This window comes from Lontra canadensis, unplaced genomic scaffold (genome assembly GCF_010015895.1).
Source record: "Lontra canadensis isolate GAN:19392208 unplaced genomic scaffold, GSC_riverotter_1.0 scaffold17, whole genome shotgun sequence".
Classification (NCBI taxonomy): domain Eukaryota; kingdom Metazoa; phylum Chordata; class Mammalia; order Carnivora; family Mustelidae; genus Lontra; species Lontra canadensis.
The window spans coordinates 14,765,996-14,838,084 of NW_022631011.1; the positions used below are offsets into that span (position 1 = coordinate 14,765,996).

At 35.9% G+C, this 72,089-nt stretch overlaps 1 protein-coding gene across 1 annotated transcript; it reads right to left on the reverse strand.

Annotated features, from left to right (window-relative positions):
* Nucleotides 1–14,626: 14,626 nt before the first annotated feature.
* On the reverse strand, nucleotides 14,627–48,201 carry DSG1 (desmoglein 1). The gene is made up of 15 exons (XM_032859700.1): nucleotides 47,833–48,201; nucleotides 38,947–38,982; nucleotides 38,551–38,682; nucleotides 37,113–37,268; nucleotides 35,165–35,309; nucleotides 32,647–32,813; nucleotides 30,791–30,925; nucleotides 30,300–30,485; nucleotides 28,018–28,277; nucleotides 26,880–27,019; nucleotides 24,916–25,275; nucleotides 22,918–23,048; nucleotides 22,517–22,583; nucleotides 19,990–20,198; nucleotides 14,627–16,637 (listed from the first exon to the last, which is right to left on the reverse strand). Exons 1-15 carry the CDS (start codon nucleotides 47,875–47,877, stop codon nucleotides 15,591–15,593), a joined length of 3,216 nt encoding a protein of 1,071 aa, XP_032715591.1. The 5' UTR covers nucleotides 47,878–48,201; the 3' UTR covers nucleotides 14,627–15,590.
* Between the last annotated feature and the right edge of the window lie 23,888 nt (nucleotides 48,202–72,089).

A 72,089-nucleotide genomic window follows, 5' to 3' on the forward strand; every position in this document is an offset into this window, starting at 1 on the left:
AATAGAGGGCTGACATAGTATCCTAAAATGAAGATAAATGAATTATATGTTGAAAATATTTATAAGAAAGCAGGAAATTATATTTAAGCAATGGAAAAAGTGAATTATTACAAAAATGTGGTATTTGGATACATCCATCCAAGCCAAATCTAATATTTGAAGATATCTACCTAATTCAAAAATATATAAATTGACCTGATTAAGCATGCATATGGTATCAAGTTTTGAAGTACATCCAGAGATCCTCCAGATATTAATTTACTCTTCTGTTGTGTGTTAGATAAATACTTAAACCAAGAGTAATGGAAAGCTATGCTTGAGTAAATAAGCTTTTAAAAAAATTCTTTTACAACGGTTTTACATATAACTGAGCTTTCATCCTTTGTTTTCATAAATTGTTCAGAGGTTTGAAATGTGACAATTGTCTCTACCTTGGAAAAACTTTATTTTATAGCAAGGTTAGAACAGCATTAAATACTTTTATTTTTCAAATATAACCTCTATCAATAGTGCTAGTGAGTTTTGGGCTTTGGGGACACAGTAGCATTTTTCCTGTGTTTCTTAATATGTGAGAAATATAAAGGGCACTGTTGCTTGAAATGATTTCCAAGAGACAGGATGGTGTGAAGTGGTTCTCTCCAATCCAGCCCACCAAAGACCTTTTCGTTGACTGTAACTGTGTTTTGGCTTTGTTTTGTTTGTTTGTTTGTTTGTTTTTTCTTAATTTTCACACAAAGCATTCGAATTATTTTAGAGTAGAGAAGGAAGGATGATGAGAATTTGGGCTATATCAATGAGTAGGGATAGTCCTTGGAGAACTGTGCATTGTTATCCCTGGGAACGTACCAGAAACAGCTATGGAGATGGTTTGTGTCTTGAGGAAATTCAGTGTGCTATGCTGCTTCAGATTTGAATTATAGAGATATAAGAGGAGAATACAAAGTATGTCAAATAAATGGAATTTTAGGCTTTAAAAAAGATAAGGTTGACATCTTCTTTCTATGTGCCCCCCAGCTGACCATGGCCCATGTACATAAAATTTCTTTTGGTGTCTGTGATGAAAGGAAAATATGAAGGCATAGAAGAGAATGCACAGCTTCTGGGCCATCAAGCAGAAATGAATCTGGGAGGCCGTTTTATTGTAATGGGACTAACTGCAGAACAGTGGAGAATGGGAAAAGCCAGTAAGGATTCTTAAACAGACGTATGGTTATGAACAATGGGTCAGTCAGAGCTTAAGAAGGAATTAAAAGTTCAGGGAGAAGTCAGTGGCTGTTATGATGGTTTTATTTCCACCACTACTTCCAAACAGGCTCTGAGTCAACATATAATAGCGCATTACATTAATATGCATCGTAGGGCAAGTTGATTATTGTGTAGTCAGCTAAAGAAATTCATTTTTATTTCGATTAATATTGAATTAGAATAATTTAATTTAGTTAAGAGAATTAATGAGACAGATCTAGATCTCTATGTGTTATTGTTTTTGACGAGGAGAAAATTATACTCTTCTCTGGCTATGTTTGATGGAGGTATTTGCAAGGGTTTCCACCCTTTGTATCATGATTGGTTGATTTCTTCTGAAATAGAAAATTATCTACTTATCTGACTTGCTATTTATTCATAGGGTGAGTTTCAAAAAAAGAAAAGAAAAGAAACAGCAAGCAATAGAGATAGGTACTAGATCTTTCAGCTGATTCCTCTGTATCTCCCCATTTGTAACTCCTGTTCTCAGTGATTCAGAATTTGAATCTGGAGATTATGATTAGACACAGAATAAAAAGATTTTGCAGTAACTGAGAAGTGGACACTTGATGCCCTATCACCTCATTTGTATTTACTCCTTGGGACAGCTGTTGAAGTGATCTCAAAATAGAATCCTGAAAGAAGTTCAGTTAGTGGCTAGTTACTAACCGAAATCCTTTTCCAGGCAAAACGTAGGTCATGATTTTGAGCTTAGGTAGATAAAGAGCAGTTACTTTTGTTTCTGTTGTGGGGGTACAGCCATCTTAAAAACAGTATGAAAATATTAATGCTTAAAAATACCCTAGAGATGATCTAATGCAATCTCTCCTCTCTTCCTTCTCTCCGATCCATGTTATAGGTATAACCCTGGGAGGCTGTACAGTGTAGTAATGCCAAAGTAGGGGAAGAATTCTACCTCCTGATTACAGTCCATTTCTATAAATACCAAACCATTATTCAGTATTGACTGGATATATGAAAGCGGAATAAAAAAGAGTTGATGGCCAAATGCTCTTATCTGTTACAAAAACTCTTTACATAGTTTAGAGTTTACCAAACTATTAAGTTTAATAGCTGGCACTGCAAGCAATTTCTAAAAGTAAGTTTGTCCTTTTATTAATCTTTGATATCAAACCAGTAGCGTCTCATTTGTTCGTATGAAAGTATACATAGAATTTTAGGGATGCTCTTGATATTTAAGTATTGTTCTGTGCTTCTGTTATGTTGTCTCGTACTAGGACATTTTTAAAATAGTGGGACATTCTCATTCCATACATCATGTCCATCTAAGAGAGTATTTTAACACATTTTTTAAAAGTAATGCCATCAAAAACAGGTAATTGAATGCAGGCCAGTACAAATTATTTTTGAAAAAAAAATGTAATCCATTTAGGCCAAATAACATGATGTTAAGGCAGCATTTGCCATCAAATTATCAGGGTCAGGTTACTGGGGGATATTATTTAAGTATCAAAGAGCAGCTCTATTTCTTCCTAGCAAATCCTAGAAGAAAGGAAATTTAAAACGTATATAAAGTCTTAAACTATGTTTGTCAAATGCCGTAGGCAAGTAGGTTCTAGAGTTGACTCAAGTAAAAAGGTTTTCATTAGCATGGGCCTGGGGGGATGAACAAAATGTAAACAAAGCTTGTCTTGGTTTTGACTTAGAGCAGTGCTGTGAATACACCTCTGTCTGCCCACCTTGAGTTAATGGCACTGAAGATAAACAAACTGTCCCCTTGTTAAAACCAAATTTATGTATGGCAACCGTGGTGCCTGCAAACCAGGTTATTTGGGAGGTGTTGGAAATCACAGAGATTAAATGTCAGTTTCCTAAAGAGTTATGTTAATACCATAAGGATGATGTCAGTTTACACCCTAAAATCATACTTATACCCTGACAGAGGGGCCTTGTTGACTCTCTCTGTGATGTCATGTCCTCAGTGTGGGATGCCTTCTCAGTCAGTGCAGAAAGAATAGTGTAGCTTCTCACTCTGTGTTAATTAAAGTGTGCCCTTACATACTTATTACATACTTGCTGCAGCCTTATCCCACAAAAATGTCATCGTTGTCTGCCCCCTGACTCCTGGTCATGATGACAGTGGCCGCTCTTCTGCGCTATGATAATTACCTAAGTGTCATGCTGGTTTCTTCAGTGGCTCTGGCCATGACCCTGTTTGGCAAAGCTGTACTGTATATGTAGTTTACCCTTTATGCTGTTAGTTTTGCATCTAGCAGTCTCTGAAGTGGGATGTGGGCTTAGGCTGTCTAGGAAGAAATTCAGGAGTAGGCAGGTCAAAAGCTAAGCAGTGGTTTTTGAAACAGATTTCTTGGACTGCTTGGATCCCAAAATCATAGGTCCAGTATATAATACCTCTTTGTGCCTCTCCCTCCTGCCTCATACCCAAAGATCTCTATGGGGGAGGAGGCTTAGTAACAGAAAATAAAGGTGACATCTTTAAGGAGTCTGCCTTTCAGCTTCAACTTCTCTATGGACCAGTGATGTGGAATGGATTCCTAGAAGAATGTTTTCTGATAATTCTATGGCTTGCTTACATCATTAGATCTTGAAAGAATGTGTTATTATCACACGTGTTAGCTTTTGTGTAGAATTTAATTTTATTTATATAGTTTATCCCTAATTATAGCTTTCCTCATAGAATTATCTATTTATAGTTAAGGTAAATGTGTAATGCTACTCCATCAGATTGAAATGGATAAAGATGCAGATCTGGTTCAAATTTCAGATATTTTATTAACTTGGTCTGTTTCTGTGGGTGAGTTAATTTATCTCAATAAATTGTAATTACCTCATCTATTTTCTTCCTGGTCAGATTTTGGGAGTTATTAGATATATTTATATAGAGAAACTAGCACTTAGTACGCTCTCTTTGACTAGTATTCTTTCTTCATCATTTCTAAAGTGAATATGTCTGTAATAGACTTACCATTTATTAAAGCCTATGGCATGAGGTATAAATAGGCTATTTTTTCTATTTACTAATATTTCATTTTTGGTGACAGTCAATAAATATGTCAATAAATATGGTTTACCTTATTGCTTGCTCCTTTAGTTTATAGCACATTAATTTCTGACCGTTTCGTACTTGTGTTTGAAATTTTTTCTATTTAATTGATTTTTAATCTTCATTTTGGCTTTAACGATTTTAAAAATACATTGTATATCTTTTTAAAGAAAGTTTATTTTTAAATATTTCATTTATTTGTTTATTTTAGAGAGAGGGAATGAGAGAGAGAGAGAGAGAACATGAGACAGGGGAGGGCCTGAGGGAGAAGCAGACTCCCTGCTGAGCAGGCAGCCTGATGCGGAATTGGATCCCAGGACTCCAGGATCATGACCTGAGCCAAAGGCAGTTGCTTTACCAACTGAGCCACCCAGGCTCATTTATTTTTATTTATTTTTATTTTTTAGATTTTATTTATTTATTTGAGAGAGAGAGAGAACGTAAAAGAGCACAAGCAGGGGGAGCTGCAACAGCTAAGGGAGAACCAAACTCCCCACTGAGCAGGGAGCCTGATGTGGGGCTCAATCCCAGAATCCTGGGATCATGACCTGAGCAGAAGGCAGATGCTTAACTGACTGAGCCACCCAGGCACTCTAAAATACATTATATAACCTTTTAAAAATTTGGTTCATTTGGGGTGCCTGGGTGGCTGGTAAGTTTACATTCAAGCTTTCTAGGCTCAGATTATTTTCAGCTTTATATTTAAAGTAGATTATTTTCCTGGTAATTGGTGTTCAATAATCATGTTTATAGAAGATGATTTGTGAAGTAAAATATTAATTTATTAATCTGCCATGGGGAGATTTTTCCACTGCAGGATAACTATAAAGTTTATATTCTTTCTCTGAATGCCCTCCACTTACCCTAGCAATCAAGGTACTAGCTCAAAAATTGTTTATTGGTCATGAATGAAAAGCAAAGATGAATAGTTATTTTGACATGCCTTTCATCTAAGCTGCAGGGGTATCTAGTAAGATATTCTTTCACTAGGAAAGAAAATACCTTTATTTATTCTCCCATACAAGAGCATATGGAAAGGCCTGAATTTCTACAAAGGTTTGATTTAATCTATCAGGTGATATATTTTAGAAGAATTGAGTAGTGAATGGATCACATTTATTTATCTATCCAATGAATAATTATTGAGTTCCTACATGTTGATTTGTCAACCTCACAGAGTTCTGGGAACACTTGCAACTGCCCCCATGACCTTTGTCATATGAAGAAAGCCACATTTTCATCCCAAGTTTTTTTGGACTCTATTTTCCAAATATTGTCCACTAAAAAGTGTTTAGTTATATTTAAAAATAAACTATTTTTTAGTTTACTCTCTAATTCCAACTACATCCTAGTAAGATCTAAATTTTTATATATCTAATCTTTCCCCAAAGCATACTTAAGGCAATTGGTCAAAATATATTTTACAATCTAAAAAAATTAAGTTATATTGTCCCTTGTTTTAAAGAGGAATCATCAGGTCAAAGACTAATTTAGAAGAAGTCCTGTTGTGAATGGTGGAATTTGACAAGCAATATAGAGTAGTCTGGGGACTCAGTTCTCATATAGACGGTCAATGCAAGGATGGATTTTAGAAAAGTTGTGTAGTGAATGGATTGCATTTATGTATGTATTCAACAAATAATTATTGAGTTTCTGTTTGTTGCTCTGCTAACTTCTGTGTAACACATATCAATTCCAAATTTGTTATTTAATTACTTCCATATCCAAGGAATGACAAAACAATGTTTGATGTACCTTTTTAAATAAGCCAGGTGCAAGAACATGCCTTAGAAAGTGAGTGAATTAACATGGTGTTATTGGAAATAAACTTTTAAAATGTTGGGTTGTGTATACAAAAAAAAAATGGTAACTTTAATGGACCCATGACCCTTCTTTCTAGCAGTAAATAGACATCCAGACCAATTGTCTATCAAGGTCACTCCTAAGTTTGTAACAGTAAAGCTAAGTCATCTCTTATAGGAGGATGATTATATATGTCTAAACACTTTAGGGACAGGCATCTAATTAACATGAATCATACAATATCATAAAGGTACAAATTAATGACAGGGGGGACTTGAAGACTTTCCTATTTTACACCACCATGTTTTTAAATTCAGTTTATCAATATATTAACTTATGATCCATTCTTGTTTACCGTGGAACATTTAGGAAAGGCCTATGAAATCCGAATGTTTTGTTTGTTGCATATTCCACCAGAGTGCTGCTGAGTATAGCTGTGGTTGTTACACACCCCGTTGGTGCCCTCTCCCTATATTTTGCCCTTATGTTTCAGTACCCACACCCCCAGTTTCTGACTGCTGCTATTGTGTTTCTTCACTGATGCTATAGCCACTTGGCCCACCTGTGCAGCAGGCATAGGTTGTCGTCAACCATAAACTGATGGGAGGTGTTGTCTAAATACATGGTCTCCCTCTTTCCTGGGATGGTTTAACTCTGCAGTGCATGCACTAGACTGACTTCCAACATTTTCCCCAGGAGAGCTGAGCTTTGGTTGCGCATGGGCGTAACTGGCCTCTATTGGCTATTTTCCCTTTACTGTTTGGTTTTGCATTTACTTACTGGTGTTCCTTTACATCCATCCTTTTCCCCCTCAGATTGCCCACAAATCCTGTCTCTCAGGCCCTAATTATGGGTAAACCCAACCTCAGACGTGATCAAAACAGGTCAGTAATTTACCAAGTAGAAACTGGCATTCATTTTGAAAAAGATCTCTATTAATTTGAACACTGCAAACTATTTTCCACTGAAAAATAGGATAAATTACATTCTGGGCCCGATCAGGCATGGCTTTTTTTTTTTTTTTTTAAGATTTATTTGTTTATTTGAGAGAGATAGAGAGCCTGCACAAGTGTGTTTGCGTGAGTGTGGGGAGGGGCAGAGGGAGAGGGAGGGAAACAGACTCACCACTCACTGAGTACAGAGCCCCACTCGGGGCTCAATCTCATGACCCTGAGATCATGACCTCAATTGAAATCAAGAGTTGGATACTTAACTAAGTTACCCAAGCACCCGCATATATGACCTTTGACAAGAATTGGAGCCTGACATTTTGAGCAGTTGTGGGAAATTTCTTGAAGCAAGGGCTCTTTCCCCTAGGTCTTATTTTATTATTTTTATTTTATTTTAATTCTGGTATAGTTAACATACAGTGTTACATTAGTTTCAGGCATGCAATATAGAGATTCAACAATTTTATACAGTATGTGGTGCTCATCATGATAAATGTACTCTTAATCTCTCATCTGTTTCACTCATCCACCACACTCTCTGGCAACTACCAGTTTGTTCTTTATATTTAAGAATCTGTTTTCTTGTTTGTCTCTTTTTTCTTTGTTTTGTCTCTTAAATTCCACATATGAGTGAAATCACATGGTATTTGTCTTTCCCTCATTGCCTTATTTCACTTAGCTTTATACCCTCTAGGTCTACCCATGTTGCTGCAAACGGCGAGCTTTCATTCTTCTTTATGGCTGAGTAATATTCCATTGTATGTATCTATATGCTACATCTTCTTTATCCATTCACTTATCAGTGGATACTTAGGCTGCTTTCATAGTTTGGTTATTGTAAATAATGCTGCAGTAAACATAGAGGTGCATATATCTTTTCAAATTAGTATTTTTTTTTGTATTTTTTAGGTAAATACCCAGTAGTGGAATCACTGGATTATACGGTAATTCTATTTTTAATTTTTTGAAGAACCTCCAAACTGTTTTCCAGAGTGACTGAACCAATTTTCATTCCTGCCATCAATGTACAAGGGTTCCTTTTTCTCCACACTTCACCAATGCTTGTTATTTCTTTTTATTTTTTTTTAATTTTTTAAATTTTAACTGTTCTGACAAATGTGAGGTGCTATCTCATTGTAGTTTTGATTTGCATTCCCTGATGATATGTGATGTTAAGCATCTTTTCATGTGTCTGTTGGCCATCTGTATGTCTTCTTTGGAGAAATGTCTGTTCATGTCTTCTGCCCATTGTTAAATTGTGTTGTTTATGTTTTTTTTTGGTATTGAGTTGTATAAATTCTTCATATATTTTGGATATAACTCTTTATCAGATGTCACTTGCAAATATCTTCTTCCATTTAGTAGGTTGTCTTTTAGTTTCATTGACTATTTCCTTTGCTGTGCAGAAGCTTTCTATTTTGATGTAGTCCCAATAGCTTATTTGTACTTTTGTTTCCCTTGCCTCAGGAGACATAGCCAGAAAAATGTTGCTATGGCCAAGGTCAGAGAAATTACTTCCTGTCCTCTCTTCTAGGATTTTTACATTTTAGGTCTCATATTTAGGTCTTCAATCCATTTTGAATTTATTTTTTTGTGTGGTGTAAGAAAGTGGTCTGGTCTCATTCTTATGCATGTAGCTGTCCAGTTTTTTCTAACACTTGTGTTGAAAAGACTGTCTTTTTCCTACTTTGTCGCCTCCTTTGTCAAAGTTTAATTGACCATAGAATTATGGGTTTATTTCTAGGCTCTCCATTCCATTGATCTATGTTTTTGTTTTGTGCTATACTATTTGTGCTATACTATTTGATTACTCCAGTTTTGTAGTATATCTTGAAATCTGGGGTTGTGATACATATGGTTTTGTTTTTCTTTCTCAAGATTGCCTTGGTTATTTGGGCTCTTTTGTGATTCTATACAAATTTTAGGATTATTTGTTCTAGTTCTGTGAAAAATACTGTTGATATTTTAATAGGGATTACATTAAATCTGTAGATTTCTTTGGATAGTATGCTCTTCCCCTTAGGTTTTATATAAGCAAGGATGGCTACCACATAGGCACAGAGCAGATGGGGATATACCAACTTTCTCATAATTAAGTTTTGTTTGTAAAATTAGGAAAAGTAAGGGTCAGCTAGAGTTTACATTATTTGAACTCAGTCACTAAGTACATGCCCCCAAATTGGCTCATTTTCAAAATTTTGAACCAATTTAATATGCTCCATCTGTGCTTACTATGCTTGATTTTTTTCAAGACACTTCTCTAATGAACTTTGAATTTAATCTAATAGAAATCCATTAAAATTCCTAAAACAGAGGATTATAATCTAATTTACATTTATAATTAATTATAATTATATAATTCTATATAATATAGAATTATATAATTAATTCTAATTTACATTTTAGAAGGCCACATAGGCTCATCTGTAGAAAATTGTTTGAAGAAAGCCAGTATGGAAGTAGAGAGACTACTTGAGAGACAGTTCTAGTATGGTGGTGGCAGATGGTGATAGAAGCTGTTGGATGGCCTGAGCTATATTTTGGTCATAGAATCAGTCAAAGTCATTAGCACATACTAATGGGTCAAATGAGGGAGGGGGAGGTGAAGGAAGGGATGAAATCAAGGAGTACTTAGCTTCTGTCTTGAGCAATGGATCACTGGGATCATGTTTATTGGGGGGTATTGGGGAGTACAAGTGTGTTTAATAATTTTGAACATTTTAAAAGGGGCTTCGATGATGTCTCATAGAGACAGTGTAGAGTGTTAAGAGCAGAGGACATGGAACCAAACTTTAGGGGAAACATCACCATTTAATAGTTGGGTAGTTCTGTGACTGACACAGAAGCAAAATAAGAGAGAAGATGGCCAGTGAAATGTAAGCTATATCTTGGAAGGACAGTATAAAAGCCAAGAAAAAAAAGTGTTGCAGTGAAGAGAGAATAGTTACTTTTTTTCAGATTCTTCCCAGACGTTAAGAAAGATGAGGACAGGAAAGTGGACCTTGTGTTTGGCCATCTGTAGGTCTTAGACAAATTTGACAAGGGCCATTCTGGCGGATGGATAGGATGGGGTTGAAGTTTGATAGGACATGAGATAGTAAAGAAGGCACATGTATATGAGTCTTAAGAAGGTTGGTGAGACGGGGTGCCTGGGTGGCTCAGTGGGTTGAGCCCCTGCCTTCGACTCAGGTCATGATCTCAGGGTCCTGGGATTGAGCCCCGCATTGGACTCTCTCCTCAGCGGGGAGACTGCTTCCCCACCTCTTTCTCTGCCTGCTTCTCTGCCTACTTGGGATCTCTGTCTGTCAAATGAATGGGTAAAATCTTAAAAAAAAAAAAAAAAAAAAGAAGGTTGGTGAGACAAAAAAATGAGGTAGTTAAGCTCCAGGAAGGGATGCTGTTGAACAGGCTCTGAAAGAGAGTGAGAGATGGTTTCAAAAAAGGACTATTAGGGAAGGAGCAAAGTCATTGAGCAGAAATGGGGGATTGTCTTTTTTATATAGATAGGACACTAGCTCCACTGTAATAAGATCGAGGGAGAGAGTGCAAGTACAGGTGGATGTCTTGTGAACAGTAAGATTAGGTCATCAACTAAGAATGAGGAGGAAAGAAGAGGTGTGGGAGTTTTGACGACAGAGAAGGTATAGAATAGTGAGCTAGTATAATGAGATGAGAGGTCTATCAGAGTAGGTTGGATTGTGGGGAACCATGTTATATTCATCTGAGATTTGAGACTGAGTATTCAAAATGAAAAAAAAGAGGTCAATTCTGTTGAATCACTTCTTTAACTGTTTGTGTGAGGACAGAGGTGGAACGTGAAATATTTGGGATGTGAAAGGGAGGAGCGGGGCAAGGAGTTCGAAGGCATTCACCAAAAGGCAGCATATTTGAACTCATGAAGCTTGATTAGACACGGTGGAAAGTGGGGTGGCAGATAGTGGAAAGTGGGAGGAGTCAAAACAAGGAAGCTCCGATGAAGTGGAGGAACTGTGCCATCAAAATGCAGGAGCTAGTGAGCTGGAAGGAGAAGGAGGAGGAGGAAGTGGTCAGAGGCTGGGAAGACTGACACAGGGATCCAGAAACTGCCGTGCTGGGTTGGGATGGGGAGAATGGAGGTCTGAGAATTCAGAATTCCAGGTGTCAGCTGCCTCCTCTGTGAGGTCACTTGAGTTCCTGTGAATGCTCTCTGGAGTTGGAGAGGTCACAGTGGACTCTGGGCCAGACTATGAGTCTTCAGTAAAAGTGAGAACCTTGTTTAGAGGTCAGGGAAAGACACAAGCAGAAGAGAGGGGACAGGCGGTTCAGATGAGTCTGGAAAGGGTAAGGTTTTGTGTAAGAGGAAGGTGGTCATGTTCTGAAAGTGTCACTGGAGAGCAAAAAGGAGATGTACGCCTAGGAAAGATGAAAGGGCATGATTTGAAAAGAAAATCTATTTTAAAAGAATTATAATGCTAGTGTAAAGTTGCTTAAGTATCCAACAACAGATGTTTAAAATCCCAGCTACTTGTCATTTATGTATTTGTGCGAGGCTGCTCAAGCCTGTGCTCAGACACTGCTGGGAAGCCCTCTGGAGAGAAGGCACCCCAGGAAGTTGAAAAAAGAAAAGAAAACCTAGAAAATGGAAAATGAAAATAAGTTTTAACAATGTGAAAATAAAATAATGTGAAAATAACAACGTGAAAATAAAAATATGAAAATAAAATAAATCATCTGGACTGAAAATAATCATTAGATTTGCTGACCTTTAATTATTCCTTACAGTCTAAACCTCCCCACCTTTACCATTCAGAAAAGATGATGGAAGCATACCAATCATTTTATTGCTGTCAACATAAGCCTTTGGAAATTACAAACCAACTTAAAATAGCCAATGGAGGACCAAGCAAGGAATTAGCACCCAAATAAGCCAAGAACTTTTATATTGAAACCTGAAAGAAAGCACCTTGTTTTAAACATCACCAAAGATGAATATTAGAGTTTAAAAATACTTTTAAAATAGCAAAAGAAAAATAAGTTAGACCAGGTACCGCTTGAAGGTAAAGTGTTCAGTAATTCAGATATAAATAAATGGAAGGAATACAGACAGTTAAACAATAGGTTATTCCTGTTCTAAAATTCTTTGATGGTTAATAAGTTGATCCATTCATGCTTTTGTCCTAGCATAAATTGAACAATCTAGAACTGGGAGGCAGATTCTATTTCATGGACACTAGTAATCTGTGTGGACTGGTGTATTGCAGTGCAAAGGGAAGTATGTCTTAAAAATACCAGAAACCCTACAAAAGTTTGGGGTTTATTAAATAGGCATGGGAAAATGTGGTAAATACTTTTAGAAGTTTTGGGTTTTGAATGTCTTTCCTAAATTGGCTATTTTAGCCAATGATTATAAAACCTTTTAGTTCCTACTCTAGCTAAAGGGTATCATATGTTGACCTTCAGATGTTGGTATAAATTCAGAAATGATTTGTGTATATAACTAAAAACATCCAGTTAGAGTGAATATGTAATTTTTGAAGGTATATAATTAAAATTCTCTCAGGAAATTATATTGAATGGAGATTACAAGGCTAAAAACTATATGCCAATAGAGAAGAGATGTCCAGATGAAGGCCTACATATATCCCTAGATAGATAATTTTTCTGTAAATTTTTTGTGCACATACAGTTACATCAGGTGATATACATAAAGGCTAATAAAATGTAGCAGATATATCTGGAATTCAATGTCAAAATTAAGCTCAAGATGGTATTTTGGTTAATATTAAATTATAAAGAATTTATGATACACTAATTTTTGACCCTAAGGGCCATCTCTTTAGAAAGTCAGATGTTTTATAAATACCACTTTCTTTTCAAACTATATACACATAACATTTAAATTACTATTTCTTCCTTCTCCCTTTTGTTAAGAGCATGTTGATCTGAGATACAGCTTGCAATATAGATTTGAATTATAACTATTTGCTTATAAAATAATTTCCGTATCTTAGATCTATAGAATGACCTAAGGTCTATGGGTTGCAGTAAAGGATCTACAGAGAAGAATTGATTTCTGCCCAAAGGTTGTTTATTGAAAAAAATGACATGTCTTTAAATGATTGGTAGAATTGTATCTTAAAAAGATAATTTTAAAATTTAAGAATAAAGAGTTAGAACATCAGTGTGTAATCCTGACAAAAATTTTATTTGAAAGTATCTTCCTAGAAGGATTGACAACTAGTACTGTCACTTTTTATATCTTCCATGGTTTTTTACTAATGGATCTTAATAATAATAGTTATTAAAGATGGTAAATCTGGCATTTTTTGGACAACCTAAAAAACTTTTTTGCAAGATATCAGTAGTCTTTAAAGAACACTACTTTAGTGACACATAAGCTAGTGACACATAAGCTACTTATCGTCAGATACCATTCCATTAATTAATTAACCAATAATTATTTTTATTCCTTCAAACTCCTGAACCCAGCATACTCAAGTATATTTCAATAAATACCTTTTGACTTTATTTCTGGAAAGATTATCCATCATTAATGGAACCCCCCTCCCCAAATGGGAGAGAAAGAAATAAAAAAGAGTTCCTCTGTTATGACTTTATTTATACCTCTACATTTTGGCATGCTACAGACTATCAAAATTTCACATGGTCTACAGACATAAAATAAGATGTATATTGTGGCTTTGAAAATATTGACATCATCTGCTATAATATAGAGCAAAATAGCTCTAATAAATTAGTTCACTCCCTAGCCCCCTTTGATAAGTGTTGGAAGTTGAAAGACTATTCTTTGATCTTGTAACACCCTGGAAAACTTGGGTAATTGGTGGGGAATAATCCTTGAGTAATTGGTGGGGAATAATAAAAAGATTTTGTCATAGCCAGTTTCATTTTCGTGAGCTCATATTAACGCTGAATTTAGAAAAGAGAAAAAAATTCCTCTACTTTGCTATAGTAAATTTACCCGTGTCTAAGAATGTTTTGATTCTATTTAGAGATTTTTAAAACCAGGTAATACTATATAGCAAACACATAGAAATGAGATACCATAAATAATACATTATTAAATTTTGAAGGTAGAAAAATATATCATACTATATAATTTGGGAACTGTCTATCAATTGGAGCATTTTATAAGCCAAGAGCTTATAAGCAAATCAAATCAGGAATGTAACATTTATTCTAGTGAGAAAATTTAGTTAGGGAGTGAGAGCAAGGATATGTGGTGGTCTAGTACAATTTCAATTGGGTCAACACAATACCATCAACACTGTTAAAGGTTTTTAGTTGACCCGTTTAAAATAGTAGCAGAACATTGTCTAGAAAAGTACTAAACTCAATTAAAACTAATAATGTGGTATTACGTTACAGAATAATTCTAACGTTTTGCATTAAACATTTTACATGTTCTAGAAACTTTTTTTAGATCCCCTTAAGAAAAAATTCCCCCAAAGCTTAGCCATACTGCAGGCTTTTTTTTCACAGCTCAGCTTAAGTAAATTATTTTAACTTAAAAGATGTATAATAAAGAGCTGGATATAAATGAATAACATTTAGTGAATACACATCTGAAATACAATGTGATTTCCATCTGCTTCTTTGGAAGGTAATTTACCATTAGGGATGACAACTATGTCAGGTGTTACTTGCTTCAGTCAGAGAAGTACACCTGGCAAATTCATACTATTAGGTCAGAGCCACAGTGATAAGGGGAAAAATAAGTGTGATATCCTGCAACCTCATCGGTATGCAATATTCATAAATACTGCATCTATTACTAAACACAAGCTAGAATCAGAAAACTCCTTGACTCTATGGAAATTTAGCTGAAAACCCTTCTCAAGATCTGGGATCAGACATTGTCAATGTCCCCCAAATGAATCTCACCCTACTGCCATTCTCTTTTGGAAGTTTCCTCCTAGGAAACATTTCCTAATTTAAGGATTATTTTCTCTGGTACAATTATTAAGGTAGGAGTGCTTGGTGGCTTGTGAGCTTGTGAGCTGTGTAGTCAGATTTGTTTTCTTTAATGGTTAATCGTGGTCTGAGTATATGGTTGGATTTTTATTTCTGTTTTCTGTGAAATTGACCAGGTGCTTGGCACATATTTCAAGTTCTTCCTGAATACGTGAGCTCATATTACATGTTTAGTCCTTTTTGAATATTGCTTGAGCTTCATGGCAATCTAAATAGAGCAAGGAGAATTGTGCCAATAGCCATCTCAAGGCCATTTGTTTTGCATGACTGGGTTTAATTTATTCCATGTGCTGGAGATACAGGACCAGCCACACAGAAGATCCTATCACTGTACCGGCACAGGAAAGACCCTGTCTCAAGTTTTAGTTCATTGTCGTGATTCCATTAGTATTAATGTAAGAAAAAGGTTTACAAATGCTAGGGAGAGCTCTTGCCCAACAGCACTGTTTACATATTTTTCTCATTGTGGTTTCCCACTTCACTCCACAGTTACTTAGCACCTAGTTGTGCATCATAAATCACGATGTTAGTTTTTGGTGGTGGGAGTTGAAGCTGAATCACCACAGCTGAGAACAAGTGTGCTGGGATCCTGGCTACTTCGTATATTGTACCGTACTGTACTTCGTGATTCGACTTCGGGCAGTACTAGGGGAGGCAGATCCAAGGGTCTGGCTAAAGTGATGGTCAGAGGAGCTCCTCATGTGGCCGATGGTGGCTGTGCCCCCCATGCTGCTACTCAGGCCCCCACCTCCTCCCAGGCTGCTCAACCCAATGCCACCACCACTTCCTCCAGCTGCACTGCCAACCAGGCCACTGCCTCCAGTCATCCCAGCTGGGCCACTAATTCCACTTATGCCAGAGCCGGAAACAACCCTCTCTGTCACAATCACATTTTGGGCATTTGATAACTCAGGGTGTATACTTAGATTGCCCATCATGCCAGAAGCTGGTCGGATTACTCTTTCTGTCACTACCACATTTGATGACTCTCTAGGATCAGGCATGATCAAAGAAGTGGGTAGACTTGAACTTGGTGCTATTACCCTTTCTGTCACGATAATGTTTGACCCATCTCTCAAGTCAGGCATCTCCAACATTCCATGCAAATCAGTGCCAGAGATTGGGCCGACCACCCTCTCAGTCACCACTACATTTGATGCATGTCGATTATCATGAATATGGACAGAGGGCTTCAGAGTGCCAGAGGTGGTGTAAGACTCGGTCACAGTAACATTACCATAGCCCAGAGGATCAGGAATGGGCATAGGATGCTGTACACCAGGTCCAGAGGGGTAGGTACTCTCAGAAATGACTGTGGTGGTGCCAAAATGTGGGGAGATGGGTGGATGTCCACCAGTGATGGGGTCTGTTCCCTGCTGAGGGCAGATCGGTTCGGTGCTTTCAGGTGGCCAAGAAGGATCAGGGTCTGGATATGGTTCAACTTCTTTTCCTAGGCTGATATCTGCCAACTTCTTAAATTTAGGCCCCAGTGTATCCAAAAAGCTGTCATCCAAGTCTTCTCCAATGAAGCTACAACAACCCACAGAGCCAGCAGGGGAACCTACACCTTCAATGTCATATATGAGCAAACAGTCATTGGATGGGCGTCCTTCATCTTCATCTGCGTAAGCATATGCTTTCTGGATTAATAGAGGAAAGAGAACAATGAGATTATGGATGCATATTTAACAATAATAGAAGTCTCGATCATTCTTTTTTCTTCTGGGACATTACCAAAGAGGAACCTAGATGGCAAAATTTTGACCTCTCCTAGAGATGCATTAAAAATCATTGTATAATTTCCTGAAAGAATTTGGTTAGAAATTATTTTAACTGTAAGCCTGTTAATACATTTTGATTTTTAAAATTTATTTAAATGGACTTTCCTCATCACAGTGCACTTTGGATACAAAAGCACATGCAAAAAATCACATGAATTATTTTGTAACCATGTTAGGAGATACTTAAAAATACTGTACAGGAAGTACACCAAATTGTGGGGGGTTTTCTTTTCTTTTTCTTCTTCTTCTTCTTTTTTGTTTGTTTGTATAAAAAAGGTAACTCGTAGTTGATTTGGGTTCATTTGGGATTGCACTTTCCTTCCTCCAATGAAGTGAATGTGGTGGCTCTATAAAGATTTATTTCAGTGTAACTTTTTCAGTAAAAAAGAACATTTGAATTTGGGTCTATGCCATTTTGGGATTCAGAACTGAAAGTTTTTAAAAATAGGATCTCCTTCACACACACACACACACACACACACACACACACAAGAAGGGTACCTGGGTGGCTCAGATGGTTAAGCATCTGCTTTCAGCTCAGGTCATGATACTGGGGTCCTGGGATCAATCCCACATGGGGCTCCCTGCTCAATGGGGAGCCTGCTTCTCCCTCTGCCTCTCTCTCTCTCTCTCATGAATAAGCAAATAAAATCTTTTTTTAAAAAAATATGAACAGACACTTCTCCAATGAAGACATACAAATGGCTATCAGACACATGAAAAAATGTTCATCATCACTAGCCATCAGGGAGATTCAAATTAAAACCACATTGAGATATCACCTTACACCAGTTAGAATGGCCAAAATTAGCAAGACAGGAAACAACATGTGTTGGAGGGGATGTGGAGAAAGGGGAACCCTCTTACACTGTTGGTGGGAATGCAAGTTGGTGCATCCTCTTTGGAGAACAGTGTGGAGATTCCTCAAGAAATTAAAAATAGAACTTCCCTATGACCCTGCAATTGCACTACTGGGTATTTACCCCAAAGATACTGATGTAGTGAAAAGAAGGGCCATCTGTACCCCAATGTTTATAGCAGCAATGGCCATGGTTGCCAAACTGTGGAAAGAACCAAGATGCCCTTCAACAGACGAATGGATAAGGAAGATGTGGTCCATATACACTATGGAGTATTATGCCTCCATCAGAAAGGATGAATACCCAACTTTTGTAGCAACATGGACAGAACTGGAAGAGATTATGCTGAGTGAAATAAGTCAAGCAGAGAGAGTCAATTATCATATGGTTTCACTTATTTGTGGAGCATAACAAATAGCATGGAGGACATGGGGAGTTAGGAGAAGGGAGTTGGGGGAAATTGGAAGGGGAGGTGAACAATGAGAGACTATGGACTCTGAAAAACAATCTAAAGGGTTTGAAGAGGTCAGAGGGTGGGAGGTTGGGGGAACCAGGTGGTGGGTATTAGAGAGGGCATGGATTGCATGGAGCACTGGGTGTAGTACAAAAACAATGAATATTGTTATGCTGAAAATAAATAAAAAATGATTAAAAAATAAAATAAAAATAGGATCTCCTTCAATTCAAAGTTAAAGCCCATAGACATGTGCACTTTTTTCCTTTTTTTAGGATTTTTTTTTTAAATTTATTTCAGAGAGAGAGAACCACCACCAGGAAGGGTAGAGGGAGAGAGAATCTCAAGCAGATTGCCCGCTGAGCATGGAGCCCGATGTGGGGATCCATCTCACAACCCTGAGATCATGACCTGAGATGAAACCAAGAGTTGGACACTCAACCAACTGTGCCACCCAGGTGCCCCAAACACATGCTCTTTTATTTCATTTTTGTCGTTCATAATATTGGATTATAAATTTTCAGGTTAAGTATCAGAAATATCTTTATTAGCAGACCAATTGTTGCCATTTCCTTCAAAAATATTTTTGAGTCCTTACTATTTGCCGGACACTCAATTAGGAACTTGGCAATGCAGTAGTGAACAAAAGCAGACGGAGTCTCTCTCTCTCATATGGCTTACCTTTTAGTAGGAGGAGACAGGCAATACATAAACATATGTGTCAGGAGGTGATAAGCTCAAAGTGAAGGGATAGAGTGGCCATGGGCAGCCTCTCATAAAGTGATGTTTGATCAGAGGTTAGAATAAAGCATCAGGGTGAGGAAAGTACATAGAGTGTACCGGACAGAAGGAATCATAGATGCAAAAGTTTTGAGGCAGAATTGTACTCTTTCATGAAAATAACATTCATTTGTAGGAACATGAATGGGAAGCATTCCTGTGGATTCAGCAACAGATTTCTTATTATTATCTACTACTATTTGAAAGGCTTTTATCACTGTTTAATTTCAAGATATCAGCCATCCTCTAAAGCAATAGAAGAGTTAAAGAAGGTATTTTAGGCCAGGATGTAGAAGGATGCAGATCTATTAGAGACAGTTTCAGAGACAGGAAATCTCTGAAGGCTTAAGTACCATCTAGTGTATAGCCACAGGCAATTTTGTCTCTACCTGAGGATGGCAAAATTAATTTTGCTGGTTCTTAGAATATTCTGGAAGTGTGCTATGGTTCTTGAACCCACACTTACGGAGTGTTTACTATGTGCCTGGAACTGAGCTAGGTACTGGCAACATGATACAGAGAACATATGGACAAGGCAATAAAAACCATGGTAGACATATAAACATATTTTAGCAATGATAGGTTCTATAAAGTTTATACACAGAGCACTACAGAAATACAGACAAAGACACATCAATTCTATTTTGGATGTGAGGGTTATCAGTAAAAGGTTCAGAGAAGCAGTGATATTTGAATTGAGTCTTTAAAGATGAATAGGAGTTTATGATAGAGATGATGGATAAAAGCATCCTGGGAGGGCACAGCATAGGCAAAGGCATGATGTGAATGAGGCAAAAACACTTGGTATGTGGGGTTGGTGGTAAGGAGTAATTGGAAATGAGGGAAGGGATAATTTTATGAATAATCTTAATTGTCATATTACGGAGTTAGGACTTCATTGCCTTAGACAAATAAAGCTGGGAGTCATTGGCTATTTTTAAGTAGAGGAGTAAAGTGATCAGTTCAGAATTACAGAAATGTTATCCAGCAGCAGTATGACTGTCAGGCATAGACTAGAGGCTGGGAACCTGCCAAAGCCCTGTCGAAAAATAGTGGCAGCCTGGAGTACAGCTAGAGGCACAGGATGGAGAGGAAGCCATGGCACTCGAGACCTTACCTGACAGAAGTAGCTTTCCATGAAGTTCATATTCAGGCCTCCTTCTCTACATTCTCTCATAGAATTTCTTCTTAATGTTCCAGAATATTCTTGACATATCTCAGGTACTCCTGAAGTTTTAACTCCTTCTGTTAGTTCAAATCCTGTTGTTCTTTCTCCTCCTCCCAGATCTTGCATTTCTCTGCCACCATACTCATTCGTGTAAACCCCTAGAAGTGTTGATAAAATTAAGTACACTTTCTATATAGCGTATTGTAGACCCAAAATAAATAACTTTCTATAATGTACTGTTTCATCATTGAGGTAAAACAAAGGTGATACATAAAGGGCTATACATACAATATGGAGTTCAAAATAATATTAGTAATCAGTTTGTTCATTTGTTAGTTGTTTGATGTTAATTATTTATTGCTAATTATGTGTCGTGCTGGAAGGGGGGGCTGCATAGAGGTTATAAAAACCTATGTTTTAGTGAGTTTGATTTCAAATTGAGGGAGTTTTGGGGGGGAAATATCCAAATTCTAAAAGTTAAATAGTATAAGAATATCCCCAACATATTGGAAGCACAGTGCTTCCAGAGGAAGACCTGAGAACCACTGGCTTTCAGAGAAGCCATGGCTGTGGTGATGGGAAAGGTTGGCACCGAGACTCTTGGGTTTTCACTTGGGTGTGATGGGTGACTAGAAGCCCGTTACCATATTCAAGGCAAGTTAGACAAAATGATGGTTCAGTCCGTGGAAGAGCCATGGATAGGGAAAGTATTGGCAGTGGGATAGGTGCCCTATCGCTTTAATATTTCAAAGATCTTGATTTTTGGGGACAATATGTTTTTCATCCTTTTATGACTCTGGTGTGTCTCATTGTGCTTTGTTCCAGATTTGTGTAAAGTCTAGTAGATGTATTGAGGGGATAAATGCAGAAGTAAATTCTGATGGATCTGATGATTTGACAAGTCTTGAGAACAGATTGGATGTCAAGAATAGGGAGATAGAAGAGTCAACCAGGGCTGCTGCTCTTGAGGTGAGAGGATGTTGATGTCATTAACACAAATGGAAACATCAAAAAGAGAAATAGATTTAGAGACCAGTGTGTCTAGTAGTTTGAGTAAGGTGCAGTCCTATAAACATTCCTGTGCTTCTCCTATTCTAAAGAGTTCAAAATTGGAATGGTAACAAATTTAAAAAAGACTGGGAGAAAAAGAAGAGAATGACTAACTTTGATCACTCTAAGAAAAAGCAAAACAGTACAACTGTTTTCAAAGATACAAAAAGTTTAAAAGAAAAAAAAATTTTATTAGTATGGTAGTTATCCCCTTGCTGTGAAATTCAAATTGTTCCCTTGTTTCTGCCTGCAAACTGGTCTAGACCCCTGTTTCTTGTTTGTTTGTTTGTTTTAAGCTTTTATGTATTTATTATTATTATTATTATTATTATTTTTATTTGACACAGAGCAAAAGAGAGAGACAGCAAGAGCAGGAATACAAGCAGGGGAGGGAGAGGGAGAAGCAGACTTCCCATTGAGCAGGGAGCCCGATGTGGGGCTCGTTCCCAGGACCCTGTGATCATGACCTGAGCCAAAGGCAGACACTTAATGACTGAGCCACCCAGGCGTCCCTAGCCCCTGTTTTAAGGCATATTGTCATTAGAGTCTTGTTTAACCATGTGCAAGGAGAAACTCTACCCCCTGCACATGGCCTCAGCCGACAACTTGCAAAGATTCTGATAGTGTTTCATTCACCTACTTCCAGTTTAAGAAATGGGACAAAATTTTTCAGATCAGCTTTCTGCTCATGCTAAGAATGGGTGCAGTTTTGTTTGTTGTTTGTTTGTTTGTTTTGTCATGATAGCAGCTCAAGTCAGAGTGGGTTTGTATGCAGATAATTTTTTTTTAATGGATACAGTTCAGTAATAGAAATATTTTTATCTTCCTTGTGATTTTCTTAATAACAATTTTTTTTCTCCAACTTACTTTATTGTAAGAATATATTATATATATATATATATATATATATATATATATATATATGACATACAAATTTTGTGTTAACCAACTGTTTATGTTAACAGTAAGTCATCTGGTAGTTAAGTAGTAGTTAAGTTTTGGGAGAGCCAAAAATTAATACTTGTATTTTTGACTGATGGGAATCAGCATCCCTAACACCTATGCTATTGAAGGGCCAATGGTATTTTTTTTTCTGATAAATAATGTTTGCTCTATTAGACAGAAAACCTGGACCAGAATTGACTTGTGGTTTTTCTCTCCTACTTATAGAGTCCTGATACAGTCATCTCCTAAGTACTCTCTGATGATTGAGGAAGATTTTAAAAATTCAACATATAAAAATAGTAATTCCTGGAGATTTTTCCGTTACCATTTGATCTGCAAATTAGTCATTTAAAAATGAATGAAAGAAACAATGTTAAAGATAAGATAATTGAGAAATAGTAAGGTATGCAGGGTTAGAGCAGAATTCCTTCCTAGTCATTTGAGCTGTTAAAATTAAAAAGACAAAACAAAACCTTCTTACCTGAAGTGTCAATGCATTCAATTAGATTTGCATCAGGAGGTGATATGGGTGGTACACAGACAGTGTCCTAAAAGACAAGAAACATGTCGCCATTTGTAGTGGCTCTTTTCTGTCTATCCTTTTGCATTGGGTTTCTTCTCAAAATAGAATCAGATTCTAAAAGAATACTATTTACAAAACTTCTGAAATCCATTTAAAACTTGCACTTCATTTGAGAAAGCCTTTTCTGATGACTTCCATCTAATTTGGGTGTACTTTTGACTTCTCTTCTTCATTTTCCCACCAGCTATCCCAGAACGAAGAATAGCATAGACTGTGAGGGGTCACCACCATCTGGTTCATGTGCACGAGAATGAGTTTCGGGGACTACCAAAGGCCATTTCTTACAAGTTAGCACTTACTGGAGGCAACTGTGGGCCTTCTACTGCCCATGTGTGAAGTGCTCCTTCTGAACATTCGGGGACAGGTTCAAAGCCAGCTCCCCCACCAGGGGCACCTCCACATTCACAGCACATCAACAAAAATGGGACCACTGTTGGTGAAAGGAAAGGAATACTGGAATTAGCAGTGGAACCACATTAAAATAAAACAACTTTCTCTTTTATGATTACTTTTGAAACCCTAATACCGTTGCATTTGACTTCAAAATTCTTACGAAAGTTTCGGAAAACAAACTGAACAATGGTCAGATACCAAAATCAATATGAGCTTCAGTATACTAGACTGCAATCCATTTTGATTTGTTATATAGTATTCAAATGACAAGTAGTATTATGTCATTAAAACAGATGAGTCTTTTTAAAATACAGACAATACTTTATGAAACATATCCTAATCATTAACTGAATAGATTGGCTTGAGATTTACTTGTTTGTATATTTACTTGTTGATTTTCTGTTGTCTCCACAAATACATAATTCCTACAAGGAGAAAAAACTGTTTGTTCTCCAAGGTATCTCTGTCACTAAATGATAGGAAGTAGCACATGGTAAATATGAAATAAATATTTGATGAATGAACAACTTAATGAATAACAGGACAACATATTTCCTGTTAGTTCCTTCACTTGGATTTTAATTAACACTATATGTATCACTTAATACTTTTCTTCTCTCTACCACAGATATTAGTATGTTATGAAAGTAATTTACTTCATAAGCATTTCCTGAATTATTACATTAAATGGCATATGTTTCCCCAAAAAACAAACAAACAAAAAAAAAACCACAAAAAACAGATGAGTCTTTTCACTGTCATTTCTCTGAAAAATATTAAAGGAGACAGGAGAGTTGCTGAGGACAGGCCGTATGTTTGAGTCTTTGTGTTCCATCCTCCATGGCTTTACTTTTTTTCCTTTCAGACATGCCTGTCTTTTTAATTTTCACGGTAAATAAAATCTTACTCATGCCTCAGGTAATTATTCCCTCTAATTACTTTCCTCTACATGGATTTTTTTTTTTCTTGAAATTACTCCTGCACAAATGGAAAACATTACACTGGTTAACAATGTCTTTCTGTTAATCAGTTGGGTTTCCTTATTCACCTAAATACATGTCTAGCCCAGAGACTTTTATATAATACAATCTTGGTAAATTATTTGGAATGAATGGATGGATGAAGGAAAGTATGTGTAAGTTGATGTGACGAAGGAAGAAAAGAGAAAAGAAGGAGGTGAGGTAAAGAAGAAGGAACATAGTAAGGATGGTAATAAGGGAGGGATGGTAAGAGATGAAAAAAGGAAAGAAAGGAGTGAAGGCATCCTGTGCATTTTGCTTTCTTGAAGATTTGCTAGGCTTAGAGAAATCTTTGAATGTAGAGGTGTTTGACCCCAAATACATAATTTTTCAATCTTTTATTAACTATGCTACCCAAAGGCAATCAACAATATAAAAAACAAGCTCAAAGTGAGTCATATATTACTTGCAGTAGAGATTGTCAACTCCTGGGTAGTTAAGTTACTTTTATAAAGTACTTGATTCTAAAGTTTTAAAATGTTGGTTAATACTTAATATGGCAAACACAGTGAAATTAGAGAATGATCTCTTCTCATGTATTTTATGTTACATTCTGCAAGTTTGCTTTCTCTGTGTAACCGTTTCTGATTGTTTGGATCCTCTCTGACTGTCTTCTTCACTCAAATAGCAATCCGAGCCTGCCTGTTACGGCAATTTCCCATGGCACTGAAATCGAATGCAAAGAAGTTTTTATCCTCCACTGCACTGTAAGGGGTCAAGAAGCTTGATTTGTTTTCATCTTATAGACTCAACAGTAAACAAGCATTTCTTGATAAGGGCACAAAATAAGATTTGGTAAAGTATATTTTATCAAAGGATCAAAAAGCTTATTTCCTCCCCATAATTTCAGGGGGAAATATGAATATGATTGTTGAAAGTACTTACGTCCTAGGACCAAGAATCCCATGATGAGCAGTCCAATGCCGGCAGGACCAAAATGGACATTATCTGAGAGATTTGCTCCTACATTTTCACCTCCCATTGTCTGGGTCCAGGTGCCATATTCAGTGGAAGTTTTGTCACCTGTTTCAGTACTGGTTTCACCACCTTCATGCATATTTTCAGTGCTAGTTCCACCAGTACTCCCACTGCCTCCAGTAGGACCCTCACTGCCTCCACTAGGACCCTCACTGCCTCCACTAGTTCCGGAATTGGTACCACCATCAGTATCTTTTCCATTCTCAGCCCAGCCAGAACCTTGAAGGTCAATATTAATGGTTCCAGTACAAGTTCTTTGAAGAGTATCTGCAACAAGATTCAAAAGGGAAGAAATATTTAACGCATGCTGTGTAATACTCATTGAACAATACAAAACCACTTTTTTTTTGCATCAGTAACTTATTTCAAGGTCTTTATTCTCATCAATTCAGTAACTTCCCAAATCATCCTTTGTGATTCAGTTTTTAAATCAAACCATGATGAAGATTAGTGCTCCTGAAAGACTGTGCCATATGTTGAGAAGCATAAACAGTAAATTCCATGTCATATGTATGCTGTCATTCACCTTAGATAAATAAGTCAGTCATATTCCACATACTATTTAAATGAATGGAAGCTACGTGTATTTGTATTTTATATGCAGTAGTTAGTTGCTTTATTTTCTTCTAAATTACCTTGACAGGGATTCCTTCATCACATCTGCACTATCCACTTCCCATAAGATTTGAGTATATGATAATCTCTGATTAGGAACTGCTCAGTGCAGAAAACCCACAATACTGAAAGTTCAGGTATGATTTTTTTTTCTCCTTCAGAGATAAGATTTCCAAAGTCTAGAATCTACCTGTAGAGCTATTAGGTCAGAGATGTGTCATAACTCTGAGACTCTGGCTGGACATTGGTGATTATAATTCTTACTACAGTGTAGGAATGATACTGATGGAATATTATCCTTTTCTGTAGCCCAATTACAATTATTTATATGTAGTTATGTCTGAAGCGGTTTTTTAAAATTCTATGATAAACCTTCCAATTTTATTGAGATACTATAAAAATGAAATAACATTGTATAAACTTAAGTACATGGTGTGTTGTTATGATATACTTATATATTGCAGTATGATTTCCATCTAAGAGTTAACCAACATCTCCATCACCTCACATGACTACTATTTTGTTTTTTTGTGAGAGAATATTTAGGATCTACTATCTTAGGAACTTTTAAAAATATAGCAACTGTACTGTCATTAATAATTATAAGGCAAGACTCTGCATTAGATCCCCAGAAATTAATCATCTTGTGACTGGAAGTTTGTAATTTTTAACCAACATCTCCTCATCTCCCCATCCCTTTAGTGGTCAACCTAATTTTAATTTTGTTGGTTTGGAAAAGTAATATAAGTATGCTGCTTCCAAATTGTTCACACAAAGTTGTACATCAGCTTTCCAAAGATTACATAAAGTTAAGTTAACTTTGCTTGTGGACCAATTATTTGAAAGTAACTTAAGAATATAATTTTAAAATTTCATTTATTGAGATTAATAAGAACTAACGTTGAGTACCAGCACTCTTCTAAGTGCTTTACATCTAATAACTTCTTTAATATCTCTAAATCCATAATGTTAGTGTCCCATTTTATAGAAGAAAAGGGTGAGGAATAAATGGGTTAAATGACTTCTCTAAAATCCCATAGCTATTAAGTGATGGTACAAGATACCAACCGAGTCTCACTCCAGAATTCGTGGACTTGGCACTGAGTTATACTGTCTCTTATATTATTAAAAATTTGATTCTATAATACCCAGTATGATTTTTTGTTGTTGATGAGAAAGGGTTATCTTAAAATACAATTAAAACTTTAATTTCTGAGTGTATATATAATTTCCTCCAAGTTAAATTGATTTCTTACCATCTATAGATAAAATTGTTCCTTGGTATTTTCCCCTAAGCATGTTATATTGTTCTCTGGTAACTCTGTTTCTCAAAGTAATTATGCTTGTTTTTGAGTCAACATCAAGTAGGTTAGCTGGATTATTTCCCATTACATATCTGTATTTGAAGAAACAATATGAATTAACGTTAGCTTTTGAAAGAGAGAGAGATTTTGATTATAAAACACGTTTCAAGTCAGTGTTTGTAACCTCTGGATATCATTTTCAGTTATTAGGGACTTTATTATTTTTTTCAAGGCAAAATGGAATGATCTCTTATGCCCACTTGGATGTCACAATAATCTTTGACTCTTGCAGTCTCCTTTTCGTTTGGTTTTGGCAGCATTAGAACTCTCTCCCAGAAGACCCAGAACCCGGGACCTCCTGGGCTGCTTCTAATTCTGAACTGTTGTCTTATCAAAGAAATTACTTCTCCATCAGCTTAGGGCTTCATTCTCTCCCTATTTTCACTCTCCCTCCCCATACACACGATGACTTTATAGGACTTCTTTTGAATTTTGTTCTCATTTATGTATTTGTTAAACATTGGTTGGATAACTGTCTCAAATTCTGTGCTAAACTCAAAGGCCTAGAACTTTGAAAGGAGCAGAGTTGGGTGGGGAGGGTGGGATGGTCTGCCCTCAGTGAACTCACATATGTGGAGTACAAGAGAGTTTATCAATATCAAATGCTGATTAAAGTGAAGAGAGTAACTGAAATGGGCTAACTCTAATTGATTTCAATCTGGGCGCACTTGCAATGGGAAAATCAGCCCATAAAATCTTTTGGGGGAATAACCATGATATGTGGTAATCAGCTAATTGGCCAATAAAATACATAAATACAGAAATGTCAAACTTTCAAGATACAATATTTTCCACATTTTACATCTTCACACTTTTTACATTTTACTTTTTGCCCATTTTTTTTTTTGTATTTTCTTAAGGTCAAAGCTGTAAATTAAATAGCAATTCAGTAGTTAGTATTTTTTATGATTGAATGATGGCTTCAAAAATAATGAAAAATATTTTAATTCAGATACCTAAAATTTCTAAAAAGAACATGTATACTTTAGTTCAATGTATGGTAAAATTATTTGGAAAATGTTAGTCTTACCTAACAGTTGTTGAAGCACTACCTGTGTCCAGATCAGTGGCTATAAAGTCTCCCACTTTATAATTCTGTCCCATGTTACTAGTTACCACATATGTCTTTGAACCTGGACGGAACACCGAACCTTCAATTACATTTGACACAGCCACAGTGATTGCTGTTGCTGTGAGTTTATACTGAGACATAATTGAATGGTGAAATTCAGCTTTATTTCTGACACCGAGACTTAGTTGCATCGTCTGCATAGCTTCGTAATCTAGGGGCTAGAAAATAGAGTGGATAGTTTTACTCTTAAAATAAAAACATTCTGGAAGAAAGACAAATCCTTTCATTATAGGCAAGAGAACTCCCACATTTCTTTCTTTAATTAAATATAAATACATACAAATAAACACTCTATCCTTTATCTTTAATGTAACAGAAATTCATGAAAATATAGTAGGAAAAAAGTTGGAAATATATGACATGAGTTTTAATTATCCATCAAAGAAGTTAAAAACATAATATAGATGGTCAAATCCATGCATTTTATAGTGCAAAGGTAGTTTATTTTAACTTCTGTCACTTCATTTTTCTCACAAAGTAGCTCTCTTTATTACAAAGTATGGGCCGACTATATAGTACGTTCAATCATTTGACTGGTTTTATCTGTAAAGAACTATTTAGAAGAAATTTTACTTCTGTAAATATGACTTCCTTCAATAAGCCCAGTAATAGAACAAAGTATAAAAATAATAAAAATCCTTATTTTTTTCAACATATTCTAGAAAAAAATTATTTCCAGTAGCTATTTTTATTATGAAGTTGGTGTCAATATCTACTACTTAATGAAATTCACAAACAACTATGCATTATGCCCATAGGTTCCAAATATATTTTTCTAAATTTTCATGTGAGAGTACTTTAGATGACTCTCGATTCACACATCAAACTCTCCACTTAGTAAAATCTTCAATCTTGGCTCCAATGTTGGCTTTATTTGTTATTCCAAGAACGGCTATAAAATCATGTATACATATACATCACACACACATACGCATAACAGAGGAATTAAGATATGATGTCATGCTTGGGAGAAAAATCAACATTACATCCATTTCACAGATAGAGATATTGAGGATAAATAGACTAATTTTTTAAAGTAATATAGTAGTTTGGGGTAAAATAGTTTAGGACAGTTTCCCCAGCATGGAATCACAGCTAGAATAGTGATGACGGTATGAACTTAATAGCTAGAGAATTTGAATGTCAGCTATACCACTTACTAGCTATCAGAAATTGAATGGGGTACAACTCTCTCTTGTATTTATCTGGGATGCTGTGAGGGGTAAACTAAAGCATCTGCACCAGCCTCAGGAAATGGAAGCTATAGCCACAGGAACACTTTATGAAGACATGAAATAAATGATCCCACATTCCTCTGGGAACAGAATTCCTTAGAAGTCTATTTCCCGGGACTATTCTGAAGAAAGGAAATAACTAAAAAAGGACTGAATTCTACCATAAAAAATACATATTTCATTTTTTACACACAATCCTTGCATAACTATTGCAGATTAAAAAAAAACAAAAACAGACTCAAGTCTTACAGTACAGGCTGAAATCTTCACCATAAGCTCCTTATGAGTCACTTTTTTTCCCCTCAAATCTTAGAGGCAATTCTACCTCTGGTACATGAGGTGGATCATTAGTGTAGGGGGAACATAGGAAGATTCTGTTGATGTAGACCAAATCTTTGTGACTTGGGCAAATCTCCAGGGTATTTATGTTCATAATAAGCCCTGGTCAGCAGCTGCAGGGAGATGGGAACGTGGTAATCCTATAATTATAGTAATTTAATTTTAATTTTATAAAAACACACCAGAGAACTAAACAACTTTTAATTTACATGAGAAATATTCTCAGTGCATACTAATTAATGTATGATGTTGACAAAGACACATTTTTTAAGGCCATGTGAAATCTGCTTAAAAAATATTCTTCAAACATCTAAAACAAAACTTTAAGCATAAAATAAGATTCATTTTTAGAAATGCTCTTAATTTATATGATCTGTGAAGGAGTAGTATATTAATAGAAGAGAGTTTCAAGTTTAATACCTGTTTTCATAAGTGGAAAATTGTTTAAAAAATTGTTGAAAAGCTCTCTAATCTTATATCATTTTAAAACACGGTAATTTTTATTCTTTCACCCCCTGAATTATGTGAAATGTTAACATTTTATCTCAAGATCAACATTTTGAAAAAGACCAAGAAAACAAAATATTTAGGATAATTATACCATACCTTAATAACCTTTAAAATTCCCACATTTGTCCTTTCATTCATTTCTATGTCAAACCAACCTCCCTCATTTCCGGAGATAAAGAAAATTACTGCCACCCAGTTAGCTGAGAACTCTTCATCCAAATCGATTACTCTAATCTGGAGCAAATTTGAGTGTAGGGCATTTTCTTCAATACTAATGGCATACTGAAATGAGAAGCAAAAAAATCTTAACACCAACTGTGTGAGTGAGAGAACAACTACGCTGGACTTACAAAGGATGTTTAAAACCACTCATTATTTAGAAATGAGATCTGTGTTTATAAGCTCACATTTCATTGTCCAAATACATATATTTTTCCTACGTATTATATGAGCAAACACAAGGCAAAGTACGTGTCTACATTTGGGTTGTACACGACTAAAGATAACATGGACCTCTGTAAAAAGAATTGTTTGAACAAATTTTAGAATGTAATGAATTGACGTTAATTTCAAGGACAAGTACTTACGGAGGGTTGTTCCATGTATGGGATGTTATCATTAACATCGAGGATTCTAATGTTGCACTCACACTCTGCTGACATGCCATCTGCCCCACCATCTCGGTCAGAGCCTCTCACAGCAAGGGAATACTGGCTATATTGCTAAAAGCACACATTACAAAAAAAATCACAGTTGATCTAGACAATCCTTATTCTGTCTCATGAAAAGTTCTTTTAAAATGATGGCTCAACATTTACTTAAATCTATGATCAAGATACGGGTAACATAGACTATTGAAAATCCACAGATCTCACATGCATCAATATAACCGTTGCCACCTCTATTTCCAGCAGTGCTTACCTAGCATCATTTAAAAGAAAGAACACGTTTGAAGGCCTCATGCCTTATTATATGTCCAGGGGTTGAAAACGTTTATAAAGGGTAAAGTGGACCAAAATGCTTAGGAGGAGAGAGATTAAGGTTTACCAAGAATTTATGCCATGAAAATTCCATACTGTCAATAATCAGCCCTAAAATGTGCAAGAAAAACAAAGAATGTAACAAATGGTTTACAGTTCTGGGAGGCAGTGGGTGGTGGGCTGGAACAATGGACTTATTGATAATCAATCTTCTTGATTCTACTCAATGATGCTTAAATTTGTAGAACTGGCAAAAGCAATGAAGCCTTTCCCAGACACATGCATGCACTCATCATTCAAAAATGTGGATATAACTTTAGAGGATTTATAGTAAGAGACATCTTGAGGTCTCTCCATGAACTCCAGGTTGAAAATATCTGCTTTGGTGGCTTGCTAGTAACTTTATTCCTTTAGTTTTTAAAGTTCTTCACCACTAAAACTCTTTCGACATTAAAGGACTCCCATTGGGCTCTTTAGGGAAGTTTGAGCAAGAAAAAGTTAATAGTCAATTTCTTCTGATGGTTATTTTCACACAAGTGAAAAAGGAGATATAGATAATTTAGGAACTGATAGGATTTGGATCATTAAAGAATGAAAATCATCTGATTTATTCTAAGCCTAGGAGTCATTAACAGGGGGATTGTCATTTCAAATTAACTATAATAATTAAAATAAAATTTAATTAAGTACAAATTCAAAAGTAACACTTCTTCATTTATATCCCTAAAATACTTACAGATCAGGTAAATCCTATCAATACTTTAAATGATGAAAAAGTTTATACTTTTATATTGAATAATGGGACCATATGTTATTAATAGAAACCATGCTGATTCTAACTTGCTAACAATCTCTAATTATTTTCTCATTTATAAATGAAAAGATTGGTCTAGATGTTACTCAGTTGCTATCCATCATTCTGATTCTGTGTTACATTTCCCAAAGTAATCAGGGGGGACTATCAGTAGGTAAGAGAGAGGAAGGAAAAAGAAGAGTCCTGTTGTCAAATGAGTGTAGGATATTCTGGGTTAAAGAAAGAGAAACAAATTTCTTAGTCTGTAAGAATTCTTGGAGCTTTTACCATGTTCATGCATTGTGACTTGCCAAGATGGCTGACAATAACAATTCATTTCTTAAATCTATTTCAATGTAGATCACACATTTTTTTTAAAATAGAGCTTCTACCTTTGCCTTATGTATATTGTCTATTCTCAGAATATAGTTTTCTTAAATTGAGGCAGATATTAAGTTTGAATTGATTGAATGAAAAATGACAGTTTAAAATGTATTTGAGGAATCCCCTTTTTTTTCATTTTGAAGATTATTTCTTATGTCATTACCATTACGTGAAAAGTTTATATAATCATAACATATTGTTTTCTTTTTCTTTCTTTCTTAGGTACTCTTGCTTTTAGCATAACTTCCTTTGAAACTAACAAACCATTCAAAGAAAAAAAAATTACCTCTCTGTCTAGAAAATTATTCATTGTTCGAATTTCTCCAGTGTTTCTGTTAATAATAAACATTGGTGAATCAGAAGGTTCCTGTCTTATGATCTTGAAGGCTATTTTTGAGTTCAAATTATTTGGTTCGTCTGCATCAGTAGCATTGAGTATCATCACCAGCGTATCTAGAAATCAAGGAAAATGGTTGCAAGTGGATAGTTTGCATTTTCATTATAGTATAGTTTATTGCTTTTCTAACAAGGTGTTAGGGTTGGTTGGTCTATATAGTGTATGTGCTACCATTTTTCCTTTCCTCTTCTTCAACATATCATTAGCTTAGCTCCTTTTTATACCTTTGCTTTGACAAAAACATTACATTTTTTCAGGAACTTACACATTACTGGTAGTTAGAAAACAAAGAAATGTTTTAACTCTGCCTTTTCTTTCCTTATTCTAGTATAATCCTTTTTTTTTTTTTTAAAGGCTGGGGTGGTGAAATAAAATGATATTAAAGCTAGACCAACTCTTTCCCAACTATAGAACTTTCTAGCTCTGTGATTTTGGCTTCAGTTTCCACATCTGTATATGGGGATGATAATAGCACTGTCCTCACTGAGTTCATGAGAGAGTTGAACAGTTTAATGAGAGAAACTCATAGAAAGTTCTGATTGGCTAATGTACACTCAATAAATGTACATTATTGTTCTGTTTTGCATGGTCCCAAGTGAAGTGCTAGGTAAACTATTAGGTTGAAAGAGATGCTTGTTTAACTACATATTTTGTCTTATCCCTTATCTTTTCTGGGAATTTTATAAGCCGTTTTGATGAAGGAAATCAAACTGGAAATCTCTACACTGAAAGTGTGTTTCAAGCAAAATTGTCCTGTCTGTAAACACAAATGCAACAGAGTGTCTCCCTTCTGCCTTTTATTTTCTCTCTCAATCTTTGTGTGTGTTTGTGTAATTCATTTCAGCACTCTTTTAAAAATATTTTCAGTAGGCAATTAATTATGGCACATTCAAGAGTAAAATCTAATGCAGCTATTAAAAGGAACAAAGACATTTCATTTCTTAATATGGAAAAATGTTAAAAATATATTTAAATAAAGATTTACATTATGATTTGTATGTAAAATATCTTCCTATTTGTTTCCAAAAGTATGTTTATATAATCATAAAACATATGTAAGTAACTAATGATGGTTCTTGCCTCTTAAGAATTATGCTAGGGAAAACAAAGAATGGATTTCTATTCCATTTTTACTTTCCATATTGTGTAAATTTTTACAACAAACATTTTTAAAATGATATTTTAGATTGGATACTTATTCCAAGTATAGTATAGTGTTTTAATGAATAAAAGTGAGATGGAAGGATTTTTGGAATTTATAAGAAATTTTACCACTCAAAGGTTAAGAGTAACTATGGTAAGTTGAAGTTTTAAATTCAAATGAAAATTATCTCTGCTATTTTAAATATATTTAGGACAATCTTCACTAGTGTGTTAGGCAGTTAATTTTCTCAAGTGACTGAATATTTAGCAGTTGAAATGTTGCCATTTACAGTAATCCATAAGGAGGACATGGTACCTTTAATCACCAATATCTTACAGGTAAATGCTCTGTCTAGTTTCTAGGTTTTCTGGTACCTCTCAACTAACTCCACTTGAGATAGTCAGTTTTCAACAAGCATGGTGAACCAAACAGGATTAAGTTTATAGTACATTACAAATACATAAAATTGGTAATTTGAGTAAAAAACAACCAAGACCTGTATTTATTTCATTATATATAAAAGGGAAGATAATGCTTATTTAGTGTTTACTTACTGTTAACAAAAGCTCTTTAAGATTATGATCACAAAATAGATCACCTGGAAGTGATTTCTACTAGTGACTTTAAAGTAGGCTAAAAAAAAAAAGGGGGGGGTGTGGGGGGCACCTGGGTGTGTCAGTCAGTTGAGGGTCTGGCTCTTGATTTTGGGTCAGGTTAGGACCTCATGGGTCATGGGATCTAGCCACGTGGAGGACTCTATGCTCATTGGGGAGTCTCCTTGAAAATTCTCTCCTTTGACCTCTCCCCCCACTGCCACTCTCACTCTTGTGCTCTTTTTCTTTCTCTCTAAGGTGAATAATTTAAAAAAAGTTCAGTACGAACAGAAGTGGATGAGATTGTCCTTCAGAGCAGCCGGGCTGGGAGGATAAATCTCCTCCCAGTGCCCCTGCCACCACTGTACAAAGTATTTTTGGATTTCTCCTTAGGAATCTAAAAAAGAGCTGGTGTGTGAGTTACATGAGAAAACCTTTCTCATTTCTTTGGAGTTGCTCCTTGGGTATGCCGGATTGGAGCTGCAACCACAGTTGAAGGGAAAGCCATTATGGAGACTTCTCATGCCTTTCTGTTCTGGATGCTTTTCTATATTTAATCTCTTACATTCATGATGAAGTGGTACCTTCTTAGTTTGGCTTCCCTTTGTTTGGCTAAGAGTGATCTGGAAGTCAGTATATTCTTGTTTACTTAATAAGATGGATTACTTACTTGCATTAGAATTTTCTTCTATTTGTCCTACAAAAGTAGACATAGAAAATACTGGAGGGTTGTCATTTATATCCAAAACTCTGACTCTGAGCTCAAGAGGCCTCTCTAAATCTTGACCCAGTGAATTCAGAGCCCGGCAATAGATCTAAGACAGAAGACAAGAATAATCATTTGGTGCAACAGATATTTAAGTTCTTACTTTGTTTGGACACTATGCTAGGCATTGTGGGTAACCAAAAAAAGTAAGACATATTATTTTCTACTATAATGTAGATATAAGCAGCACTTAAAATCAATAAGGGGAGGCAAACACAAATTCAAAATACCATTTGAGAAAAAGCAACATGATAAGTTATTTAAAAGAAGAATAGAAATACTATGACATCATAGGATGATGGATGACTAAGAAAGATCCTGAAAGAGAATTTCAGTAAGTGAAACTAGTATTTGGAAAGATGTTCCAAGTAAAGGGATTTATGTGAGGAAGAAGTAGAGTAGTGAAAATACATTCTTTGAAATTGGGAGTAGGGGCTATTGGCTTTGAGGATAGGGTAAAGGAGAGTCACACGGGGGCTTCAAAGAAAGGTAGTTTTCACAAGCTACGTAGGAGACTATGCGGGTGTTCTTATTGTTGTTATTATTATTTATATATGAGGTGTACATAAGTATAATGTATGCTACTTTACCTGTGTGCTATATTCATATAAAATTTCAAGAAAAGCTACTAGGTTGGCATGCTGACCTCGAGAGTTTGTGGGTAAACATTGTCAGAGATAAGGCAGGAATATAGATTTGGAATAGAAGACGAAGGAATTAGAGTAGCTTAGGCAGTGTAACGGAAAACACAAACACCAATTACTATTTGAACATCTTTGGGGATATGGATGGATGGGGTTTTAATTGAAGAACATACAAGATCAAGGAAGGTTTTCTGTATGTCCTTTTTATTCTAAGTATTAACAAGTGTCGACCGTGATGATAAACAGAAATGGAAGCAGGCAAGGAGCAAGCAGAAAAGAGATGACAAAATTGACCAAATAAGGTTCTTGAAGAAACAGGTAATTATAGAATAATGGATCCCTCTTGGGGGTAAGCTGTGGAAAAAAGCAGAAAATTAATCCTGTTTTTGGATTTAAGGCAGAACATTTCTGAAGGAGGGGAGAGAAAATTGTGGGAGTGTGTGATGGAAGGCCTCAGAATTTCTTTTTTTTTTTTAATTTTTTTATTTTTCAGCGTAACAGTATTCATTATTTTTGCACCACATCCAGTGCTCCATGCAATCCGTGCCCTCTCCAATACCCACCACCTGGATCCCCCAACCTCCCACCCCCCACCCCTTCAAAACCCTCAGATTGTTTTTCAGAGTCCATAGTCTCTCATGGTTCACCTCCCCTTCCAATTTCCCTCAACTCAGAATTTCTAACGAAGCTGGTCATCAAGTCAGCGGCTTAAAGTGGAAAGGAGGTTGAGTGTTTGGAGTTTTGTCACAGCTACTGTCAAGAACGGAAGTATGATTCAGTTAAGGATGAATTAGAGTATTCCCAAAGCACATTCTGAGCTCAGGTGAGCCGCAGCAATGTGGTTTTATAATAAAGTATGTTTACTTGAAGAGGCTCCCTTAGTAGCTCAAAAAATCATCACTTGACATGAGAACCAATATTCTCAGCTGAATTAAAGAAAAAGAATGAAGAGTTAGGTCCTTGCCCTTCCAAACAGATATTCTAGCTTGCCACTAGGGACAGACCAGAGTCTCACACTTTTGCTGAGACGTTTCAGCTGGGCATTTCTCCTAATTTCTTTGTTTCTGTTGGGTCATGAGATGCTCATGAGTTGAGACAACCAAAAATAATATTGGGATTTCTGAAGTCAAATCAAATATGATCTGAGTTTAAGATACTCCAAAAATAATGTAAGCCTGAACATATATAATGATGTGGAGCCCACTTACAATGAAAAACGGGGTGACCTCTCGATCAACTATGGATGTAATATTAATTTCACCAGTTTTTTGATTAATGATGAAGATTCCATAAGGTGGCTGATCAATTCCTACTCCGGAGATGCGGTATGTAACTTGCTGGTTTGCAGCACAGTCCGAATGAATCTGCAGAGAGAGCGCAGGTGAAAGTATTACAGAGAGCAAATAAAAAGTGCTAGGTTTGATGAACAACAACTACTTTTGTCAAGAACTGTCGAATGTGAGTACCTGTTATCTTTTGGGAAATGCTGGAAAGAGTTATTTCTCTAGTTACAACTCTAGCATATTCCATAACTAGCAAGTTAACAAAAGAAATTCAATTTCTATTTCTACCAAATAAGAAAAAAAATCACCTTAATAAATCCAAGACTATGCCGTCATCATTCATTCACTCATTCATTCATTTATTCATTCATTCGATATTTACAATTGATCGTATTATTTTCCTGCTCTAGTGCTAGCACTGGCGTTAGAGTAGGGAACTCTTCGCCTAAACTCTTAAGGAGTTTACCAGTGTTGTCATTATATAATTTTGATCCCTGACCCAAAGATTTTTAAAAAATGTAAAGTTTTAGAAGAAAATTTTAAGTAGATTTATGTAGGTGACTGACTACAGAGTCCTCTGACTCTGCGTTGAAGCCCTTAATTCTGAAAATGGGGAGGATGTATTATCAGAAAAGTAAGGAAATTGCCCCAAATAAGTGATTTATAGAAGTTGGGATTCTTTCTTCAAAATGAAATATATAGGGACTCTAAGCAAATCTAACTCAGGAGTCTCTGTGTATCTGTCTGAATGTGTGTATATATTTGTATATGTAATCTGTGTGTGGGGATGTATTTGTGTGTTATATGTGTGTGTGTATGTGTTTGTACAAAGAAAGACAAAGGGAAATGGATGTTAAAGAGAGTAGGAAACAGGGTACATTGTGAATTCTTGTTTTAAAAAAACAATTTTGGATCACTGAAAAAAAAATTAAATTTAAAAAATTAAATTTAAAATTAAATTAAAAAAAATTAAATAAAAAATAAAAGCCAAAAGTAAGAATTCAATTCTAACGGATCAAGGCATAAAGAATACAGATTAAAATAGTCCCTCTGAGTGAGCTGGCTGTTAAATTCATTATTTAAATCACTATATTTTTCTACCTAGAATTTGGGCTAATTATGATCATGTGTAGTTATTTTACCAATGAGTTGCATCAGTGTTTAACTGTTTACCCCAGTGCCCAAGTTTCTTAATCTATCCTTTCAATAGCTTCAGTTTTCATAATATGAGTGACTATACTTCTGTTTTGTATCAGAACTTCCCAGTGAGTTGTATATATAAAATATTTAAGAGACAGTTTCTTTTGATATTTAATGCCATCCATTCTTATTTTTGATTTTATGCTTTGGTGTTGATACTTACTTTGGCAATTGGGTTCCTTTTTGAATTGTCTTCACCTTCACGACAGGCTGCAGCGAACTTGATCCATTCACGTTTTTGCCTCCTGATTGAATGCCACTTGACAGTGCCATTTTTGGTGTTGTAATCTCTTACCTTGAATGGGCATGATAAAGTAGTGTTATCTATTAACTTTTATTCATAATTCACATGTCACTGAAGGTTTTGGAGGGGAGGATAATTGTAATATCGGGAAAGAGAAGATGTTTAATTGGGAAAATTGGTGATTTGATAATTAATTTTAGCATAACATTATTTTTTTTACTTATAAGGATAAATTTTCTTTGGAAAATGTGTTGTTATCCCCAAACCATTTTTCCTCATTTTTAATTTGGAAAAGATAGATATGCTGTGTATTACCTGGATTCGAAATTCACTGTTAACTTCCACCACCACCTATAAAAAACAAAATGATCACAACAGTTAATTTTATTAAGTGCTTTATAATTCACGTTATCCAATCATTTAAAAAAATCAAATAAATCTTGTGAGTCATTAGAATTATTTTATCAGTCCAGATAGCAGATGGACGTGGCTTCTCTCTTAAGTCTAATGATGATGCTGTGGATTCCTTTCCTTTTGTCTTTACTTTTCAGTTATGCCCTTCTTTTTAATTACTTTTATTTTTTAACTTCTTTTTCATTTTTCACCTATGAAGATACTTGTTATGATATGAACTAGGACACTTTACCTAGGGGGAGTGAGGATAGAAAATTTAGGCTTTCTTAGTAAATCTTGTGCCTATGGAGCTAGAGATACTTTGCTACTATTCAGTGATATTCAACATTAAGTTATGATACTTAAACTTTTGACTCTAGTTTCAGGATCTGACTAGCCATAGATGGAAACAGGAAAAATGGTGTATCTGAAAAGTTTCAGAATATTTGCTCCTTCATATTCTAATTTTAAATGGAAGATTTTCTAGTATTTTTGAAAATCTTAAGATGATAGATTTACTTTGAAATATGAGAATAGGGGCACTTGGGTGGTTCCATCATTAAACATCTGCCTTCGGCTCAGGTAACAATCCCACAGTCCTGGGATCAAGCCCCACGTGGGGCTTCCTGCTCTGTGGGGGAGCTGCTTCTCCCTCTCCCACTCCCCCTGCTTGTACCCTCCCCCATCAAATAAATAAAATGTTAAAAAAAAGAAATATGAGAATGAAAGTTCTAAAATAAAAGCAAGTAATTTCCTCTGTAAAAATGAGTTCTTGCTTCATGTTTTATGCTAGCCATATATATATATATATATATATATATATATATATATATATATATGCATCCTTCTATAGTTCCATAGCAAGGAGAAGACATTGTAGGCATGTAGGGACAAATTAGCGAGCAGGTAAGCAACTTCTATTAGTTTCTTCTAACAATTTCTCTGCTCAACAAATGAGCTACTCAAGCAGAGCTTTGCCTTGTTTCAACTTGGCCTCAATCCTTACATATGATTTGTAGTGGAAGATCAGGATAATTCAAATAACTTTTCTCTAAAACACAAAAGCATTTCTAAAAAGACAGATATCTATATATTAAGGTTAATATGTCAGTATACTTAAGACAGAGTAAAAGACCGATCTAAAAAATTAGGTCTAGATGTGAAGGTTAATTTGCACTTACTAAGTTTTAACTTACATTTAGAGTCATTAAAGATGATGTAAATCCTTAGTTTCTATTTCTCCCTAAATTTTCAACTTCTTTTTGAATTTTTTTCATAATTCCAGCTTATGAAATTATCACAATTAGACTGCATCTGTATCACTGATAAAAGAAATTATATCTTGTATTTTAAGAATACTAGTAACAGTAGTTTCAAAATATAGTGAGTTACTTTTTGTAGTTTCAATCTCACCATTAAATTAAAAATAAAATTTTGGTTTTCAAGTACATATTTTTCAAAAATTGTTATAATTGATAATTCAGGAAAATATGAATTTTTTGATTAATAAGAGTAGCATAAAGATTTTTTATAGGAATTATATACTCATGATATCTACTTAATGTTGATTATTATCACTGTTAATATTCACTGAATAATGACTAATTACTAGACAAAGTGTTTAGAGAAATCCATGCATTCAGTCTTCACAAATCATGTGGTCAATACTATAATTTCATTATTTACATTTTACAGATGAGGATATTGAGTTTGGAATACTAATTTATGGCTAAATATTACCCAATAAAATTTAGCCTAAATTTGGGTTTGTGGTATGGGTTTTACAATAAAATGCAAGATAGCCTATTCCAACTAAATTACTAAATAAAATATACTACAGAGAATTGACATTACACCTTTGATAACTCAAAACATTCTGCTTTTAATCTCATCTCATATTAGCCTTACAATTAGGAATTTCATATATAACAACAACAACAACAACAATATTAGTGATTTTAGGGAGAAAAGAAGTAGATGGTGCACATGGTTTGGATGAGTCACTGAAAATGTTGTTGAGTCCCTCTTGGGTGCAGAATCAAGATGATGTTTCTTCGTGCTGCCTGTGAACTCATGAGCAGTTTATCCTCTCTCTCATTTGTGGGTGTGGAATGGGAATCTGGGGATACCTTCTTTGTCTATTTGGAAGCCATTTCTTCATAGCTACAGAGTTGTGTAGGCATCTCTTATCTGTCTTGCACTTCCTTTCCACACTGAAGTGTCAGAGCATACTGTTTGTTTTGGAGAACTATGCCAGATGACTAATAAACCTTCCAACTTTATGAAGCCGGGTCATTCTTTTTCCCATGAGAGGCAATTTAGGCAGAAGACCAAGTCAGTTTCACCATAGTGTCAGGCTCCGATTGAATTAGTAATTTAAAAACTGCTAAGTCTGCTTAAAAATATGTTGTGTTGACATAGCTTTATAGTCATTTGCTTAGAGTCTAGAATAAACAGTCACTCTTGGACTTTCAAAGGCAAAATAATGAGATAGAATGGGTATTTGGTAGAGTCAGAAAGCTTTCAATGTACTTCCTAAGTTCTCAAGTCTTAGTTTTCTCATTTGTAAAATGACAGGGGTAAACCAAATTATATACAGTTACCTTTCCAATTCTAATACCAAATCCCTGTGTGCAGTAGGAAAGTATCAAAGTTACTTGATCATGGAAAAGGCATGATAAAATTGTGGGTCTAAAAGATCACTCTCACCACAGGTGGTGGAAAGAGGCAGAATCATAGGCCAGGAGTAGTGGAGTGTTCCACATCAAAACAGACCAGAGAAGAAGAAGAGAAGCAGTGGCAGGGGTAACAGACCAGGAAGATCAAGGGAGGGATTGTACACAATTGAAACTGATGGGACCTGAGAACAAGTAGGACATGGGAGTCAAGAGAAGGAAGGGTCTTAAGTGATGGCAATTTCAAACTAAGAGATGAGGAGCAAGGCAGAAGCAGAATTTAGCAGGTTAGAAAACAATGACTTTGAGATGCTACAGAAATGGTGAGGTGAAGGTGCTTAGCAATTTGAAATATGTCTCAACACGATGAACAATAGTTCAGTCCTCATACACATACTCGAAGGATACCTCACGTAGAACAGTTTAAATCATGGGAGAATTTGAAGACCCTAAAGTAGGGAATACAACAAAGAAACAGCCATGTGGCTGAGCATGAAACTAGGACAATAGCTACATGAATAGATTAGGGAACAATGACAGAAACAAGCAATAAAGAAAAAGAGAAAAGAAGTGGCCAAAGAAATGGGAAGACAAGATAATGCAATATCACAGATGTCAAAGGAAGGGAGAACTAAAAGAGGCATGAGATGTGAACAAGTGTCAGATGACATAAAATACTTGAGTAGAGTGAATCTCAAGGTTTCCTGTGACCTCCAGAATCCTTTCAGTTCCATGGAACAAGTCCTTCCTGACCAAAAGGGATTGGGGAACAAAATGGTGGGGAAAAGACATAAAGATGGCCACCTTTCCAGGAAAATTGATTGTAAAAGGAAACAAAGATGGAATGATAGAATGAGATCTGGCATCCAAGAAATATTGTGGGAGAGGGAGACATGGCTTTTTGAAGTGAAGAAAGAAGGAAGTAGGAGATTTTGTTTGGAAAAAGAGGTTCAAAAAGAAAGTACTTGGTGGAAGTATGATAGAGCAGGAAGGAATAGGTAGAAAGAAAGACTCTGAAGACAGAGGGTAAGGAAGAGAGGAAGGATGGAGATTTAAATCAATAGACTATGAGAGGTAGTTGAAGGACATCGTCCAATTGATCTAGACTCTGTAGAGTAAGGATAAGGTTATTTTCTATCAATCAGGAAAGTAGTTTGGATTCTTAGATGAGTTGGAAATATGTACTGTGGAGGCTTGTGATGGAGATTCACTTACAAATGAATACAGGCATTATTAGGCTGAGTATCTCATCTCTCTTGCCTACTGGGTGTGTCCCTCTGTGCCTCTGTTTCTTTGGCAGTTTATAAGACTAAAGTCCTTTGTAATTTAAAAATTCTTAGAAAGGAGTGGATATAATCCCCTTGAAGTGCATCCTCAGTGAGTCCTTCCTTCATTTCTATTTGAAGAGTCAATCCACATAAAGACTTAAAAAGCCACAAGACACAAAATTGTATGCTATTTTCAATGATTCTCTAATTCTACTCATTTTTAGGCTTTTTTTTCCCTTTGATACTGAAGTTTACATCTCTTTGCAAATAATAAAATGGTCTTTAAAGTAATAAATAATTTCAATGAGAAAAACCTCTTGTATATGGAATTGGGAAGTGGTTTTCCATAGCCACTTGCTGGTTGTTAAGCATCAAAAGCTGACGTATCTGAAAACTGTATTTTACATCACGAGAAAGAACTTGAGACACAGTCGAAATATAAGAATTCGCTTCTTTTCAAAAACTTCCTCTTTTGTCTTTGTATTATGATCAGTTTAGAGTTGACAATACCTCGTTAGGTTGATTTTTCTTTCTTGCTCATTGGCTTATTTATTTATTTGACAAAAATATGTACTGAATGTATATTATGTGGAATCAAGGCTGGATTAAAGGGCTTAACCCCTAAAAAATACTGTGGTAAACCTTAGATGGAATGTAAAGTAAATGTAATAAAACACCATAAAAATAAGTGTTAAGGAAATTCAACCTGATTATTTCTATGTTAAATACCTTGATGGTTTTTTTGGAACGTGTAGGGGAAGAGAAATATAAACTATCTCCAAATTGCCTTCTGATGCCCCTACTTTGTGTAATTAAACATCTATTGAGCAATCTTGCCCTGGTGCAAGGCACTACGAAGAATACAAAAGTGAATCAGACACAGAATCTGCCCTCAAATAACTTACAGTCAAGTAGTTTTATGAGCAACCAGCAGCCATTAATTTGTGGAGATGTGGTTTTTCATTAGACAAGTGTAAAAGGCTGCACCCTATTCTCCTAGACCCATAGAGAATATAGATCATCAGCCAATGGCATTTAAACTACTTCGACCTGCCTAAGTCTTTAAAGGAATTTGCGTGGCAAGCATAACCAGCAAGAGTGGCGTGTCCCAGCACTCTGTAGGGTGTTCCCTCGTTGACAGAAGCATAATAAGTAACTGCAATGCCGAGCATGCTTTCTGCTTATTTGTTAGGTAATACCTGTTAGGACATGGGGATACTCGGCACCAGTGTCCTTGAAGAAGGTATAGTGGAGAGTTACCTGAAATTAAGTGCTCTGGGTATAGATAGGAGTGTTTTCTTTTCTACATCCATAATCCTTGTCAAATAGGTGAATCTTGTTCTTTGGGAAACAGCATTTCTCAGTGGTTTAGGTTTTTCTATTACCTAAGTCAGGCATTGCAAAATCTTTTCCTCTAATTCAAACCAGTTAAATGATGGTAAATTTCTAGTCCCTGTTTTCACAAAGGTGCAAGAAGATGTTGATCTTAAATCTTCAGTAATAATAAAGCTTTTAAGAACACATGGAAATGGAAATAATTTTCCTTAAATACAAATTGTTAATTTTGCTGGAACAGGTGAACAGAAACATTTCCATTTTCCATGAAATAGTTCAGTGATGTACTATTACCTATAATATATATCACAATAATATATGTACAAGAAAGCATAGAGAATCCTCTCCTTTGCTTGTCTTCTGTTTGGTCTGTACTAGTTTTTAGTCCTTCTCTTGCTTTAAGCATCAATGAACACAATTATGGGAATTTAAGAGGTCTGGTTCAAGTAAGTTGATGAACTATGTAATGAAGTATGTATTTTTTTTCCTGTGTATTTTAGCCTGAATCCCGAGAAATACTTTGAAAACTCCTACTTCTATCCTAAATTATTTCAGCTAAGTCAGATTGTGGATCTGGTTTATCAGGTGGCTAGAGGTTTTCTTTTGAAAGGAAATATTAACCGTGAGAGGAGCAGAAGCTAAGTTGGTGTGATAAACTCTACAAACTGAATTATTCTTGGAAATCAGTAAAGACAGGTTTGCTTGTTCTTTGAGGATAAGCTGCAGAAGTTAGCCTTTATAGAAAAAGATACCTTGAGTCTGTATTGATTTGCGTTGACTAATTGAATCTCTCAAAGTTGCAAGTAATTTTCAGATATCATTAGAACTATAACAATTCTACCACTTCTGTTTGCTTTCCTACAGTGGCCTGGCCAGATATTATCTCATTGTCATAACCATTCACAGAGATTTCTTGTGTAGGGTACCTGGGTGACATTGTTCTCTGGTCTAGAATACATTCCCAATCCCTCCTCCCCAATACACGAAATTTCATGGAGAGAAAAAGAAAGAAAAATAAATGAGGAGTCAGTAACATTTCTTTGGCTTACAGTGTTATAACAGGTATAAGCTCTTGTCTCTCTAGGAGGCTTGTCTAAATCATGGAATAGTCCTGTGACCATCTTGCTTGTTTTAAGAGCGGATTCTCCATCTTTATTCTCCCTCATCTAACTCACTGCTCTGAACATGACCTGAACCTCTCAGGTACATTAAGGAGACTCCACAACGTACATGTGAATAGTTGGCTGCTCAGCTCTCAAATGGATTTGCATTAAAGATATTACCAGTTTAAATGTCTTAAAGGTCTTTTAATTGTCCAAGTATGCTCCCTAAGGTAGATTTTCACTTACTGTGGACTCTGAGCAGAGAAGAAGAAAGACTTTTCATAGATTTTTTTTTTTTTTTTTTTTTTTTGTCAAAGCAAACATTCCTAGTGAGGCTAGCAGAAAGCTAAGTGGAAGAGCTTGCTATAGTGGTAGTTAATTTTCAGGGAAAAAAAATATTTTTTTTAAGATTTTATTTATTTATTTGACAGCGATAGAGAGAGGGTGACCATGAGTGAGAGAGAGAGAAACAGACTCTTCATTGACCAGAGAGCCCGTTGCAGGACTCGATCCTAAGACCCTGAGATGGACCCAAGCCAAGGGCAGATGCTTAACCAACTGAGCCACCCAGGCACCCCAGAAAAAAATATATTTTAAAACAAAAATAGATTGTATAACCCCAAAGGACATTTATCCAAATCATCTGGTAAAATCTGTACTAAAAATAAATGATGATTTTTCAGACCTTAGAAAGTAAAATATTTTATAAAGAAAGTTATAATAATATGAAAAAGAAACATTTTAATTCATTACAGAGTAAGTTCTTTGAGAAATAATTTTCACCAGACAAGTGAGGAACTTGTAATTGATTCCAAAGTAAAATATGGCAACAAATAAAGGATCCACAAACAAAAAACCAAAACTATCCAAACTTAGACAATAAAGTATAAAAACCAGAAACCTCTCTATAAAGAAGAAAGGTCATTGAGAATACATGATTTTGATAAAACTATATATTTTATGAAGAATGACTAAACAGTGACTATTTAAAGAAATTTCATAGTATGTAATGAATTAGAAATAATCATAAAATAAATAAGTTATCTTATACTTTTAATTAAAGCACATAAGTACCTCAATAAACTGTAATCAACCGAAGCTATAATAGGCTTTAATCAGATTTATATGAAATTAAAAATGAAAGTATTTGATTACCTTGCAATATACAGATGTTCCTATATTTAAATAACGTAGTGTATAGTGCTTGTTAATCCCTACCACATCCCAAATTATAATATTAACTGGTCCTAAAGATCCATTAAAAAGTCCCTGATATAGGGCTGGTCTTTGAAGGCAGCTTGGAACTAAAGCTACCAGCTTATTGATGTTTATTTGTAACAAATCCACTGGTAAAACATCTTTGACTTAATAAACTGAATTCAAACTAACCAGCATACATTGACTCAAAGGTCAAACTTGTTAATTATAGAAACCCAACAATCCAGTTCAAAAATTAAGCAAGTAAAAACAAATACGAACCACAGCCCTAAATCCTGCCAAATTGGAGGGTGATTTACCCAACTTGCCTCTTGAGATTACATTAACCTTACTGTGAGAAAGACTATGATTTTAAAATTTCCAACCTCTGTGAAACTTGATGCAGCACCTTAGTGTTATCTTACTTATTTCTAAAAAGAGAAAATTAATAATGTGTAAGGCAGACAGTGATAAAGCATCGCATTACATTTGTCTAAACATCAAATATACAATTTTTCTATCACAGTCATTACTGACTTTCCAGTAGTAAGAACCGGTATCATAATAATTATACTTACCCCTTAATTATAGCTATTCCTTCACTTATTATATCATTTATAAATCTTCCATACTGCCATGTTTTTTGAGATTAAAAAAAATGTTGTTTTAAATACAATCATAGTTTAGCTGTGTGGGCTTTTGATATTAGTGGTATGGATCCCAACCACACATGGAACCGATGAGATTGTTTGGCTCGTGGGGCCAGTTGCACGTTGCTATGGTTTAAATGTATATGTATCCTATTTTTGTGTTTTAAAATTATAGTGAATCTGCCAGCAAAGATCCCCAAAGAATGGAAAAATGTTTAGGGTAAAGATCAGGACCACCCGTGATACTAGTTTAAGAGCCCATCTGCAAAAAAGAATTTGAACGACCAAATGTTAGTGAGTGGTGATAAGACTTTCCCAAATTCGGTGTTTTCCCAGCATGACTTAGCACTGACTTCAGTGTCAGAGATGTGATATGATGAGTTAACTCTGATGCATTAATATGCTCGAGTCTTCAATTAAAGAGAGAAACCCTATTTAAAAATCTAGTTCATAAAATCACCTTGTCATTAACATAAACTTTTAATGGGTTTAGGTTAGAAATAACACTAACACTTTCTAAAAAGTTCCCCCTTATTCACAATGACCATGATTAGGAGGGTTTTGAACAGAATACACTTACCAGAAAAATGAACAGCACCGTGGCTCTGATAGAGTGCCAGTCCATTGCAGCTGGGTTCCTTACATCCAAGACCGAGGGAGTTTTGTTTGTTCTTCTCTGTTCTTTTTCTTTCCCCCACTCAGCCGGTGTCTGATTAAAATAATTTCTCAGTAGATGTTCCTACATGCAGGCTTTGAGGTGTTTCTGCCTTCTCTGGGAGAAGAACTGAAGCTACGTATAACCAGTCTAGATCCCCACCCTAAAAACTTGGGCTGGTCTCCCTGAAATGCTTGACAAGATCATCATTGCTCCCAGGTAAAAGCTCAGGGACACACCCTTCTTCCAGCTGAAAGGCAGCTGTCTGTGGGGTTGGAAGATTCAGTCCTTTAATGAAGGTGTTCAGTTGTCAGGCGTTTAAAATGATCCGATGTATGGAGAGTTGTACAGTTGAGAGGGGCTTTGCCACCTGTGCTCTATTTACAAGTTGTTACGCTTCTTCTCTCTTAAAAAAGCAAATATAGTCTGGATGCTGATAATATTCAAAGAGGATTATCTGGTTCATACTCATAGCCAGACACTCAGGTCAAAATCAAAAATCATAAACTTTCCACTTCAGTGGATGTTACAAAATATTCAGTCGTTTTCTAAGCTGTTACCAAAGAAACAGAAAATCTCGCTGATGTTAAGAGTGAGGATTTTTTTTTTAAAGTATTCATTCAAACAAGCAGAACTATGCTACTTACAATGATAAGGTCCCCTGTATACGTCACAGTTCCTTTAAGTCAACAGCCTGAGTCCAGGGAAGCCTCTGTTTTTTCTCTGAGTATCTTCTCTCCCCAGTTATTTTTCTCTCTTTAAGATTCTGCCCTTTTCAAATGTAGCAAAACAAAATGTAAGGTATCTCTAAGCCAGATTAAAAGTAAAAAATCAGAGCCACCAATTAAAATCTTGTCGATCATTTTACGAATGAAGATCAGCGTCTGAAGTGCTAATGGGAACACAGAAAGCTGCTCTGCAGGTGTGGTGGGTGAAAAGTCAATGACGAGTCCCAAGCACAGAGCCAAGAATCTGGATAGTCAGCCAATTAGAACATGGGCAATGCACTGGGGAAATGGCTGCCCACACACAAGCAAATGGGAGACTGAGCGCAGCCCTGAGATTTATGAAAAGAGTGACTCTCACAAGGCAGCATTTGAAAGTGTTTGTGGGTTATCCTGTCTTCACCCGGCTACATTGAGTGTAAATATTATGAGTGGTGGGAAGTCTTGAAACGGAATGAGAGAGCCATCTGGTAAGATGTGGATTGTGGTCAGAAAGATGCTAATCACATCCCAGAAAGGGAAGATGTCTCTGAGAGTCAGGGGCTCTATGAAATGCCGTCATCTCACGACAGGTGTGTGGCAAAGAGAGTTACTCAGCAGTAGTTTGAAATTTCATTCCCTTCCTCATGGAGCTTAGAGAGAAGGAGCTACGATGCCCATATGTAGTTTCAGTGAATAAGAATGCTTATGATAAGAATTGGTTGATATGAATTAATGGCATAAAAGGAGGTGCTTAGGTCAAATTCCTCTTAGTAGAGTAAGATAGAATATGAAATATCTACCTATGATGTAGTCTGAGTAATTTATTAGTGTAGGATTGTATGACTGTGAATGACTGAGGCCTCGCTGAGCACTAGAGAGGAAAGACTCTACTCCTGCAGCTTTCCAGTGGCAAGTGAATGTTTTATCCACCTTGAGTTCTCATCATGGTGCTAGCTTGTGCACAGGCCCTCTTCATCCATTGAATGGTCCTTCCCCAATCCCAACCCTGGCTCCACCCCTAACTCAACGCCCTGCTTCAAAAGTCCCAACCACCTCAAGCATTTGTCAGGCAACCATCTCTCCAGCAGCTCTCTGGAGAGGAGGTGTGGCAGAACCTTAATATAGGAAAGCAGTGGCTATCTTAACTGTCACATGAGGACTAGTGATAGTGAGCACAAGTGGGAAAGGGAGTGTACGAGTCATCATTCCTTCTCCTTCCCTGCTTTCCCTGCCTTTTTTTTCTTTCCTACTATCTTAATCTCCTTAGAGCAGAGTTTTCCAATAGAAGTTCCTGAAACGTGGAAATGTTCTCTGTCTGTGCTATCCGGTATGGTGGCCACTAATCACCTATGGCTATGGAGCATTTGACATGTGGCTTAATATGACTGAGGAGCAGAATTTTTAGTTTCATTTAATTTTAGTTTAAGTTTAAACAACCACGCGTGGCCAGTGGTTAGCATATCGCGCAGTGCAGAGAAGTGAGAGCAGCATTGCTCATTATCTTCTATCTTGTTTTAAGCCTTCACTCCTTTTGTTCTTATACACTCGGCTCCCTTTAATTACACCTACTCTATTCCTTTTATCACCTGTATTCCTCTGTCTTTCAGAGTTTCCAGTCAATACCTTTTGATTCCTTTCCTTTATGTGCTCTTGTTACATGAGTTGGCCATCTCCTTCTCCCTGACTCCTTCCTGATCCTATTTCCTAATGCCGGTGAGTTAAGATGCTTTAAAACACAGGCAACACAAACCCCTCTCATTTGCCTATTGATGCAGTATTTTATCAATTATTTTCTCATTTATTTTCTCAATTTTCTCAGTTGTTTCTTCCAGCCATCTTACCTGTAATTTCGTATCACGTTGTCAGAGGACTGTGAGGCACGGTTGGCTTCTGGTCTCCCTAGACACTGTTTCTATCTCAACATTGGTTGGTGTTTGGATCTCCGCGTACATACCAACAGTTCTCATTTCATAGACATTTTATGAAATTTGGCATGATTTTTCTGTTTGGAATTTCCCTGATAAGCAAAAGATTTTCTCACGGGATCAAAAGTTTCCTGGGAAGGGATTCTCCTCTCTCTTATAAGGAGCTTGCAAACTCCAGAATTCCATCTCCAGTGCTTCCATTTCTGTAATTGTTCACAGCGTGGGATACTGTAACACCTTCTTATAAAACAAAATAATCAGCATCTTTCAGTAAAGGTGATGGATTCTAGTGATCTAAATTTTTTAAAAAGATTTTATTCATTTATTTGAGAGAGAGAGTGAGAGTGAGAGAGCGCGAGCAGAGGGGCCAGCAGGCAGAGGGAGAAGCAGACTCCCCATGAGTAGGGAGCCCAAGTAGGGAGCTCCATCCCAGGACCCTGATATCGTTACCTGAGCTGAAGGCCGATGCTTAACCAACTGAGCCACCCAGGTACCCCCCGATTTAGAATTTCTTTAGCTCAATTAAAGTACCTGATGATTCTACCCACTTCATATACATAGCATGAATTCATTTATTTCAGAGAAACCCAGTGTAATAAGCTTTTATGTCACATGTGAAATTCTACTTTCATATCTGTATCAAATTACCCTAATCAGCTTTACAAGTTATTTTTTTTAAAGATTTTATTTATTTATTTGACAGACAGAGATCACAAGTAGGCAGAGAGGCAGGCAGAGAGAGAAGGGGAGAGGGAAAGCAGGCTCCCTGATGAGCAGAGAGCCCAATGTGGGGCTCGATCCCAGGACCCTGGGCTCATGACCTGAGCCAAAGGCAGAGGCTTTAACCCACTAAGCCACCCAGGTGCCCATCTACAAATTATTTTTAAAAATGGGTGAAAGATGAAAATAAATCTTAAAAATAGAAAAATTGAGGTAAATACGTTGAGGATAATACAAACAAAAATTTTTGTATTTGTCTCTATATTAATGTTCCTATGAGATGTATTGATTCTAGAACTTGTTCACCATTTTAAAATCAGGCTATTTCTTAGGGAGTCACAAGAAATTCTGGGGGTTGGAGGCTATTGTTTTAGATTAAAGGATCCTTTTCTTTTAATATGTAGCAACCAAATATAATGTCTGATCCTTAATTGGATTATTCCTGATTTGAACAAAAGAGCTATGGAGATGATTTTGGAGATATTTGGTGAAATTTAAATATAGACTTTTTGGGAATTATTGTAAATTTTATTAGGTTATGTAGCAGTTTGTCTTTGTTTTTGAAGATACGTGCTAAATCATGCAAGGCAAAACTGCTGACAGAAATTTTCTTTATGGTAATTTAGCAGTAACATAGATAAAGGAAATATGGTAAAATGTTAATGGCCAAATCTAAATGAGAGTATATGGTCTTCTCTTTATTTTTCTGTGTATTCAAGAATTTTCATAATAAAATTTAAAATAATGATCTAAAGTAGGGGTTGGCAGATTATAGCCATGGGCCAAATTTGACCCACTGCCTTTTTTGTTATTTTATTGAAAAATGACCATGCTCATTTGCTTATGTATTGTCTATGGCTACTTTTCCTCTATGACAGCAGAGCTGAAGAGTTATGACAAAGTGGCTTGCAAAACCTAAAATAACTACTTATCTGGCTCTTTACAGAAGTTTGCTGACCCCTGCAGTAGGTGAGCAGATTATAATTTATAATACAAAATATGATTCATTAGGAAATTAGTTGACCTTAGGAGAATCCACAAAATCGATTGAAAGTATATGAACAGAAGTTATCATGACTTAAAGTAACCACTAAAATTAAAGCAATTAATCACTGAGGAAAAGATGCATCTTTATAATCAAAATATATTTTTAGTTTTATATTTCCAGAAAGACTGCTTAATTGACTAGAATAATCTATGGCCCAACTCTTCTGCCTTTCTTTTAAACCAATTTTAAGGTAAACCTTAATTTTATTTTTCTCTAGTCAATTCTAGAATAAGAATTTGATAGCATCACATCTTAATGTATTTTTCTCTATATAAAAAGAATATTCGTGATGAGAGAAAAGTCTCCGATTATTTTATGAGCTTGAGGCTCTATCTTGACACTTAAATATTTTATGATAAAATAAGAGCTGTCAAAGAAACTAAGCTATTATTGTTGATTCCTTTAAAAAATTTTAAAATAATTCTGATGGAGAATCCACTGCATTTTCGTTGTGGTAGTAGGCATTGTGGAACATTCAAAATAAATTTGAACTTTATGTTTACAGAGGTTACTCTGTAGCTGCAAATATAGTGTAATAGAAAAATTACTTCTCCCTTCTGAAATACTTTCTTACTCACACACCTATGTCTATTAGCTACTACCCTGGTGTTGATTTGGATTTTATGTGCAAATTCAGTCCTTCCTTTTACTTATAGTAAATTACCAACAGGGTACTTCTATGACTTTTTTTTCCCCTACTATTTCTTGACTATATACTATACTAAGGACTGGGATTATAAAGATGAATATACCTTGGTCTTTGAATTCGAGTGGCTCCAAGCTAGCTGGAATGGGAAAGAACAGATTTTCCCCTAACATGCTAAATAGAAACAAGCATGGGGTGTGTTGGGAGCCCTTAGCCCTATTTTGTTGGAGGTGACATTGGAGAAATCTTATACTGTTAAAGACTACAACTGTATGACATAATAAAATTGAATTCTAAAATGCTGGATTTTTTTACTTCTTTTCTTTTTAGTTTACCTAAACCAACTCATGTATGCTTTCAAACTTACATCTTCTTTTGTCTCAAAGTTGCCTTTCTGTCTTCATTTCTGCTGCTGTAGGTCCTCTCCACCCAGCATCGTCGTGGTACACTTCTAACTGTACTTCAGCACTTGCCCTTTTAATCCATCTTGGATTCATTTTCCGGAATAATGTTTTTGGAACATTGATCTCCTTATGTCACACTTCTTTTCAAAAACCACAGTAACTTCATATTTCCTCCCAGATCAAAGTGTCTTCATATTGGAACCCTTCAACAGCAAATTTACATCTCCAGGTTATTTAGTGTCTCTAGTGAAAACAAAATGCAGTCACCCTCCACATTCTCAAGATTTTCCGTTTTCCACCATCACTTTCATTTTTGAAGACCCTGCTTTTGATGATGATGATACTAATAGGTTTCAGAATAATATACTGATTGATATTTGTTTGGAGTATTTTCCATTTAGGGGTGTATGTATAGTCTATGAGCAGCTAAAAAGTTGTCATTTTCAGAAACTACTGGTGACTGTAGTTTTAAAAATTCAATTCCACCAATATTTCTTGAGATTACTAGGGACTGTACTAGTTGTCAGGAGAGATAAAAGTAGGTAGTAGAAGTTTTTGTCTTTAAGAAGGCTATGACCTTGGCTGGATCTCAAAGGGAATGATGAGGCTTGTCTCTATGATAAGACACATTAAGTATGTGCTGTAGGAAAGACCTATAGTGTTTTATGAGCCCTGCAAAAGGGAAAGAATTCCCATAATAAGGTAGTTGGGGAACTCTTCATGGAAGAGGTAGAATTTGAAATTTTTAGGTTGGCTACATTCTCAACAAATGGAGATGTAGATGAGAAAGAAGGCAGAAAGGAATACAATTTTTTCAGGGCAAAAAGGAGTCAAATTGGACTGTCTGTACCATTTGTGAGAGGGAACAGAGCTGATGTGTTAACAGAATGTGGAGGACTTTAAATGCCTCTCTGAGGAATGTGGATGATATTCTGTGGCAAACAAAAAACCACTGTGGGTTTTCAGCACGATGTGGACCTAGTCAACATTGTGCTGTGGGAATTTGTCCTGGAACATTTGCTCCACTTGATCTTAGCCAAAAGGCTGAGAAACGATGTCCTGGAACATTTGGAATGGAAGAGAAAAGACAACAGAGGGAGAAAGATGAATTTGGAGGTCACCATAATAGTTTAAGTGATGAACCTGAAATAGTGTGGTTTCAGTGGGAAAGGGAAAATGAGGTAGAGGTGTGACATAAGTAAAATAAACAGTACCAGCTGGCAGATTGGATGGAGGGCAGAGGAATAAGGTGCTTGGGACTGGGGAAAGACTTCCTTCTTTCTCATATTAGATGCAACAGAAGAGAAAGGAATCTGGGGTTTTGGTGTAAGAACTAAGCAGTTTTTAACATTTTATCTGTTTGTACTTTGTTTGATTCCTTCTCTGCTTGAAAAAAATTCAAATCTTCTTTCAGATTTACAATTTGCCAACCTTTTTCCACATTAGCTCTCTCTTCATTCATGCATACCTTTTGGGGAGTATTTTGTATAATTTGTGTATTCAAATATTTTGAATAATTTGGAAGTAAGTTGCATATATCATAACACTTATGATATCATGATGGTATATATCTACTAATAAGATGGACTTCTGCTTCATAATTTGTATTTTTGATGCAAAAATCATCAAAAAGAATAATGGTGCAAATGAGCTATGATACATTGAATAAAAAAGATACATGAGCCCATAGCATTTCTCAAAAGGGCAGTGAAGTGAAAAGTAAGCTCTTCTTTGGGAGAGATTGCCAGCTAATAAATATAGGGGGAAAAGTAGAATTAGATAATTTGTAATAGTGCACCCGGCAAAATAGTAACTGATTCAGGTAAAGATCATCAATGGGCGTTAATACTAGTGAATGAAAATTTGTTGGGAAATCAGGCTGTTACATGATCTCAAAATATCACATCATCTCACCAGCTGATGAGACTAAGGATTGGGACAAACTGGCAAGGTATTCCTCCTTGCATGATGCTACAAAAGCTATACAATGTCACCCTACGACATTCTTGCCCAGAATGCTCAACTTGAATCATAAAATGAGAAAACAATAAGAATAATATCAATTTGGGATTTTTCTATAATAAAATGGCCTGGATCCTGTGAAAAATATCAGTTACGATATAGAAAATAAAATGGGAGGTTGTACTAGATTAAAGGAGACCAGGGATACATTAAAATTAAACATATAATGTTTGATTCTTTGTTCTGAACCCTAGGCCACTCAATGGCAATGACGATTAGCCATAAGGAGCTTTTGACGGGACAATTGAAAATTTTTGATTTGGGGCATTTTAACCCTAGAAAATATCATGGTTTTAATGTCCATTTTTCTAAAGATTTTTACCACTAGTGTATACAAAATAAAAAGTAGGAATAGCATTATAAATTGTCAGTAAAATATAGTTTAATTGAAGCAAGATTTAAAAAAAAAATAATAATTAAATATCACAGAAAATACTTTTAATGATTATTCAATAATTGTCATGAATATTTTTTCATCAAGTAAAAAAAACATAGCATGCTCCAAGGGAACAAATGCAGGGGAAATAGAACTAAGAGATTTTCATTTATAATCTTAGTCATTGACAGATATAAAAATATGATTCGGAAAATAAATTAGACAAAGACAACAAAAACAAAAAGCAACAACAATAACAAAATCAAAGAAAACAATCTAATTCATTAATATAACTGCTGTAATTTGAAATGGTGTATTGACGTACGGATTTGGGGAGCACATTAAAATCATTATGACTAGTTGAAAGGCTCTCTAGGAATGTAAGGTAGTTCAAAATTAGAAAAACCTATTGCAATGTCTAACCATTGTAATAACTCAAATTAATAAAATAACTTCCAGGACCATCTGGGTGGCTCATTTGATTAAGCATCTGCCTTCAGCTCAGGCCATGATCCTGGAGTCCTGGGATCAAGCCCAGCATTGGGCTCCCTCCTCATTGGGAGCTTGGTTCTCCTTCTCCCCACTCCCTGCTCTCTCTCTCTCTCTTTTGCTATCTCTCTGTCTCTCAAGTAAATAAAATTGAGAAAAAAGAGAAAAAAGAAAAATAACTTCCATAGATGCTCTAAAAAGCTTGATTTAATTCATCATACACTTTTAAATGAAGGAATTTTGAAGATGAAGAAATAGAACAGTCCCTAACTTGATAAAAATTGTATATCATACAAAAATCTACCATTCTACTCAGTGTCAAAATGATAAACACATTTTTATTAAATTCTGAAAAGAAATCTCTGTTAATTTACTTAATATTTTCTGTAATGTATAGTCAAATAAAAATATCAAAAAATTATGATTATTCACAGATCACACAATTTTCTGTATGAGAATTCCCAGAAAATGAGTTAAAAAATTATTGTAAACAACTTGAAAATTTTAGTTGACTGAGCACCTAATTAATAAACAAAATTCAGTAATCTAAATAAATATCAGTTAGGGATTAGAATGAAAGAAATATAATAGTTTATAGTAGTAACTATACACATAAACTATCTCTGTGAAGCAGAGCAGAAATGTATAGAACCTGCATGATAAAACTTTTTTTTATTTAAATTCAATTCACCAACATATCACGTCATTAGTTTTTGACATAGTGTTCAATGATTCATTAGTTGTGTGTAACACCCAGTGCTCATAACAACATGTGCCCTCCTTAATGTCCATCATCCAATTATCACATCCCCCCACCCACCTCCCTTTCCACAACCCTGTTTGTTTCCTGAAGTCAAGTCTCTCATGATTTGTCTCTGTCTCTGATTTCTTCCCATTCAGTTTTCCCTGCCTTCCCCTATGATAAAAATTTTAAGGATTTCCTAAGGAACATGGGGAAGACATGAATCAATCAAAAGACATACTTTTTTTTCCCCACAGGAAGATACCATATTATAATGAGACCCTCAAAATAATTTTTTTTGTAGAATTTGACAAAATGATTTCATATTCATGTGGGATGAAGAAAATCAAGAATAGAAATTAAAATTGTGCTTTGAAAAGCACAATAATGAGTTAAGTCAAACCTGGCAAAGGTATTAGCCACAATTCTACAATGATTAACATAATCTGGAATCAGAAAATGAATAAAAAGATCAATGAAATAGATTTATGATTCCAGAAATAGATTTTATATAAGGATGAAGAAAAGATCTCTAGTCTGAAATACTGGTGTCTTTTCAAATCACTGAGAAAAATGTACATAATTCAAAAGACAGTGTCGAGGGAGGTAACTACTTAGAACAAAACTAACCTACTCCTTATACCAGAAAAAATTTTAGATGGAGAAAAGATTTAAATTGAGAGGAAGCCATTCATAGAAGAAAAGACCGAAAGTGGAAGTGCAAGTTGGTAGAATGTTTTGGGAAGGTAATTTGACAATAACTGACAAAAATTTATGCATACACTTTGATGGAACAATTTCTATTCTTAGAATTTAGCCCCAGATACACATATAAGGATGCTCATTGCATTATTATAATAGTGAAAAACTGGTAACAATTCAAATGTCTCAGAGCATAATTTGCTTCGTGGATTAGGGTGCATTATAATTTGATTTTTTTTAAGAAATGAGACATATCTAAATATACTGATATGAAAAGAGGTCTGTTACAGTAATTTTAAAAACCAAGATGTAAAAAAACAAAAAAACAAAAAAACAAAACAACCAAGGTGTAGAATACCACAAAAATACACGTTGTGTATATGCACTTTTACATCTGCATGGAGATTTTCTGAGATTGTTCACAAAAACCTGTTTATTGGAAAAGAAAATGTATGCTTAGCTTTGTATTCTTCTGATCCATATCTGTATTTTATTGTCATCAGGACTTTATTTTGTAATAAAAGGTAAAGATATTTGAAGTTTTGCAATTGACTTTTTAAAAATAGAAGAGATAATCTTAAGTGTCCATTTGAAGACAGATGGAGAGAAAAGGATTAGAGATATATACGTGAAAGTTGTCAGTTTCAAGATGACAGTGAAACTGTGTAAGTGGTAGAATCACCTAGGGAGAGCATTAAGAGAAAGAGCATGAAGAGAAAACTTAACGTGTTTATGTTTGCTCAGTAAAGGGAAAGAAGAGTTAGCAAAAGAGATGGAAAAGGTGCTTTATGTGATCTCACTCCTACGTGGAATTTAAGAAACACAACAGAAGATCGTAGGGGAAGAGAGGAAAAAATAAAGCAAGACAAAATCAGAGAGGGAGACAAACCATGAGACTCTTAATCATAGGAAACAAATTGAGGGTTGCTGGGGGGGAAGGGGTGTGGGAGGATGGGATAGCTGGGTGATGGACATTAAGGAGGGCACATGAGGTAATGAGCACAGGGTGTTATATAAGACTGATGAATCACTGACCTCTATCTCTGAAATCAATGATACATTATACATTAATTGAATTTAAAATAAAATTAAATATTAATTAATTGTTGGGGTGGTGGAAGATGTGGTCAAATCAGTTCAATCCAACGTAATTTAAATCATAGCAAAAATTTGAAGATGACTAGTTTCCAGAACAGTCCTGAAAAGAAGAGAGAAATTGAGCACAAATACTCTCCTGATTGATCTCCCAACTCCCTGACTCTAGCTTTCGTGTTTGTTTGCAGGCATATTCTTTTCCATCCATTTGATGCATAGTTTCATGAAGTTTGGTCTTGTATCCTGTTCCCCTAGATTGGTTTCATGCAATAACAATCTAGAGGTGGATTTATTCAGTCCAAGCCTTTATTACTCAACTCTAGACCTATATATCCAAATGCCTATTTGACATACCCAAGATGTCATTTCTTTTTGGGAAAAGTCAAATACAGATCAAAGTGTGGAGAACACATGTTTTCCCTCTCAGAAAGGGTCCCTTCCTTTGTTTTGTTTTGATTTGTTATAATTCCAGTTGTTAACATACAGTTATATTAATTTCAGATGTACAATATAGTGATTCAATAATTCCATATATTACTCAGTGCTCATTAAGTGTACTCTTATCCCCTTCGTCTATTGTATCCCTCCCCCTACCACCTCTCCTCTGGTAATCCTCTGTTTTCTGTAGTTAAGAGTCTAATTTTGGATTTGTCTCTTTTTTACCCTTTGTTCATTTGTTTTGTTTCTTAAATTCCACATATGAATGAAATCATATAGCATTTATCTTTCTCTGACTGTCTTATTTCTCTTAGCATTATACTCTCTAGATCCATCCATGTTGTTGCAAATGGCAAACCTTCATTCTTTTTTGGTTAAATAACATTTCCTTGTATGTATAGATGTATATGTACTTACATATACCACCTCTTTATCCATTCATCTATCAATGGACACTTGGGTTGCTTCTGTAACTTGGCTATTGCAAATAATGCTGCAATAAACATAAGGGTGAGTATGTCCTTTTGAATTAATGTTTTTGTATTTTTTGGGTAAATACCCAGTAGTACAATTCCTGCATCATAGGGTAGCTCTATTTTTAATTTTTTTGAGGAACCTCCATAGTGTTTTCCACAGTGGCTACAGCAGTTTGCAGGATTCCTTCACTCAGACAGGCCATAAAATCACCTTCTATCTAGTTGTGCAAGAGAGAAGCCTGAGAGATATTATCAAGACATTTTTCTTCTTAGCCTTCCATTTCCAATCTATCAGCAAGTTCTATTGATTTTGTATCTAAAATATCTCTCAAATTCATTTCTTCTTTCCATCTTGCCTCTACCACCATCTTGGCCAGACAATTATGGTGCCCCACCTGGATGGCTGTTGTAACTTCCTAACAGATCTACATTCCATTCTGGCTAACTTCTAACCTGTGTACTACACTATTGCTGGGAAAATGTATTTCCAAGAGCAAACCTAAACATATCAATCTCTTTTTAATGGCTTTTAGAGTAAAGGGTAAGAAAAGTCAGGGCTTCGTACATTTCCTTTGCAGTTATAGTTAAAAGCTTATGCATTTTCGTGTGATTGTGACTCTCTGTCCTCACCACTATACGGTTATGTTCATGAGAATAGGAACCATGCTGTTTTTTTCATCAAAATTGTATTTCTGGAACATAGGTACATGATAGTTGTCAATAAATATTTTAAATTAATAAGTGGTTGAAAACAAAAAGGAGTTTTAAGGAAAGTATGTGTCTTAACCTTTGTTAAGAGATCTAAAAGGAGGATGGTAAAAACTAAGAAGAAGTAGACAAATTTGATGACTTGATGAAATATATGATTACTGTTAAGTTTGTGAATAACATGAAGGTGAATATTATCAAGACTATCCAAAGAGATTGACTATGGAGTATGTCCTGGGAAGTGAGTAGATCTGCTAGGTGATTAAATCTGAAGAAAGGTAGGGTATAGCTCTCCAGAGATCTTACTAACATCAAAGACATATGTATTAGAAGCAAAAGAGCGAGGCCATAGGAACTTAGGTGTGGAACGTAGGAACTGGTGTTTATGATGGTATGAATTATACTCTTGATATCATGCATATGCTTCTTCAGAAAAAGCTCTTTAAAACAGGGATCATGTCTGCCCTCTGCCTTCCTAGAATTGCCTGGGAATCCATATTTGCCCAATTAATATTTTAAGGTAAGTTGAATTAAAGCCCCATTTTTCAGAAATTCTGCCACCTTAATTCTTACAGCATTTTTTAGACTTGATTTCTTACAGTTACATCCATGTAAATTCTACTTCATTGCAACTTCTTGAAAAATAGTATTTGTTGTATCCACTTCCTCATCACTTGATCTCAAGCAGTGATTTAAAAAAAAAATGTTCTACTATTGGAGGTTTCAAGAATAAGTTTTCAGTCGCAGTCAATGAGAAGTGCATATTTTTTGGCAATGATGACAGATTTACAACAAGAAACCTGGGAACAGGTTTTTAAAACATGTTTCTGGTTTTGGGGAGGGTTTTTCAGCTCCAGCATCTGCAAACATCATCAGAATCCCATGATATAATCTACTAGCTACTATGAAATGTTGATGACTAACCTCTGGAACTGCATATCGAAGCAGTCAGACTTGTATATTATGAGTCACAGAAATGTAGATTTAGAGTGAGTGAGAAGAACACCCAGGAAAATCTGCATACATTCAGAGATATTGATTGAGAACTAAGTATAAGAGAAACACCCAATTCTATCAGGAATCTTGTGTCAATTTTATATCATCAACTCATCTTAGTCTAATATCGAGTAACTACAGAATCTTAATGTAAGTTTTTACCATCAAACATATTGACTTCCACTTAAGAGGTATTAAATTTCATGGTAAGAAATGCTTTGCACAATAAGAAATACATGGAAAATTATTTTTAAAAAACATCTTACTGTTAATTCTTGGGTTTTATCTTACATTTACTAAATCCATATTTTTTAGGATACGAGGTCCAGAAAACTACATATTTAGTTAGTGTCCAAAGTAGATTGGATGTATCTTAAAGTTTGAAACCTTGATTTTATTCCTAAGTTGTCTTGGTGTGTGTATCACAAATTACAGAGACACAGGGATCCCTAGATCTGTTATTCCCTAGATTTGTACTCTTGTTATTTCAACTATCAGTCCCAGTTTCTGACATTGCCCACAAGGAAGAACAACGCAAATGCTTCTGTTAGGAGAAATTGCTTGGCTTAAAGGACAAACTGAGATCAAATCCCGACCTTCCACTGTGTGACCTTGTCCCATTCAATCAATGTCTGTGAGTTTTAGTTTTCTCATTTGAGAAATGGAGATAATGAAATATGTTTAATAGACAGCGGTTTGTGGGAATTAAGTGAGGGGCATGAGAAATCGTGATGAGTGGGTGGGTCTTCAAGTAGTTCAATAGCAGTATGAGAGACAGAACCAGAGGGGTCAGCAGGAGTCAGGTTATAAATCATTTTATAGCTGCAGGGAGTCATTTGGGCCTGCTGGTAATAGCTTTTAAAATCCTAGCATGTGGTCTCATGGGCTTTATTTTATCAGAGATACCTAAGTAACTCTTCTTTCTTCTTCTTGAACAATCTCTACCCCATTCAGCCCAAGCCTCACTGTCTAAGAATCCTGATGAAGATGATAAGGATGTTGTTTCAAGATTCCTTGAGAATATGGAGGGGAAAGCAGTAGTGCCAATCTCCTGGCCAGCAAGAAGGGTTAGCAGTGACAACTTGGGCGCTCTCAGTGGAATCTGCCAGGGAGTCAGGGAGAGTTACACTCACTGGTACTGAAGAATGAACAAGAATTATTGAGCACACATTTGAGAATATGAATATAACTGAGGTGTGTGTGCTGTTAACTAACACGTAGTGGGTTTTTTTTTTTTTATATGCAGGTAAAAAACAAATAAAATGTTACACCACAGCTTCTGTGATAGGAGTTTGTATAATGAGCCCTGGATATTATATGAGACTGATGAATCACTGAACTCTACCTCTGAAATTAGTAATATGGTATATATGAATTAATTTAATTTAAATTAAAAAAAACTTATATAAAGAAAAAAATTCACTATAGAGAAAACACTAATCTGATTTAAAGGGAGTCGTCTTGGGACACCTGGGTGGTGCAGCCAGTTGAGTGTCTAGCCTTTAGTTTCAGCTCAGGTAAGGATCTTAGGGTCTTGGGACTGAACCCTGTGTTGGGCTCCACGGTTGGAGTCTGCTTGACACTCTCTCCCTCTCCCTTAGCCCCTCCCCCTGCATGCTCTCTCTCTCTCAAATAAATAAATAAGTCTTAAAAAAAAAAGAGTGATAGGAGTCTCCATAGAGATGGGCCTTTTGGGATATGGAGGATGTCTGGAAATGGAGAAGGATGTGGGTAAGGGGAGTGCATTGTTCTAGAGGGGAAACTACCAATGTCACAATAAGCCCAAACCTGTAGAGCTGAAAGAGGTAGGATCTGGCAGGATTGTTCTTGCGGTTAGTTCCACTAGAACCAGCCACATTTTACTTTAATCCAAGAGGAGATACAGGTGAACTTTCTTTTCCTGCTGTTGAGTAGGCTGCAAACCATCACTAGCTTGCTTACATCAGCTCACATCAGAAGTACTTTTCTGAAGGCCAAGTACTACTTTCCTGGTGTTTGCTCAATAGTTAATTTATGTTACTCATCTGCGAAACATCTTAGGATGCCCCATAATAAGCTGCTTCTCCTCAGCACAAGTTGAAAATGAGGTTCCTGATGGGAAAGTTTTGTGTTCATTTTATGTATGTAATGGAATCCAAAACAACTCTCTTAAATGCTAGGTTTTCCTTTCCAAACATTTGTCTAGCAGTTTATTACTGCTGCTTATCTTCTCTCCAGAGGATGACCTCAGTCCCTCTGTGTGTGTGTTTATGTGTGTGTGTTGGTTCCTGCGTATGCTGTGGGTGTATATCTTTTCTGTAAACCCCCCACAGTATACTAAAGATTGTCCTCTCCTTGCCTTTTGTTTGTCATCAAGACTTTAGGAATTGGGGCTAGAAATCCCATTGTAAAACCTCCATGAACCTTTCTCCCTATTTCTAAAAGTGAGGGCTTTTTGACATTGAATAAGACATTATATGTAAAGCCCAGCTTGGGCCAGGGTTCCTCCCAGCCAAGACTCTTTGTGAAAAGCAGTTTCACCTTCAGCAGTTAATTACTCTTTAAAGAAAACACTTCCCAGAGACCTTCTTTGTTTTGAGACAGGAGGTGGAAATAGGGCTGCACTACCGCGTAGTGTGGGCCATAGCATGGTCCGGTCCATGGTATGGTCACGTTGCAGCAGGGATTCCCCTTACTCCTCACAGTGCCTCCTCCTCCATCAACACTCAGATCCCAGCAAACACTCATTTGATTTAGGAATACACACCGGTTATTAAAACAAAAAGATCCTGTCAGTGGAATACTGAGAAAGTGATAGAGAGAGTGGTGGAGAATGAAGTTATAGAAACCTGACAATTAGTGAAATTCAATAACTTCTTTGTTCACGCAATAAATAAATAAATAGTATGTGTCAAATGCTATGGCAGGAGTTGGAGATCCAATGTATCCATAAGGAAGTCACAGTTTGGTGAGCATGATGCCCTTGTGGAGAAAATGACAGTATTATTTTGTATTTATATTTGTATTCTTTATTTTCCTCTGGTTAGTGCAGCCCAACCTGTAAGCCAGAAACTTGGTAGGTTGAAACTATTGCAAGGAGCCTCTGATACCATATATCTACCCATCATCATCTGTAGATTGAATAATTGATAGATCCAAATTTATATATTCTCTATTTACTAAATAATTAGTAATATTTCTAAACATTTATTCAAATTATCAAATAGTTATAAAAATGAGTCTATTTGTAAAATAAAATGAAAGTAGTAAAATATAAATTAAATTGTTACTTTAGTCATCGAGTATTTTCTTGACAGTACTAGTAGTATATGCTAGTGGTATAATTTAGTAAAAAGTTTTTATATAAATACAAGCTACCTAAATATTTAAAAAGGAAATCTAATACTTTAAAAATAGAAATCATCTGTGAACCACTGCCCATTTACACTATTAACATGAATGAGCCTAACACATATTTATCTTGAAACAAATAATGAGTAATTTGCTAATATTGTTTTTTTTTCACCCATAAGGAATTTTCCAAGAGTTTTTGAGATTTAAATTTATTCTTCCATTTATTCCAGTAGTATTTATTGAGTACCTACAACTAGACACTATATAACACAGAATAGTGTTTAAAAACCTGATAAATATTTGTGAGATTAACCATTTCATAAAATATATGGATAAATTTGTTTCTGTGCAACGAATCTACTTTTCTTATTAGTTTTTACATAAAGTTGTTAATGTTTCAAATAGAGTATTATAAACCCCAATAAATAATATGGTCTTCAAGTATGAATGCAGGAAAAAAAAGTGGACGCAGCAAAAATGTTTTTTACTACAAAAATTGGATGAGATTTTTCCTCTCATTGGCTCTCTGACTTGATTCTTGAGTTATCCTCATCACGTTTGATGTGAAACTGTTAAATAATTTTAAACTTTCCAAAGTTCAAAAATTTATAGATGTATTGAAATAATCCCTGATAGTATTGTTCTGTATTCAGGATTAGTAACAGAATGAGTCCTGAAAAATAAAAGCAAATATAAAATCAGAAATTCTGGTAGTGTGTTATCTGCCGTATGCATTTTACTGAAACAGAGATAGAAGACCAAAGAGTGTCCAAGTTATTGAAAATCCTTGAAGAACTCCTTCACTCTTAAATTTGAAGTGTATGTTAAATGAAACATTTCTTTTGCAGACACTATGAAACGCACCAGTTGCCATCTTCTGAGACATCTTTATATTTAAGAATCTTATACATAGTTTGTTGTCCTTGAATTTTAAAAAGTTGTGGCTCTTAAAACTAAAGATTGTCAGAACTTGCTAAAAGGTAAGTGGCTGCTTCTGGGGCCTGGGTTAGGTCTAGAGCCAGCCAACATTCACCAACAAGGGACAGACGAGTAGATAGCCACAGTTTATCCTTCTTCTCAAACTAACTGCGCATATACTTAAGGGACGGTTGCTTACTAGAGGCTAATAACACATCAAGATGGAATTTGCAGAGTCTAGCCAGGTAATGACCTTCCTGAACTTTGACAGTGGATAAATTTTGAGGTGGTTACATTCTGCAGCTTCCCGGATCCCCACCTTCTCAGATCCCTTAGATCCCCAGATATACCCCTCAAAAGCAAGAAGGGGACAAATGGTGACATACGGTTGCCAGTTTCTCTAAACAGAGGTGAATATTTGATTTAATGGGTAAACCCTTAATTTCAAAATGACTTTGAAATTAGAGCCACTCCTAGAAGCTGAATGGACTTTTACTGCCTAATGGCATATCTGTTCCTTTAGAGATATCTCCCCGATAGAGACAAAACCGTAAATGTTACCTCACACTCATGCACAGATTGTGTTGGAATCTAACTTGTGAACTGTGCGAGAGATTTGACCATTGTCCCATGTCCACTGCTATCTCATTATCTTACCACCTACTACAGTTGCTTTGTAACAATATTACTATTATTTTGCTAAATTAATAGGTCTAGTAAATGTATGTTCTCAGAACTTGTTAAACTTGTTGTGTGTGTGTGTGTGTGTCTGAGTAGGCGTGACCCATTAGTGTAACTTCACAGTGGCTCTGTTATTTCTCTGTACCGACTCACAGAGACCTTAGTTTGAAGACAAAGCACTTTAAAGACATGGAAACATTAAGAAGATCAACTGATCTTTTTAAGCACCATTTTAAAATCTGTGACATGATAAATGGGTTTTTCTTGACAATATTCAAGGAAAGTTATGGTTAATGTTTTTAAAGCCTTCCTACCATACCTTTTGAAGTAAATTCTACCATGAACTAAGTTGCCATCTCTCTGGGTCTCAAAGCTTTTTTCCACAAAGTGGAAATGTTCGGGTAGGCGAAATAAGACTCCTACTTCTAAGAGTTTCTGATTCTGGGAAATAAGTATTTTGTAATAAATACATTTTGCTATAAACTTAAGAGAAAGAAAACTTTGGAATTGCATTAAATAAAGCTGCAGAATTAGTTCTTATCATGATGTATAATTAATTCCCTGATGATTTTTGTATAGCAAACTTTTCTGTCCAATATGTTTGCAGATTACTACTTTTTATGCCTCAGAATTTACCGGATAGTATGTACTCAATATGTTTTAGAATAATCAGATCTGGCAAAAAGGACTTGCTAAGGTCAACTCAGGTCTTCTGCCTCCTCTAGAGTTTTCTTCCACATTGGCTTAGCTTCTCAACGCAAGAGTCCATAAATTTATCTGTTTTAATTGACAGAAAAATAGCATTCAGATATAAGATTGAAATTATTATACCCTAACATGACAGTTAGGACAATAGATAAATACACTACCCAGGCATTCCTAGAATTAAAGGAACCAAAGAGTTATATTGTCTTCACACTTATAAAAAGAATGAAAACTTAAGCCAATAATTGAAAAATAGGAGCAATAACTGAAATACAGGTCCTAAATTTTGGTATTGCTTTTTTTCTTTTGGGTGAAAGAAATTGGTTTTTGTTTAGTTTTATAATGTCTGTGATTTTAAGATTGTTTGGTCACTTGATTGTGATTTTTCTAGTTTTTATTAAATTTATAGTGATAATGTGCAAATTTTTCCTTTTTTTGTTTAAAAGAAAAATGGAAAGATGCACTAGTAAATTACTACTAAAAGTCTTTTGACTTCTGTTCATGGTATCAAGCTGTCCTGAGATCTAGAAATGAAACTTATTAAAAGTGCTTTATATTTAACTAGAAATATTATATTAATTCTTAACATTAATTTATTGCAATAAGATAGCCATCTTCAAAACTTGAAAAAATGTATCTGTCAAATCTATTTAATATTAATTTCATCTTTCAGAGGGTAAGAGTATAAAGTCAGTAAATGGAAGCAGAATCACACTGTTGATGATAACCTTAAAGTCCCTTAAATCACCCATAAACAGCAATATGCTTTGTTTTGTGGACCCTATGTAGCGACTTAAGTCTCATGTCTAAACCTAGTAGGGGAGAGTAGTTGGGCCAGAGTGTGGCAGCCTGGATTCAAATTCTGGTCTAGTCGCTTCCTAGCCATGTGACCTTGAGAAAGTTCACCTCTCTGTGCCTCAGTTTCCCTATTGGTACAATAAGGCTGATACAGGGCCAACCTATAGTGTTAGGGGAATTAAGTGATTTTAAAAATGGACCAAGCACAGAGCAAGTGCTGTATCAGTGTTACCTTTTCTCATTATAACATAGAAATGTACATAAAAGAATAAAAAGTTCATGTATGCCATATAAATTTACAGTTTTTGGAAATGTGTGCTTGTTCACATGAGTTAATTCTATGCATGATATAGTTGGCACATCCCGTTCTTTCCTCTAGTGTGTTGTATTAATTTATTTTTTCTTTAGTTGATATGTGTATGCACTGGGTCAGAGTGTAAAATGCATTTCTTGTGATGGGTTAGGGTCCCCAAAAAGGGTTTCCCTTTCAAAGTCACTCTTCTGGAGCATCTGAATTCCTCTGCTGTTGCCTCCTGAAAGCTGTCAGAATGCTGCCTCAGTTTTGTTTTCTTTTTCCCCCCCTCTGGTGAACAATGAGCAGTAAAACTGGCTCTCTCCCCAGTTGGGGAGTGAAGATAAAGGTCTAAGTAGCTTGGGAGAGCTTGCAATCAGCCGATTGCCTCCAGGTATAGACTGGGCGGGGGACAAGGGAGGTGGGTGGAGAGCTATAACAGGGTGGAGGTGGAGAAGCCCGAGATCATGCAGCAACCTGTGCTCAGACTCTGGGTTGGGCTGTGAGGGGTGGAGAGCTCTGCTGAGATGAGACATGTTGGTCCTGCAAAGGACAGGGTGCAGGTTGGGAGAAGCAAGAGAAAATGTTTAGGTATGCTTGCATTTGGCATGAGATGTGGTTCTGAGAATAGCATGGTTGGAAACTTGGAAGGGAAAAGATAGAGGGATAGATGGGGTGGGGGTAGGGTAGTGAAAGAAGTTAGGGGAAGAGGCAAGGAAAAGATGGAGTCAGTTGAGTGAGAATCTCGACATGCTCCACTCCTTATGACTCAAGGTGATGGCTTGCTGCTCTTAGGCCAATTAAGAGCTAAATCCAACAATGGGAAATGGAAGTTTGTACTGGCTGTAGTGTGTGAGAATAAAAAGCCGTTGCTACATTAGTGAAGTGCAAAGTTTGGTCTCTGTAGCTGATGAGGAGCTTTTGTGTAATTGTTGAGTTCATAATGAATTGAACAAGCCCAAAGGGTAATGGGTGTGGTTTTCAGTGTGATCTACTTTGGGGCTTTTCTAAGGAGGCAGTGAACCACCCAAGAAACCAGCTAGATATTATAGTTATGCACTCAAACTGGTAAACAAATGGTTGGGCTGCAACGTAGGACAATTATCTTCTGCTGGGTAATTCATGCCCCTAGGTCACAGAAGAGACCACCCTCGCAACTCAATCATTTCTGAGATTTCTTGGAGGATTTCATCAAAGTGTCCATAAACAGATCAGATGATGCCATGTATACCACTGCCCTTGGGCAGATAACCTCCACTCTCCCACTGGGAAGATCTGGATCCCACAACATGGCTCCCTGGGGAGAAGAAAAGGGAATGTCATTGTCTTTTACTTTGGAGGGGTATCAAACTGATGATGCATTGTATCTTTCAAAGATGAAGATTTTTGTATCACTGTCTTCCTCAGTCTCAGGCATGGGGGAGCCAGGACAAATTCTGAGTAATACACACCATACCATTCTCAGTTGTGTGCGTTTCAGTCACCCAGAACCAAGGTTTTGTTCCTGGGCCAAACTATGCTTGTCTCTCCCCACTGCCCCCCTTTTTTTTCCCCTTGTCTTTTTCCTGTAGGTGAAGTCTTTACCTCCTTCCTCACCCCGTAATGATTATCATTGTAACTTTTTGTAAATAACTTTACTCGATTATTAAAAAAAAATAAAAAATTCACAGGATAATAAAGGGAAATAAATTTTTTAAATTTTAGAGCTTCTAAAGCATTTTTTAAAATACACCATTTGGTGATTGCAATGAATAAATAGATAGCTACATAAAATGTGTCCTCTGTTTCTGTGGCTCTTCCTAAAAGGTAAGGGCTGGCAACACATGGAAAACATGAATTGAAGGGCAGGAAAGGCTTCTGTCTCTCACTCACCCGTGTGCCTCTGGGTTTGGCATGTATGAGATGGGCCCACCAGAAACTGAGGTATGCACGAGGATTGGGGGAACAACCCAGAAGAGAATGTCACCTGGGAGGAGAGTCAGGAAGATAACTTTGGTCCAGGAAACAATGCATTGGTTGTCAGAGGGCAAGACATGCTCATGAATACAGTATGTTGTTCACCATGTCGATTTGTCTCTTGACTTCAATGCATGCCTAATTCCAATGGGATAGGAAGTGCTCTTATAAAATGAAATAATATTTTCACAAAAGCCTACAAACACTGATTACCAGCAGCACCAATACATGGTTTCCAGTTGGAAATAAAAGATGTAATAACCCTTCCTTGTGGAACCCATTGTAGTAACGAAATTTTGAGGATTCCAGGAGATGGTGGTGTGTGGCAGTAGATGATGATAATCCTGTAAAAGTGCTCATCTCTGAGCACTGTACCCATTAAAATACAGTCTTTAGATCTCACTGAAACCTTCCTTTTAGTCCAACATCTGGCATATAGTCCACTGAACTACTTCTCCTTTCTTCAAAGCTCCAAAAAGCCCTTTCCCTCATGCTACTTTGCTCACATGGTTTTATCTTCTTGGGATGTCTTCCCTTAGCCCCTGTCTCCTTTCTCAGCCTGACGAATTCTTTCTTACTCTTTAAAATGCATCTCAAAGACATACAAGTAGCTAACAGACGACAGACACATGAAAAAATGCTCAACATCACTCAGCATCAGGGAAATAAAAATGAAAACCACAATGAGACAGCACCTCACACAGGTAGGAATGGCTAAAGTTAACAAGTCAGGAAATAACAAACGTTAGTGAGGATGTGAAGAAAGGGGAACTTTCTTACATTGTTTGTGGGAATGCAAGCTGGTGCAGCCACTCTGAAAAACAGTATAGAGGTTCCTCAAAACGTTGAAAATAGAGCTACCCTATGACCTAGCAATTGCACTATTAGGTATTTATCCAAAGGATACAAACATAGTGATTCGAAGGGACACATGCACCCCAGTGTTTATAGCGGCAATGTCTACAATAACCATGATGTCCCGATGTCCATGAACAGATATGTGGAAAAAGATGTGGTATTATATATATAATGGGATATTAGTCAGCCATCAAAAAGAATGAAATTTTGCCATTTGCAATAACGTGGATGGAACTAGAATGTATTGTGCTAAGTGAATAAATCAGTCAGAGAAAGACAATTCTATGATTTCACTCATATGTGGAATTTAAGAAACAAAACATGAACATAGGGAGACTCTTAACTATAGGAAAAAAACTGAGGGTTGCCGGAGGGGAAGTAGGGGGAATGGAGTAATTAGGTGATGAGCTTTAAGGAGGGCACTTGATGGAATGAGCACTGGGTGTTATATGCAACTGATGAATCAGTTCTGAAATTAATAGTACACTATATGTTAGATTGAATTTAAATAAATAAATTAAAAATAAAATGCATCTCAAATGACCTCTCCTTGCAGGCTTTCCTGACTTCCTAGGAAGAACTAGTGTTTCAATACCCATTTCTATTATAATACTTAACACATTCTGTTATGTAAATTACCTGTTTACCTGTTTCCATGCGAAACTGTTAACTCATAAAAGCAAGGTCTATATTCTAGTCACATGTGTTTCCTAAATGCCTAGCAGAGAGACAGGCTAATAGGGCTCATGAATATTCAATGACCAACTGACCTACTGAAATAAGAAATACTATAAATGATTTGAAGATCTGTATTCTTTAAATACTGCCTGTTTGTTGTTGTTGTTTTGTATTTATAATATTCCACTTTGGGACTGAGATGACAGGAAAATCTGATTATCCATTTTCATTTCAATGGTGATTTTTTTTTTTTTTAAGAAAAAGGAGATTTCTTCTCTGCTTTGTAATTCCAAACCTTGGAAGAACAGCCTATTGGAGATAGATTCTTGGTGCCCCTGCGTGGTTCAGTGGATTAAGTGTCTGCTTTCACTGCCATCATGATCCCAGGGTCCTGGGATTGAGCCCCACATCAGACTCCCTGCTGGGCAGGGAGACCCTGCTTCTCCCCCTGCTCTGATCCTGCTCTGAT

Coding starts and splice junctions, on each gene's coding strand:
- DSG1 (XM_032859700.1), bottom strand. CDS start 47,877: ATGGACTGGCACTCTATCAGAGCCACGGTGCTGTTCATTTTTCTG. Junction 27,020..28,017: donor AGTGCTTCAACAACTGTTAG/GTAAGACTAACA, acceptor CTTCAAATACAG/ATATGTAATGGGAAATAATC. Junction 16,638..19,989: donor TGGAAAGCTACTTCTGTCAG/GTAAGGTCTCGA, acceptor CTATTAATCCAG/AAAGCATATGCTTACGCAGA.